This window comes from Saccopteryx leptura, chromosome 7 (assembly GCF_036850995.1).
Source record: "Saccopteryx leptura isolate mSacLep1 chromosome 7, mSacLep1_pri_phased_curated, whole genome shotgun sequence".
In the NCBI taxonomy this organism is placed as follows: Eukaryota; Metazoa; Chordata; class Mammalia; order Chiroptera; family Emballonuridae; genus Saccopteryx; species Saccopteryx leptura.
The window spans coordinates 75,042,933-75,115,021 of NC_089509.1; the positions used below are offsets into that span (position 1 = coordinate 75,042,933).

The following is a 72,089-nucleotide window of genomic DNA, read 5'->3' on the forward strand; positions in this document are numbered from 1 at the left end:
CTATTTCTATCTATAGAGTCACTCTGTCTCCTCATAAAAAACTAAGCTGAGTGAGCCAGGTCCTGGTCTGGCATTTTCAATGCTTTCACTAAAATACAGTAAGTTTATTGAACAAACAGTCTATGTATATTCACAAAGATTACCTCTTATCTGGCTGTTAAGAACAGTCTTGTTGTGTTTTATTTATTAGGTATTTCTCTAGTACATGATATGGCCTAGGCTGGGTTATTAAAACAAAAGAGTGGCTAAAATATAGTTTTTTATTAGCCAATTAAAAACTTTAAGATAGGAATTTATCTTCACAAATAATTGATGCTTGTCTTCTTTTAAAAGCAGAGTGACATTGAATCCTCCCAAACCCTCATTTCATCTTTTATTCATTTTTAATGATTCTTTCAACCTCTAGGGCCTCCAGGCATCCCCAAACTACGGCCCGTGGGCTGCATGTGGCCACCTGAAACCATTTATACAGCTCCCGCCGCACTTCCGGAAAGGGGCATCTCTTTCACTGGTGGTCAGTGAGAGGAACACTGTATGTGGCGGCCCCCCAACGGTCTGAGGGACAGTGAACTGGCCCCCTGTGTAAAAAGTTTGGGGACCCCTGCTAGGCAGTGGTTGGATTCAAATAATTTAAACAACTGGTTCTCTGCTCTAATAACCGTTTTAAGTATAAAAAAAGCAATACACCAAAAGGTAGTTTATTATTTCATGCATTTATTATTTAAATAATAATAACAACAGAAGTACACAAAACTAGATTATGTTATAAGAAAAAATTTTAAAATATTAATGAAAAAATATTAAATAATACCTGACAAAAATTAATACAAGTTGTCACCTCTCGGTTGTTTGGCACTTTTTCTCTTTATGTTGTATGTTTGTTTACCAAAGTGACTAACGTGAGGGAATTAAAATGTGGTATTTCATCTAAGGTGTAATGAGCTTTATAAAATAAATAAATATATATTATAAGCATAGTTCTTTCAAATATTTTCCACCTATGGACTGAATGAACATTACTACTGGTGCTTAGAATATGCTGTTACACAGATGAACGTTAAAAAAGGAATAAATTTGTGATTTCCACATTGAGCAGATACCCAGGTGCCCACCTTAGAGAGAACCCTGATTAAAAGTGCTATTTTAATAACCAGTTCACAGAACTCAACAAAAAATAAGGTGTCAGTTCTGTCAAACTGGTGCAAACTGGCTGAATTGCACCACTGCCTCTAGGTATCTAGGTATGAGCAAAACAGGCAAGATAACTATTTGCATGGCACTTAGAACCCAATAGAAGACACTAAGGAATAATCAATTAAATAACATGTGATTACTGCTTTGAGAAAGTGTAAGTACTAAGTAGGTACTTATCAGGAACTACTGGCCTTTCCATCCTTCAGGGAAATCTTTTCAGGGCAGGGCTATTTGATAATGAGGAATGCATAGAGTTAGTCTGATAAAAAGAGGTCATCAGAGATTATGTGAGGCAGAATGTCTGTGAAAGTCTGGAGGTAAGAAAGGTGATGAATTTGAGGTACTTAAAGTAAAGGATAGTCAGAGTGAAGACTGAGGTGTTGAGAGCTTAGTTAGACCAGTGGTTTTCAAAGTGTGTGCCCTAGAAGATTTCCAGGTGCACCCTATGGTATTCCAGAGAAATATGTGCCTGTTGGAGACCAAAAAACCAACAGGGTTTTTGGAGTTTTGATTTTTGGGGAACTGGCTGTAAATTGAGTCTGCCCAACCCCCCACCTCACTTGCCTGATTAGGTTGCAAAAGGCTGTTAAGCTGTGGTACTGGATTGTTCACACTACCTCTCATGTTTCCCTGAAAGACTAGAGGCAAATTTCTTCTATCCTTTGTTTGGTGTAAAGTTAAGATGATATGTATAGTGGGAATTTTCTGCTATCAACACAATTAAGAGTAAAAAGAGAAATTCTTCAATGTATTGATAAGAAAATGAGAGTTTGCCTTTCAAATATATGCCCAAACATTGAAGAAATCACTAGGACACATCAAGCTCATGTTTCTCATAAACACAAGAATGAAAAAACTTAACACATTCGCACTGGGACCCGCCGAATTTACTAAATCTTACTAAGAATGTATCTATCTATATAAAAAGATAACTTATATTGTCGTTGTTTTATTTTTTAACTCCTCTTTTTTAAGAATTCTAAAAAGCATAACTCAAAAAATGTAACATAAAAACGTTTTTTACTGTCAGAAAAAAAATTATTTTGTCGTATTTATTTCATTTAATTACCATAAAAGCACACTTGGACGTTATATTTTTTCTTTAGTATTTGACTTAATTATAACATATTTCTCAGAAATTTGTATATAGTGGGCCTAAAATTATTTGTAGAATTTTAAATGTGCCCCGACTTCAAAGAGTTTGAGAACCACTGGCATAGACAGTAAAGTAAGATGAAGAATGCCAAGGTAATTCTTCTTAAAAGGTAGGTTTTCTTCCAAGGGTGCCATCCATTGGCAAGTTATAAATTGATGAGTGGCAGAATGAGATTTGAATTTTAGAATAATTTTTTAGAGGTTGGTATAAAGAAGAAATAATTTTTTAAAAAAGACTGCACATAGGGCTAGAAACTAGGTGAGTATCACTTAAATCTAAATAAGAGATGTAATGTAGTGACAATCTCTAGGGCAAAGATATAAAACACTGAGGAAAAAAGGTCAGTGATGAGGTAAATATTTAGTTTATTTATTCAATCATTCATTTTACAAATATGTATTGAGGGTTCACCATGTTCAGTGCTTGGTACTTGAATATTAGGTGCTTATGTTACAAAAAAGAACAAAAACAGACAAAAGCCCTTGTTTTTGTGGAATTTATAATCCAGCTGGAGAGACAATAACAGATAAATAAATTAAAATATATTGTGTATCAGAGGATTATAAATGGTACAAAGAAAAATAATGCAAGGAAACATTTAGATTGGTCAGGATGTAAGATTTTAAATATGATAGTCAAAGAAGTACTTGCCAGGGTGATATTTGAGCAAAGATCTGAAGAAGATGAGGGAGCAAACCATACAGCTATTGGGAAGGAGTGATCCAGGTAGATGTGTCAGCAAGGGAAAAAACCCTGAGACAGGAGCATGCCTAGTGTATACATCCGGATATGTTAAAAGTTAATGCCATAGAAAACACAAGAAAACTGTAAGGAAAAGAGAAACAGGAAAAGGGATGGGGGAATAAAGGAGATGGAGGAAGGGAGAGATGTTGGTGGCACAATTGAACTTCAGTTCTTGAGTTGGACAACGATAGAATTCAGAGGCAAGAATTCACATTATAAAAGAAAGTTTATTTGGAAAGGTATAGGGGTAGTAGAAATGAGCCAGCTGGGTTGTGAAGGCTCAGGAAACAAGTTACAGAAGCAAACGAAGGTCCCTTGGAGCTTAGGAGAAAGAAAGGCAAAGGTAACATGTCTGGGAAAAAACAGAAAAGGAAGTGATTGGCATGGGTGGAAGCATGCTGGGTCCTTCTTTCATCTTGAAGATTTCAAAGGCTGGGAAAGTCCTAGGGGAGGATCTCTATAGAATATTCATTGACTTTGTGCTGATGAGCCAAAATGAAATTTATTCTCCTGACTTCATCAGTCCTTGAATGTGGGTGGCACAACTGGCACTAATTGGATTTTTGATCTCTCTCTCCCTGAGTAGAGTGATTTAAACTATTTACCTTCTGGTTGGGGAGAAGCGTAAAAACCATTTACTCCTAAGTTTCCTTCGTTAGCGAAGATAGGCTTTTGCAATTTACTAGGTGGCTGTAAAGTCCTTGGCACTACACTATATGTCTCAGTTTCCCTATTCCGTGTATCCTGGTTTATTAGCCTGTCTCATTAGGATAAAGGATACCTAGGTTACATTGAAACTAGACATTTAGACATAACTCTTCCTCAGGTGAATTAAAAAATTACCAACTCCTTTCATAGAATATACTGTATGTGTTTGCTCCAATTCTGAATGTTTATAGGATATTGAGATGTGATCTAGAAGTAATAAAAATAACTAATCTGTCTTAGATTTTCTCTCTCTCTATCCTCTTTCCTACTTTATCTCATTAAAAAGAAAAGCGACTGGAATACGCAACCTGAATGAAACTGTTTATCAAGGAGAGGGAGGAAGTATTATGAAAGTTCTTCGTTTTTCATTATGTATCATTGCCTGATTGCACATTTATAAGACTCTTCTGGATGGGTGAGGACGTTGGTACCACATTTAATCTTTCCAAGACAGAGTAGAGGAGGGAGAAGTGTAGTAAACTCATTACAGAACAGAACAAGGTTGAGATGTAGATGTTATAGAATGAATCTCTTTGCACGAGATTGGTGGAAAATATAAGTATTGTTTATATATCACTTTTTTTTGAAAACCCAGCTAGACCCTATAGACTGGATCATATAACCTTCACCTGTTTTGGTACTACCTTTATAATAGCATTTAACGCTCTGAGTTGAAATTACTTCTTTTCAGTCCTGAAGACCAGACTGTGGATTTATTAAAGCTATTGAACATGTCTGTTTCATTACTAATCTCTGCATCTAGAATAATATTTAACACATAATAGACATTCAATAAATATATGTGTACTTCATGAGTGAGAGCATGGGCCAATTCAGCTGCCCTACTTTCCTGCTAAGATCACTTAAAACCTAACAATTGTTTTATTATTTTTCCACATCAACTACTACTATGCAGACATATTTCTCTTTACCATATTCTTGTGCACATTTTATTGGGTACTTTTACACTTATCTCTTGCACAATTTTATTATATTGATATTACCCCACCATCACTATATTCTGAGGTTTTTACTTTAATATTAATGTTATTATGCAACCTGTAGTTTTGTATCACCTACAAGTTTAAGAATTTCTGCTATGTCTATTAGTCATTGACTATTAGTCAAACTGATTTCACATCTATTTCAATATACTACCAAGAGGTTTTTACTTATCCACCAAAGGATAACATGAGAGACTGCCAAACGTGACTAACATGAACGCTGCAGTATCAGGAAGAAAGCTGAGTTCCTCTAATTAGCCCCAGGCATGTAGAACTGTCCAATTGCAAGGTAGTAATTTTAAGATTTATGTCCTGTCATTCTAAAGCATATTCACTCTTCTTTATACAAGCGACAGTTACATTATTGTCATCACTTTCCTAAGTTAAAGTGAAGCATTCGATTAGAAATGCTAGAAGAATGTATGCATGCAAAACCTTGGGCCTCCTATAAGACAGTATGAATCAGACTCAATTGTTTTGACTAAAAAATAAAACAATGTGACAACCAGATGAAAAATATGCCTGCCATAACTCAACAAAGCAGTCGTTAATGGGCTAACTACCTCACCTCTGGATCATGAATATTAACAGTCCCAATTATTTATTATGTAGCTAATATGAATTACAAAAACTACATACATCTTTTGATGTGAATTTGTTTCATATTTTGGCACGAGAAACACTAGAGTTGGAATGAGAAGGTCAGCTTCTTTGTTTTCTCTCTCTAGGCTTACTTAACTAAACTGTGCATGATAGAAAAAAGTGTAGATTTCATCTACCATTAGTGAGAGTTTGTAAGCCTATGGCTTCATTCTGAGACATTTCATTCAAAATTAAGACCTATCAATCAATCAGGCTACCACAACTGAAAACAAAAATGAACTCAAGCATAATAAAATAAATAACAACAATAAAGAATTATGTATGGTTCTTTAACTATAAATTTTTTTAAATAAAACACCAATATATCAGCCCCAGAGAGAGCTTAAATAACTTAACAGTTAAGAAAAATTTCATATGTAATTTTTAAAAAGTTTGATTCTCTTTACCTGTGTATTATCCTAACGTGTACTAGGAAGAAGGATAATATTCTGTTATATTCATAGAACGAACACATCTATTTCTGAGGGAGCTATTTGGAAAACCGAAACTTGTCATAGATATAAAACATATTATAGGAGGGAGAAACAAATTTTAGAACATAATTGAATTTCTTTTTAATTGGAGTAAAAAACTTACCATATGATTTTTTTGAAAATTCTAACTAGAATAAAGTATAGTCAAATTATGTTTAACCTTATTATTTTATAAATGAATTTATGCCTAGTGGCCAAATGACCTATTCAATGTGAAATAGATTATAATCTCTTCAGAGCACGGTGTTGTACAATACTTTTTGGTTTATACTTTGATTGGCATACAGTAGGTATTTGAACAGAATAATTAACTAATTGAATGGAAACTATTTGAACTATCAATTAAATAATATTATTCACCTAAAGGCACTCACATGAATTGTTGGAAAGTAATTTAGAAGCAAAAAAATTTTTTTGGAAAGTGGATAATGTCTTTGAAAATCAAAATCTATAAAGTGAGAACAAATGGTACATTTATCAAATAATTGAAGTAAAAAAATGAAATTAAATGACAATTAGAATTTGGTTAGCTTTTTAATTTTAACTGTTATTAATCCACAGTGTTACCAAGTTTAATGGTTTTTTCATGTTATTTGTTTCTTGGCACTGATAAGAATGTGCATGAAATTAAAAATGTTGTTTGAAAATTTTTTTTTTCTTTAAAGAAATTAAAAATCAAACTTTCTTTTGAAAAAATAAAAACAGGACAGAGAGAAAGTGATTAATATTAAGCCAAGCTTAGAAATGTTTTAAAGTCTAGGGAATACTGTTATAAAGAAAAGCAGCCTATGATCCTTTAGAAATATCTGTCTAAGTATGTCACTTTGGGACAGCTTCCTGCCACATATGTTAGTTCTTTTGGAAACTGTTCATTTCTGCACTGTTAGGATGGGATCATTTTGTACAGTTTACAATGTGGAAAGGTCCCCATGGAATGGGGGGTGGGGGAATGAGAAGCCTAATTTTTCACTTTCTGGTTACTTGGCTAATTCTAGCTTAATACTGACTACAGTGAAACTTGGATTGTCCTAACATATTCTGAGGAAAACAATAATAGGATTAAAAATGTGATTTAGTAAAATAATGAGATTCTACTCACACAGATCTCAGTCTTCTAATGAAACCTACATTCTCAGTAGGTTTCAAGACAAAAGATTTAAAGGATTCTTCCATTGACTTAAATTACATAGAGTACTGAGATTTTTCTTTTCTATTCTTGTCTTTTTATTAACAATACAGAAAAAAAGCATCTTTGACTATATCTTCATTTTATTTTTTCAAAAACACATTTGTATCCATTCTATAAGATTGTTTTTAAGTATGAGACTGCAAGAAAATTGCAATCATTACCTTATATTTACATTTTTTTGATGCAATGTCAAGCTTGTTTAATCCTGTTAATTCAGCAGAAATTGCAACAAATTGTTTTTGGTAGTTTGAAAAAATTAAAGCTACCTTCAATGAATCTACCAGTGGAAACATTAAAAATCTATGTTTCAAACATATATGTAATTGAAAAAGAAATTAACTAAATAGTTACCTCAAATTTTTCACTGAAAAGAAAAACACTCATTTGAATATAAAGTACTGATCTGTTTAAAAATATGTAGGGCTACTAAAATTAATACATGAGAATCAAAAGAATGTATTTCAGAACCAAACTTCCTGGATTTGAATCTTGGCTCTTCCAGTCAACAAATCACATGATCTTTGGCAAGTCATTTTACTCATTTGCAAAAACAAGCATAAAAAATAATACATGCTCATAAGTTTGTGGTGAGGATATAAAAAGTATATATACTGTATTTATACACTGCTCAGAAAAATTAGAGGATATCTTATAGCTTCATATTCATTTAGAAATATCCCCTAATTTTTGTGAGCTGTATATATTTATTATATAATTATACTAAATGAATATATAATTATTGTACATATAAAGTTTAAAATAAGGCTGGCACATAGAAAGTACCACATAAGAATTGCTATTATTGCTATTAAAAGGCTTTGTTTATTGTTTTAATAATGTACAATTATCCATAATTATTTTTCCATGACAATAACTTTCTTCATACAAATAAACCCAAAACATGTAAACCCACTTTATAATTCATTTACTAAACAGATATTTACTAACCACCTTACATGCCAAAAATTACATCAGGCATTAGATATTTAATATTTTTAAGATTTTATTTTGAGATGACCGAAGTTTTTTGCCTAATGTTGTTTAGAGCTAAGTGCTCAAATGGTATAGTAAAAAACAATTTCTGAGAATATTTTAATTGAGATAGACTGCTCCTCTTCCTTGTTCAACCCCATTACTTGCCTTTATCTATGCAAACTAACATATAAAGGCCGAGTTTTGTTTCTTACAAGCTTTAAAAAAATTATCTCTTGGATAGTTATCCTAAATAAACAGTTCAAATAAGATATGCTTAGGAAAAATGTTAAACTTTTCTCTGGCAAATTATTTGAGTTTACTTGCATTTCTTTCAGTTGGCAGGAATTTTATTTTGAGATTTTAAGAAATAAGGAACTAAGGGAAATGTCTTAAGACTTTACAGATGGATACTTTTAGTCTAAAGTGATGATTTCCTTATAAAACCACTATTCAAAGTTGAGCATTAGGAGGCTTTTAATTTAATTTAATTTAATTGTATAAATTAGACTGGAAAAATAATGAAATCACCAGAAAGCTTAGAATCCTTGGTATTGGACTAGATTCTCAAACTCTCAGCAGCAAAAATGTCTTTACTGAGTGCCTGCTCTTTGAGACTTGTGTGCTAGGTACTAGAGAAATTACTAGAACAGGCACAACCTTTTTCTCATGGGGTTTAAATTCCTGCAGGAAATATAAAGTAATAATTTTGAGTAAGCAAATGAAAAGTTATACTAAATAAATAACTACCAGAAAATAAATTAAGCACCTATGGAATATGGCCATTCAACGTGGCCCATGCTTTGGCACTTCAAGTATTTTAAAGTCCTGTGAATTAAGACTCCTTTGACCCAAACTCTTTGAGCCCATTTCTCCTAAGTTCTAAGCTTTTAAGAAGAGGAAATGAGAAGTGTTCTCTTTATCTGTTTTATCCAAGGAGAAAACAATTTAACTACACCAATATAGTGCTGGGAAGTATAACAATGAAGAGAGCCAATACCATGATGGGTACACATAGGCATGGAAGGTATTGGTTGGTCATCATTACTGCCATTGTTTCCTCTAGTTTACTTGTCCTGCTTCTTTTTTATTAACAGCAAAGAAGGATTTTACTAACTAGGATGGCTGCAATCATTAAAAATTTGGTGGAATTCCAAAATCCACAAACTCTAGAAATTTTCCTGGATCTCCTACTTGAAGAAATACTGCAAGCAAATTACAACATATTAAATCAGAAAGGTTGGACTGGAAAACCATTTATGTAATTTCTCTGCTTTTGTTTTGGGGAATCTTCCAAAAGAAGTATCTAGAGAATCTGATATAATTATGAGCAGGGAATGCTAACGTGGCTTCAACAATGATTTTACTTCTCTTGTAACTCTGCATTGAACTCAACGTCATTCTTTCCAGTGGTGTGTCATGCTGTCCCAATTGACTGTCTGGTCATATTTTGCCCTGGTGTTGGCTATAGCAAAAACCAACAATATAATTACCTTCTTCAACTTGATGTTAATTTCAGTAAAATCTCCCAAGATTATGCTCTTTCTTTTCCCCTCACTAAATTGATGATTTCAAAGAGTCCATCAGTTTTTAATTCTATTTGAAATAGGAAATAGTAACTTTGATATTTTAAAATAATTCAAGAGCTTTATTTTAGCTATGAATTTTCTCCTAATTAGTTAGTCATCATAACTATTAACTAGGAAACACATTATTTCTTTTTGTTTTTCCTTCCCCCATCATAAAAGTATATTGCTGGAAGATAGGGAAGGTCAGGGGATTCTCATACAATTCTACCCAGTTTGATCAGTGCTGGCTCCAGCTACTAACCTTCAGCTGTTGGCCTCTCACTGTCAGTCACACCCTAACTGAAATTTTAGGAGTGACTATTTCAGCTCACACCAGGCAGCAATTAAGAATGATACAACCCTAATGCTAAATCTAGGTCAATGTGGCTGCCCATTTTGCAACTAACCTTGCCCCTAACAACAACAACAACAAAATTTCATTCCTAACATACAGGGACCTCTTCCCTTGAAGCTGCTATTCCCTGACTTTCTATATATCCCTTGGAATACTCGACTAAGCAGACAGAAGTTTCCACAATTCTCCAAGGAATTTAAGCCAAAGAATCAAGCAATACAAAACAAAACCTTAAACATTTGTCTTACATTATGTGTAGGTGTCTGAATTTGTGGAAGAAAAGGGAAATTTCAGTATTTTGACTTGATCATTTACATTATTTTTTTCTTTTTAAAATTTCAACTGCAAGGAAATTGAATTAAGTAAATTTGAACAAAAGGGGTGAGAACTCTTCTTTGAAACATTTTACCCTCATGATTCTCATTTATATATATAATTTTATTTTTACCCCTAAATAAAAGAGATTAAAATTGTGATGCATTTCTAGCTCAGTTATTTAAATTCATCTTAAAGTTAACATTTAACTTTTCTGTCATTCTTTCTTATAATCCTTGGTAAAATACCTATTTCTTTCCATTGTATAATTCTTTTTATGGTCTCTTATTTGTGATACTTGTGGTAAACACAGAATTTGACTGTTTTCAATTTATTTGCTAACCAGTTCTATTGTTTATTTTTTTCTATTTCAGAAATAAATTCATAACATCTGGAGGTTTTAAAAATCCATTACAAATCCAAAGACTTCCTATGCTGAAGAGAGTGACCTCCTTTTTTTAAGAGGGATGAAAATACTGGGAATAATTAATTTACTGAAAATTACATGAGATCTAAAAGATACAAAAGAAATAGATTACTTCCCATATATTTTGCTGGATTAAGTGGTTCATATTTTAAATCATATGCCATTTGATATTTATTAATTACCTACTATATGAAGCCCATGTAATAGCTACTATAAGGTATAAAATGATGAATACATTTAAATCTTGCCCTCAAGTAACTTCCAGTCTAGTAAAGGAAATAAAAAACTATAAATGAAAAGAAACTAATAGCCATGAGAAGGGTAAAGGAAATTAGAAGAAAAGGAGAATGATTTCAACAGAGAGGATCTGATAGATTTCCTATATTAGGTAATTTTTGGTCTGAGTCTTAAAAATTGAGTAGGATTGGCCCTGACCAGTTGGCTCAGTGGTAGAGCATCGGCCTGGCGTGCAGGAGTCCCGGGTTCGATTCCCGGCCAGGGCACACAAGAGAAGCACCCATCTGCTTCTCCACCCCTCCTCCTCTCCTTCCTCTCTGTCTCTCTCTTGCCCTCCCGCAGCCAAGGCTCCATTGGAGCAAAGTTGGCCCGGGTGCTGAGGATGGCTCTGTGGCCTCTGCCTCAGGTGCTAGAATGGCTCTGATTGTGGCACAGCGACACCCCAAGATGGGCAGAGCATTGCCCCCTGGTGGGCATGCGGGGGGGGGGGGAGGATTCCGGTCGAGCGCATGTGGGATTCTGTCTGACTGCCTCCCCATTTCCAACTTCAAAAAATACAAAAATAAAAAAAAATTGAGTAGGATTTGAGCATGTACAGTTAAGCAAAGATCGTTTCAGACAGAGAGCAAAAACAAAGGCATAGAAACAAATGAATATGTTAGGTATTGGAAAAGGAACACCATTCAATTTGTTAAGCAAGTAGTACCTAAAATAGGATGAACTGCATATTAGAAATTACCTAAAAGAATCTCTTTTTGACTTGAAGGTGGAAAAATAGAGAGGATTACTAGACATGAAAAAATAGAAATAAAGTAAGAGTAATCTATTTAATGTTACCCAAAGATAAACACTTTGAATAATCAAGATTGCATAATTTCTAGGTGGAAATTTCTTAGTTTGTAATAGCTTGTTTTTATTAGTCAGATATTTTGACTTAATTACTTCATGAAATGTAGCTAACATCTGTAACATGGTGAAGGGTAGAGGCAGATTCCTAGTTTGGGTCTTGTAAATTTAAGGAATGCTTATATTATTAAACACCTAATTATCCCCCACACTTTTATTTATTTATTTTTCAATAAGTTTAAATACTTGAGGGGTACACCACCACATGGATTCTGTGTCCAATCGACTTAGCAGAAAGGTTGTGTCAGAATTTGGCATGAACCATGCCACTGCTTCCTCTCTCCAGACGAATCTGGTTTTGTTTGGTTTGCCACTAGAAGTCACTGCATTGTTCTTTGGTTTGTACACATAAGCACATCTCTTGCTCAACTAGAATCCAGTTGTATCTGAAGCATGAGCATTTTCAATTTTAAAAAGAGTACCTTCTGTTCCAAAGAGCATATGTAAGACAATAAAAATTAAAAACTTTAGACTACAGTCTTTCAGACATTCTGCCATTTTAGAAACCCTGTTCCCAACAGTCTTCACAGGCCCCAAGATGGCAGAAAGAAAGCATGTAATATTTTCAATACTCTATTCCATACTACACAGCCATAAAAAAGAAGGAAATCTTACCTTTTGTCACAACATAGATGAACCTTGAGAGTATTATGCTAAGTGAAATAAGCCAGTCAGAGACCGATAAGTACCATATGATTTCACTTATATGTGGAATCTAATGAACTAACAGGCAAAATAGTAACAGACTCATACATAGAGAGCAGGCTGACAACTGTCGTGGGGGGAAGGAGGAGTTGGGTAAAGAAAGTGGAGGAATGGAGCAAAAAAAGACAAAAAATCCTGATGGACACAGACAACAGTGTGGTGATTGTGTGTGGGAGGGGTTGGACAGGGAGGTAGAGGAGGGTATGGGGGGTATAAACGATGATGAACAAAGACTTGACTTGGAGGGTGACAGACAATAAGGTGAATACAGAAGTGTTGTAGAATTGGGCATCTGAAACCTGCATAATTATGTTAACCAGTGTCACCCAAATAAAAATCAATTAAATAATTAAATATTTTATTCTAATCCACTTATTTTTTCCCCTTATATTTATTGATAACTATTATGTACAAGGCACTGGTGGGATTCAAATAATTTAACAACCAGTTCTCTGCCCTAATGACGGTTTTAGGGAAAAAAAACAAAATGATATACTGAAAGGTAGTTTGTTATTTCATGCATTTAGTACTTAAACAAGAACAATAAAAGAGGTACAAAAAACTAGAATGTTATGAGTTTTAAAATATTAATGAAAAAATATTAAGTAATACCTGACAGAAAAAAAATAAAACTGTTATTTAAGATATTTCCATATTGCTTCTTGATTGACATTCTCACTTGCAATTTTTTTCACTTATAGATGGAATGAATATTATTAGGGGCACTTAAAATATGCTGTTATGCAGATGAAAATTTAAAAAGAGTAAGGAATGTAAATTTGTGATTTCCACATTGCGCAGTTGCCCAGACACCCACCTTAGAGAGAACCCTGATTACAAGTGCCATTTTAACAAGCAGTTTGCCAAACTCAACAAAAAATTAGGTATCAATTCTTCTGAATTGGTGCAAACTGGCTGAATCCCACCACTGGACAAGGGACTATGTTTTTTTGCTGTGCATGATTTTAAAAAGGGGGTTGAAGTAAAAAAATATGAATGGCTTATAAGAAGAAATAAATAAGTAGATAAATATAAATATATATAAAGCAAACCTAAAAAAAATGGACATTGCCATATGAAAACTAACACTGCAGAAGGCAATACTTAGATCTTTGGGAATAAGAAGAACCTATCTGCCATAGCCTCTTTCCACCAAGAATCTAATGTTGGTATGATTCCATAGATCAATAGCATACATAAATATAGAGCTTTTTAAAAGATGATTTAATAAATAGACAAACAAAGTCTTCAGGTAATTCAGCAGGATAATTTTTATATGAGCAATACTGCTGATCTGAAGAGGAGTTGGTTGTATACAGTAATGGTTGTAATAAGTTAAACATGGAAAGGCCACCTTAATTTCATTTATTTGGGGAGAAAGAGGCAGAAGGTTCTAAATTTCTGTGTCCTTAAAAATTATTTGTATTAAAATGATTTTGAACTTCTATTGAGTATATGAGCAGTAAAAATATTGACAGGAATTAAAATCAGTCTCCATTTGAAGCATACAAATCCAGTAAATTTGGCTTTGCCTTATCTCATGCTTCTATCAGAAGATTATGATTTGGGCCTTCTTTTTATCTTCAGACAGAATTGGCTACATTTGAAAAGCTATTGCAGCTGTGTTGGATACTGCTGAAAATTCTTAAGTATGACTCAGATGACAAATGATATTTGATAGAGAGTCTAGTGGGATGTGCAGAGTGTATCTTCAGTCCTGAGAAAAGTGCTTAAGTTAACTAAAGACCCAACAGGGAACTCTTGAACTCCTACAAAATATTGTGTTCCAGCGTCTGTGTCACTTTTGTGGCAAAATTTACAGTAATTACACTGTTCTTGGATGAGTCAGTGTGTTAGGTAATGAGATGAATTCCAACATTCTATGAATTTTTGAATATAATTCCAATAATAATTATGATGGCAAGTCATTATCACTGAAACATCAATACATAAAGACTCCTCCATTCAGGAGGACATAATTATATAACTTCAGAAACTTTCATAGCTCAAACACATACTTTAAGGCAGTTTCCAGAAAATTTTACTTGCACAAATTTTTGTCAACCTTTAAAAGAATATGTTCTTGTTATATGTATAATATATATTTATATATGTATATAAACATACATAGAGATACACATATAAACACAGACAAACACATATGTAAGTTTTCTTGCAACCCCTAAGAATGGCTTCCGTCATTCAGTATAACTTAATGGCTATTTAGTCCAAAAAAATTTTAATTACAGCAATACTGGAAATTACTTAAAGATTAATGATTAGCCAAAAATCAGAGGAATAATGCTTTTCTTTAATTGACCATTAACTCTATAACTTAATTCTTTCTCTTCTTTATATTCTTCTACAATCCCCCATTTAAAAAAATTACAAGATTAAGTGCCATATTTGTATCACACAATTCCTAAATTGTATAATAATATTGTTGCCATAATCAGTGACTAATCTAAGTGGAAAACATGGTGAAAATTTTTTGGAAAGTGTGCTATTCAGTTCCAATTCCAATGAGTAATATTGGGAGTCTGTTAAACTCTTTGAACTTTTTGTTTAATCTTGGGGTAATTTTCAACTGAAAAATAGATAGAAATGCAAAACTCTAGGCTTAACAGCAAAGAATTTAAAATATACATGTAGGAACAGAGATATTTCATGTTTCCAAATGATTACATGGTAGCACATTTTATTTTACCAAATGTCAAGAAAATTTGAGTTAGTCCAAAGGTAAAATTTCTAGGCTAAAGAGTAGTTAGCAATATTGTTCTAAAGCAGTGATAGTCAATCTGGTTCCTACCACCCACTAGTGGGCATTCTAGCTTTCATGGTAGGCAGAAGTGGAGCAACCAAAGTATAAATAAAAGATAGATTTAACTATACTAAATTGTTTTATAAAGATTTATTCTGCCAAACTTAGTAAAAATCCAACATAAAGTATTTGGTAAGTAATTATTATTATATGCTTTAACTTGCTGTAACTCTGCTTTATAAATTTTATAAAGTAAACTTACTTCCCTACTTTATAAATCACAATTACTGTGGAACCGGTGGGCGGTTAGAAAATTTTACTATTAACAGAGACAAAAGTGGGCAGTAGGTATAAAAAGGTTGACTACCTCTGGGATAAAGGAACGAAAGTAAGGGGACAATTAAATCTACTTTGGGAATTAAGAAGGAATTAAAGAAAGAGACTTGAAAAGTTGGTCAGAATAATCACTCAAATATTTGTCTATCAAATCCCACTACCAATATCATTTTCTCAGTCTTGGATATATACGGTTAGCTATGCCCAAGTCCCTCAACTATAAGACATTTTATAAACATATTTCTGGCTCTACTACACACATATTGGTATTTGTTCAAATTCTTTGAAAGGGAACACAACTCTCCTAATGTGACTTTATCTATATCAACTAAGTGATTCATCTACCTCTATAGGAATAGTGAAGAAAATTTCCATATATTTTGCAATTGTTTTGTAAATTATCCTAATTTAGGCTGCAGTTCTGCTATGAATTCAGTCTATTTTTAAGTGCATCTTATCACAAATACATCTTAAAGGGACTTACAGTTATTTGAAAACATATATATTCATTAAAATAATTCATCTGCTTGGCTTAAGAAAGGAAACCACACACGAAGAAGCACAATGAGAGAAAGAGAGGGAGTTCTCATCCATGTGTTTTTCATGATGGAGATACTCGATTTTTTTACTGCTATTATAGAGAACACTGCAAACATTTCCTGGCCTACTGAGTTCATCACAGCTGTGCTTATGCATCTCTCTCAAGCTCTGTTTTCTTCTGAACCGGAAAAGACTTGAATTTTTGGTTGATAATTTGCCACACCCTTGCTTTGCCTCGTCTTTCCAGTACTCTCTTTATTAAAGGAGAGCCAGATTAATCAGCTTTATCTGGTGCAGGTGTTTAGAATTGTGCTAAAACTCCAAATGCAATCCAGAGAGCAAAATGAAATGCTTGTGTGGGCTGGTTAACATCAGTGAAGCCAGGGATACAGAAAGAAATGTGTGTCTAGATTCACCACTGTATGTATTTCACCCAGTTGTGATACCAGCTCAGATCCACACCCACCTAGACACCATATTAGAAAATACATTTGACATGAGGAAGAGGACTAGGACCTGAGACACAATGTAAGGGTGCTGGTGCAGGACCTCCAAATATGCTGAAAGTAGTGCAGAAATTCTGGAGTATAGGACTACTTATCTCTGGATCTCTCATCAATGCCTTAAGATACAATAATACTCCCGTGTGTAAAAAGACATCTAACTCTTCTTAAATTAATGCATCAGTCATAAATTTTTCTTACGAGTACAAATGAGTATAAAAGTTTTATTTGAATAGTTAATAAAATTTAAAATTTTAGAACAAAGCAAAAATACAAATAGAAATTGTACATGTAATGCCTGAAATAAAGCATAAAAGCATTATTTTTAAATATCTATTGTTTAGAATAGAAAATAATTCTAATGAAGAAATTCAATAAATTTCAGCTTTATTGACCATCTAAAAGAATGAGATAATAAATATATAGATATGAAGTTTTTATGCAAGTGTCAAAGACCTCATGAGAAAAATGAATCATGTTTCTGAATTGGTTTGACACAAGGAAATTGTTTTAAGTATAAAATCATGATGATTGGATGGTAGAAAGATGTATATATATAATAGTCTTTTTCCTCAATGTTTCCAGTAGGATCCAGAAGGAAAGATAATTTTTATAACTCTTCAGTAATTCCTTTTCCCCCTCAAGTAGCAACTCTCCAATCTAAAATCAGAAGGTGCACAATGGTTGCTCTAATTGGTTCCCTTTTCCTGTCGTTGGGTGATGTCATCCACAGTGGAGCATCTCTGTGCTTTTTGTAACTGAGCCTGTAGAGAAACAAGTGTTCCTCTGTCTGTGCTGATAGAATAGATGTTCACCTGGGAATATACAAATAAAATATGAATTGAGAAAAATTAAGGAACATGAATTGGAGAAAGAGAAAGATGAAAACAAGTTTAAAGGAAGAAGACTTTGAGCTGGGTCTTAAGTGTATTCAATGAACTGACGTGAGGTGGAAGAATTTTATGCGAACACACATACATGAAGGTAGACATGGTTAAAGTTAACATGGAAAAAAATAAAAAAATAAAGATGATCTTGATTAGAATTGAAAAGTCTGTGTAGAATACAGAGATGAATGAAGGAATTATGGATTGAATATTAACTGTTTAAAAATATCTTGCTTACTAGAAATATTTTGATACTGTGGACAAGCATATTTTTCTTGCAAAGATTTATTAAAGAACTATAAGTGATATGTACTCTTTATCACATATGTCCCAAAAATAACCTCATAGATCCAGAAATACATTGAAAAGCTGTGTTAATGTGGCCTGATATTTATTCATATGAAAGTCTAAGCTTGGAAATAGTTATAATAATCCTTATACTAATTCAGATAAAATTAGAACTTCTGGTACTCTTTTGATATTCCATGTGATATTCTTGTTTCTTAAAAAATCAAGACCTATGAAAACGCTGAAATTTTCTCTAGAAAAATCTGTTCTGGCTTTTGCAAGAAGCATAAAAATTTGAACTTTCACAAGAAATCACTCTTTGGCTAGCTGAAGAAATTTGTGAGAACTAGAAACAGCTAGAGATAAGTCTTTAACTTTTCAAATGCCATTCAAACATAGCTCAGATACTTAGTCTTTTGACATTTGCTTGAAATTAAACTTCCAGGACCCAGGGTGGGTGGATTAGGAGAAGGGACAACAGGCTTTTCTTTCAGTTAATCTTTTACAGTTCCCTCTTTAAATTAAGTTAGAGTGGAATCTGGAAAAATCTCAATAAAAAACAAAAAACAAAAACACAAACAAACAAAAACTTCTAGGAAGATATGGTTTGCAAATTAGCTATGCCCAAACAAAGGGCACCAGCCCCTTTCTGAAAATTATACAGGTAATATTATAAGGGGAAATTTTAAAAATGCATACATTTAATTGTCTTATTAAAACACAAGGCAGAGCATTTTGATATATATTCTTAAGTTACACAAACATATATGTGATTAAAATATGTAACAACATGTAAACAGATGCACACAAGCTCCAGATGTGCAATTTTTCTTTGTGGGTTGTGTCTTCTATAAGAGAAAAAGACATATTAATCATTTCTTTTACTGCTAAGGGGATGGGTGCTGCTCTCATATTTCAGAAAGGGGCTGGAAAGTGAGGGAAGCCAAACTTTTTCCTATTTAAGGCCAAAGCAAAGGAATCTCAGTGGCTGACTTTTATGACGGGCCCGGTGCTGAAGGGCAGGGAAGAACTGATGGTGCTACTTTGAACTGCTTTTCTTTTCTCCTTTTTGCACAAAGAGTCTCATGTCTGATATTTAGACATGATGAGCTTTGTGCAAAAGGGGACCTGGTTACTTCTTACTCTGCTTCATCCCACTGTTATTTTGGCACAACAGCCCCAAGAAGGTGAGTAGGTACTGATCTCAAAAAACTTTATAGAGTTTTGTCTTTACTTCTGCTTGCAAAAAAAAGGTATCATGGGGATTCAGTCTCCTAAAATATAATCTTTTCTGTAAGCTCCCAATTGTAAAGCATAGAGCTGACTGTGATGGTGCTTTTTAAAATTACATTTGCTTAGAAAGAACATTGTCAATTTTGTATTTAAAAGTTTTCTGCTTGTTTAAGGAAAAGATGTTTTTGTACTAACTTGTTTTCATGTTAACGGCACTGGAAACTCTTAAAATGGCTTTACAAAACTCCCCTCCTGGATTGTTAACATCTTGGAATGCTTCCCTAGGCAGTCTGGAAGTTATTGGTCTCTCATAATACGTTTATGCTTTCCTTTGTATGCTGGATTTTTTGTAAGAATAGAATATTGTGCATTGTTTTCCCAATAAGATAATGCATTTAAAGGATAGCATACAATAAGAGTAGTCTAAAGGAAAATACTACACATTATTAGAATCACTGAATAAATTTCTATTAAATGGCAACAAGTTAATATCTTAAAACCTTTAAATGAGTTCAAACTGCTCAATATGTTTCATGGCTCCTATCTGTATTCTGTTACAAGCACTTACATGGTTGACTAATACATATTTTCTGATAGTTTTCAACTAGTTGTTAAGGATCTAGTGTTTTAGTTATGTTCTAAATTTTACATACATTTGCATTAATAAAGAGAATATTTTAAAACATATCTGTAACAGAAATGTTTGACTTTTCTGCAAACAAGATAAAGACACTAACACAGTTTGATCAAAATGGTTCATTTGTTGTATTTTCTAAGAAGTGCAAACAATGGTTTTCATGTTCTAATTTCCTCAAAACCATATCTGTCTCATTATTTGATTATGTGAAAATATTCCTTTTAATTTATGTATTTCTCTTGGTCATAAAAATCCTAGTTATATTGAAATACAAACCTAAATAGAAATAAATATTTAAATATTTAATTTTAAAGTGCTAGAAGAAATCATGACACATCAATTTCTTTTTGCGCATAATAAAAAATGTTGACATTTAAACCTATAGTTTTTGCAAACATGGTATCTAAAAATTATTTTCTTTATTTTAAGTACCCAATATCTTTGATGTCCTTAAAGTCATATATGCAAGCAGGGGAAAAACACCCAATAACATTTCTTTATTTATATTCAACCTACTGCCACAAAAGAAAAGAAACACCCATATTCCTTGCTCTCATCATCCCCCCATCCTTTTCTTCCTTCCTTCCTACCCTCTCTTCTAATCTCTCCTCCCTTTTTGGATCCTTCACACCTCCTCCCCTTTTTCATTCTTTCGCATGCATATCACCCCACCCCCTTCCTAGGCAAGCCCATCTCTCCTCAACTCTCCTCCTCTTTTTTCCCTTCCTTTATACCCCACCCTTCATCCTCACATGTCCTTCCTATTCCTCCATCTCTTTCTTCTCTCCTCTTGCCTCCTCCCTTCTTTCCTAGAATCCTCAGTCCTCCATCCTCTTTTTATTTCTTTCCCCTTTTTCTCCCTGTTATGTCCCTCCCAGAAAATGCTACAACTCCCAGGCCTTGGCCAGAATACCAAGTGACTATTTCCACACCCTAATCTCAACAAAGATTTTTACCTTTTTCAAGCTTTTAAATTCTTCTGATTTCTAAAAAAAAAGAAATAAATCACAGAGTTCCCATTGGTTGGAAAGACTGCAAACCTTTGGTATTTAATTCAAAGACTGACAAAATATTTGTCATTGCCTAGTGGCTATAAGTCTTTATAAGCACTATGGCTATTTTTCTTCTAAATTCAACTTTAGGGAGGAAAAAATGTTTGATACCTATATTATCTTTCCATCACATAATTTTTTTAAAAAAATTATTTTTCTCTTTAGCTGCAGAAAATGATAAACAGCTATGAAATTTTGCTGACACATTTGTGTGCTTTTAAATTAAAAAGAAGTTGAAAGGGATTTTGTTTAGCTTATTGTTTTTGTTCGTCATGAAAATGAGTTGAAGTATTTTAAGATAGGACATCTTATGTTCCCTATAGGTTTTACAAGAAAATTCTGCTAGTGGATTAACTTTGGGGAGGTTACAGGAGGTGGCTAAGTATACAACACATTGAGAAAAGTTTAAATAGTTCTGGGATATGGGTTTCCTATGTATGCCTTGAGAATATCAGAAAGAAACAGCACAACTCTAACGCTAACTTCTAGTCTACTCACACAAATTTCCTGGAATATAAAACATGTCCTCACAAAGAATTGTGATCTTTTTATAAATTCGTGAAAGTTCTTTTTAATTCATGTATTTTATTCCACCAGTGGAGAAATGTGGTCTGTTTTATATTTCCTGTAGTTTATAAACATGCCAAATTTTAAGTATAAAGACTCACCGCCTAGTGGCTGACAGGCAGAGTTACATAACCAATGCCAATATAAAGATTACACACAGCTGGATTCTGTAGTTTGTAATAAGATGTATGAATATTATATAAATTTTAAATAGTAAATACTACTTTCTTAAGAAAATAAGTATATTAATTATAACATATTGCCAAATACAAATACACACAATAGTAACAATATTTAAATACTATTTGGAAATATTTAAATACTATTTGATATTATGGCCATTTTCAAAATTCCACATATAACTATTCTATATATAATAAATAAATTTTTAAAAATATTTTTCAAGGTTTTGATGTCTTTATTGGATATATCTTAGCACAACTTATTAGATAGATACACGGAAAGATATTACTAAATAATATTGCTTCATAGGGCAGGAAGATAAACTATATTTTGAGAGTCCTAACTTTTGAGTTTATATTTTGGTATTCTGATCATTCCACTGTGACAATTAACTGTGGGCCTTTAATTGTTTTAGAATTACAAAACTATGAATGCACTCAGAGAATCAGTGCCTATTATCAAGTAGCATTTAAGTTTTTTGGTTTGTGTTGCCCCTAAAATAAAACATACCTAACTAACAGAATTCTAGCATAAAACTCACTAGAAACAATTCTACCTTTAAGATGAGACAATGCATAATTACTTATATGTTTCAGTGTCAGACAACTAACACAGACTCAGTGCTTTGGTTGAGAGTGCATAACTAGAAAATGAGTTGAGACTAGAACCAAAATTTTGTTAAATTCTAGATAACTAGAACAGATAAATTATACATTAAATTCAGAGTACATACATTTTCTTATTTTTGTTGCTCTCAGTCATTGAAAAGAGATACTAAAAAATGATGTATTGTCCTAGAAAATATATGAGCTAATACATTTCAAAAGGTAGATTTCTTTCTTTTTTTTTTTTTTGTTAAGCACTCCACTTTGAATTGGTAACTCTATAATTTTAACAGAAATTATCTTTAGTCCTATAATATAAATTCTAAATATTAATACAAAATATTGTGTTTTTCATTAATGATAACTTGTATTTTCTTACTACCTCCAAAGTATTCAACATCAAATGATCTAAAGGCCTATAGGTAATAGATATTCTGATTAGCTTCTGGAATTAAATCAATCTCAGGATTGTAGGAGCCAGCAAATTCATTGGAACAATTCTAGGAAAGAAGACAAGTGTGTGCCTTTTAATTAGTGAAGATTCCTGGATTGATATCTTATTACAGGCTTATTTTTAAAAATCTAGAACCATTGGCTGTAAGTTTTCCATAGTAGAGTTGAGCCTTTAGATAGCTCTTCAGAAAAGACCCTGTTCCACACTTACAGGGTACATACTGGACCTTGAATTGTCATTCAGAGAGAAGAGTGCCATCTACTGAAACCCCATGGTTTTCATTGTGGATGACTCTGATGCCGAGTTCCGAAGGTTTTATAGCCCATTCTTTCATTTTGGAACATCAAATGATATCACCGTCTTGAAGTGATTAAAGTAGATTGCTTAAGAGTTAAAGTTTTAAGCATGAAAGATGTTATTCCCTTTACTGGACATGAAGAACATTTGTAAAGTGTTCAGGTCTACAATAACATTCTGGAAACGTCTCAGTGGAGGGTTTCTTGTAAAACAGTTTTCCCTGGAAAAAAGCTCAGTCTCACTGTTTTCCACACTCAGAGAGGGTGGGAAGGAGTCATATGGTGTAAAGAAAAAAAAAAAAGATTCAGAGTTTTCAAAGGGGAAAGTTTGCCTGTTTTATGTCAAGATGACAACGGAAAAAGTGAGATAGCTTTTCTTACACAAATCATTTGTTAACTGCAGTTTGGGGAGTTACATTAACCACTAGAATGTCTGTCTGTGCTTAATGAAAACACAGCATAAGTGGATTCCTTTCAGATTAACTAACAAATCCCTTGTATTTTCCATAACTGAGGTCAAGAACTGCCATTTAAATGTAATCTTCATGAACAAAAGGAAAAGTTCAAACAAGAGGGCAAAAATTGAAATGCTCAAAAGTATAAAAATCAAAGATAAAGAATCCACTACTATTAAAAATTCAATTTGCTTTTAAAACTCACATTGAGAAATTACTGCTTCAGTAAAATGGCATTTACTTTTCTGAAACTTTGCTTTCCCTAGTATTTGGTGTGGACGATGGCAAACAGAGACTGTGTTCCTCAAGTTAATTAAAATCAGAGAAATATTTTTTGGACCTGCATAGTATGTTCATAATGTCTAAACTTAGAAGGGAAGCATCTAACAAATTTAGTTCATTAATATGAATTATTTGGTAAGGTAACTATATATATATTCTAAAAATTGATGTCTTACTGCAACATCCTAATAATGTTTTTGACATTGGATACAGAAGTCTTATCTGTTTGTTGTTGTTGCTGTTCCTGTTGGAATCTTATTTTTCTGTATGTTGTAAAATAAATGTAGTTTTTGCAGTCATGTGTTAATCCTATTGGTGGTCTAAATGTCATTAGGGTGGCCTTGTAGATATACGTAACACTTTCTCATTAGGTCAGGAGAAAATAAACAACATCATTAAATTCCAGATGTTAACTTCTTGGTTTGAGAATAGATAGGAAAGATACTCTACAGAAAAGGAATGAAACACAGTTATTGAGAGTATCAAATTAAGAAAGAGCTTTTCTAGGTTCAAATCTTGGCTTCACCCCCTTGGCATATAACCTTGGGGACATTACTTAATGTTTCTGTGTCTCAGATTACTCATCTGTAAAATGAAGATTATGATAGCATTTACATCATAGGGCCTTTGGGCAGAGTAAGTAAAATAGATATGCAAAACACTCAACAGTGACTACAACCTAGGAGATACCATATAAGCTCTGTCTAATATGTTTTACTAACACTAGAAAATGAAATTACTAGTAAAAATTACTAGTGAAAGCAAAGGTAAGATATTAAATTTTGATTATCAAATATAATATTTAAAGATGTTTTCAAATATAATAAAAGAAGTAGCATATATTTTCTTAAAAATTTGTATAATTTATCACTAATCTGATTATATCACAACACAATTGCTGACTGTTAGATATATGATATTTCTCATCATAATTCTCTAATTAGTTTTTGTTTTTTTTGCAGGACAAAATATTAATCAAATATTAATCACCTTGCAGGAAATTTCTAGCTGGAGACATAAAAATCACCCATTTATATGTAAAAAAAATACCATAAGAAAACGTCTAAAAACATCTAGAAATGATGATTCCTAAAGTTTTTTTTGGTAGAGACAAGAAGAAGCAGAATCTACCTTGTCCATACAAAACATTTTAAAATTGAAATTATCCATCTGTATAGGTTTACAGATCTTCCCTTCAAAGCATATTTAAAGCTATTCTATAAATACACAAGCAACAAAAACATATTTAATAAAAATACGTTCTCTTTAACACCAGTGTCATTTCAAAGCCAAACATTTCAGTTGGAAGCTAAATAAACTTCATATACACTTACAAAATATTCAGCTTTCTAAAAAAAAAACCAGGAAAATAGTGTTATGATAACTTACATGTCATATCTAGCAAGAAAAACAGAAAAGAAAAATATTAAACTTGTCACTCAAGCTAAATAAACCATTTGGAATATTATGGTTTTAGGGAATATTATTTTTACTACAGAAATGGAATTAAAACCAACAGTTTGCATTATCTTTTAGATATAATAAAATCAGCATAAATGAACATTTGAAGATTGAAAACAAAAAGGAAAGCTTTAAGGATCTCTAAAAATATTAGATTATGTTACTTGGTTTTATTTTTCTCCAAAGTTCCAAAACAAGAGAGCTAGGAAATAAAAGAAGCTATGAGTGGATTATGTCATATACCACCTTCATTTTGTTTGGTAATTGAGATCCCAGTAAGGAGGTGATTTAGTCTAATGAGTTGCTTATGTGACCATAAATAAATTTATTTTAAAACTGTACTTTTTAATAGGGACCAGAAACATCAAGTAACATGAGAGGTGGAGTTTAAAATTAATGACAAATTGATACAGGGAGACTTAGTTTAAGCAATTACAATAAAGGAAGTAATTGGAAAATCTATTACTTGTACAGTAGTAAAAATTGGGTTACTTGCTTTTTACTTAACATTTTTGCAAAAGTATTTATTTTTTATGAAAGTATCTCTGAATTTAGATGTCTAAGAAAAGAAGGGAGTAATATGACTATTATTTATAAATCCTATTTTCTATCCCATTTGTGAATGCTGCAAGTGGCTAATTGAAGTATTTTATTCCTCTTGAAAACAAATCTTTTTTTTTTCTTGACTCCACCATAATTTTCCCATGTATATCTAGACCCTAGAACTAAACATGAGACACCTGTGTAAGAGTGTTAGCTTCCTGGAGATGATATTGCCAGCCATATTTTGTCATGCACAAAACAAGAAATTAGAGGAAACTACACAAAACTCACCATTCTTTCAACAAAGTGACTGAGGTAACGCAATAGAGAAAAGTCTGACTTTCAGCCACAAGTTTCTACAGGAAATGACTTTTCAGGAGAGCCAAATTTCTCTCGTATGTCTGTGAAGTAAGTTATGACAACACATAAAACTGCACTAATTCTTATTTTTTAAACATTCTTTTATTACTTAGTCCAACATCACTTTTTAAAAAAAAGAGGTACTCTAAAATAACTCAAACTTTATTTTGAGACCTCTGTGTTTTAGAAAGCATAATACACATGATTTCTAATAAAATTTGGAAACAGGAGGCTAAATAACAATTTTTGTCTGTATAACACTGAATTTAATCCAATTCTAACAAATTTAATAAGTCAATATTGTGCTCATTTATTTAGTAGTTTCTAGAGCAAATGGAAAATACTTATTTCTAGTGATATGATGATACTTTCAAAGGGACATAAACATTAAAGAATGAATACACAAGGGAAAATTTTATGTTAATTTTGAGGCACTTTAAGAAAATAAGAGTAGAAGATATTTAAAATATAAAATAATTGACCCTAGCTTAAATGGTTTTCCTCATTTTTCTTTAATATGTCCTTAGTATTTAATGACTAATATTTAAAACATAGAAAGATATCTTGTCCAGAGACAAAGAGCTGAGAAGATCATTAGCATAAACCAGTAATATTTTCCCCCAGCTTTACTGAATTTTCATTGACATAAAATTGTATATATCTAAAGTGTATAATGTGATGATTTGATATATGTGTACATTGTGAAATGGTTACCACAGCCAAGTTAAGTAATGCATCCAACACCTCACATAGTTACTTCTTTGTGTAAGTATAGTGAAAACACTTAAGATCTAGTCTCTTGGCAAATTTCAAGTATACAATACAGTATTATTACCCATAGTAAACACTCTAAACTCTAGTTGTATTCTGAAGGGGGCAGGGAAGCCTGAAATCCACATTATTAATGGGGAAAGCTTGACTTAAAACTAATCTGTTGGAATATTTTATAAAGTTAATTTAATGAAATTTAATGTTAATTTAAGAAAAGGAAGCCAATGCAAAGATCAAAGAAAGTATTTAGTGCAATTTTATTAAACAAGTTTCCATCTCATTAAAACTTTCAGATCTTTGCAGGAAAAACAGTGAACTTAGTTCCTAAATTTAAGAGGTCTGTTATGTTTAGAGAAAAATGAGTTTAATGCTTAGACCCTCTTGTATTACTACTATTTATAATATTATGAAAAACGGTTTGCATCCTTCTTAAGTATACCTTTCTTAACACCATTTAAATAGACCTACTTCATTTGCATTAGGTATGTATTTGGCATTGAGTTTTCATGCTAAATGTAAAGAAATGATTCTTTAAAAGCTTAGACAGTATTTCTTTTTTAAATATGAAGGAGAAACTAGAATAACTTGCCTACTTAAAATTGCAATAAAACAATCATGTTTTCTTTTATTAGCTATAGACTACATTGGATAATTGTAACACAAAGTTAAAATGAATTTTTAAACTTCTTGAATCAATCAAGGGTGTTGCACAAGATCAAGAAAGTTACATCTGCACACATAAATGGAAACAGGAATGGAGGCAATTTCAGGAGACTGAGAAGTTTATTGTTTCTGAAATTCTCCTTTTCTGTGAACTTATACTAAACCAGCTAAACCTATAAACTTAAATCATTACTACTTAGATATGGAGGGGGATGTAGAAACAGGAACTTAAGAAGGTGATCTTCATGGTTATATATAGTATCCAGATGTACAAGTATCAGGATCCATTCAAAGGCCTCTTGGGACAGGCAAGAAAGTGAGGTTGTTAACTACTTACCTTCCTCCAGGGAGGCCTCTTTCAGCACACATTTTAAAATCTTGGCTCTCAGAAAATAAAATAAAAATTTTCACTTTTTACAAAAATGTAAATACTGATCAATAAGTACATCATTTGCTGTTTGCAAAAATAAATTTGCTGATGTTTAGAAACTTCCTGCTTACTTACTCAATACTGGCAAGTTATTCTAGTAATCCTCAAGAACTAAAGTTGTATTTAACCAAAACCACAACTATGCTTTAAGAATTGAGACCAGGTTTTATTTTGGCAAACCCTAACCTGATTCATTGGTAATAGCTGCTAAAACAGGCCAAAATTTTGGTTGAAGCAAATTTTTGATCATTTTAAGCTTCAAATTTACATGGTCATGTTTCATATTTTTTCTTATTATTTTTACTTATTTTTTTTACCAGTATTTGTTTTTTAATATATATATATATATTTGTCATTTGGAAACCTCTTTCCATCCATAGGGGATATCCAGTATATTATGTCATATTGACTTGACCTACTAAAGCCCAACAGAGTTGGCAGTGATATTTAGCATGTGCAATAGGCTTTGTTAAAGCTTTCCCAGGATTTTGGTAGTGTTATGTTGCCAAGATGAGCTGAATTTTCCCCTGAATTTTTCAACAAGGTTAATAAAATCCAGAAAGTCTTCAGAGGTAGTGACAAAATTATCTTTACAGTTTAATGCTCCCATCTACTGTTAAAACAAAGAATAGCAATTGGGTCAATTGTAGAATTAATAAATAAATGTTTAAGTGTTCGTGTGATTTCTATTGGTGTTAAATTCTTCCTATAAATAAAGTAACATGTAGTACTTCCTGACCTTAAAAAAATTTACTCTGCTGTGATAATGTGACGTTAATAAGCAGATTTGATATTTTAAGCAATCTCTCACTACTTAGCAAATTATGTAGAAAGAGTATGATATTCTTTGTAACTTAATTTGTGAACTTTTTTTCTTTGCATAGTCATGCTCAGAAGAAGACAGTCACAGAAGTTTAATAAAAGGAGTAAATTCTTTGTTTCAAACCATCTCTATTTTGGCTATTGGAAACAGTTATGATAGTATAATGAAAATCACGTTTCAGCAAAACACAAAAAAATAGCTCACCATCTTACTTATTTTTCAGGTGTTGATGGAGGATGCTCCCATCTTGGTCAGTCCTATGCGGATAGAGATGTCTGGAAGCCAGAACCATGCCAAATATGCGTCTGTGACTCAGGAGCTGTTCTCTGTGATGATATAATATGTGATGACCAAGAATTAGACTGTCCCAACCCAGAGATCCCATTTGGAGAATGTTGTGCGGTTTGCCCACAGCCTCCAACAGCAGTGAGTGTAAAGAAACTGTATATCTTAAAGATTTATTAAACACATGTCTAGTTTCTATATCAGTGGTTCTCAACCTTTCTATTGCAGTGACCCCGCAGTAGAGTTCCTCATGTTGCGGTGACCCCAAACCAAAAAATAATTTTGGTGGCTACTTCATAACTGTAATTTTGCTACAGTTATGATTCGGAATGTAAATACCTGATATGCATTATGTATTTTCCGATGGCTTTAGGCGACCCCACCGGGGTCGCGACCCACAGGTTGAGAACCGCTGTTCTATATTATAAGAGTATGAAAAGAAGTGAAAGTAATGTCTGTCAAACATCATGTTGGTATTATAAGTAAAAGGTGGATATTTTCCCTTAAAACTAGAGATTGGATACAATTTGGATTGGATACAATTTGGGATAATAAATAAATATGCAAACGGGGACATGCTTCATGGGCAAGCTGTTCCCATGTCTTTAATCTGTATCTTTTCCATTTATTAGCCTACTCGCCCTCCTAATGGTTATGGACCTCAAGGCCCCAAAGGAGATCCAGTAAGTAAACATTCTTCTGTGGAATGAAATTAGGTCCTTGGATAGTTTGCTTTTTTCCCCCTAATAGTCTTTTTATATTTGAACTTTCATTATTTATATAAATATATTTCCTTTGGTAGCATGTATTTAAATAATGATACAAAATAACTCAGACTAAGAATCCATAATTGATTGGAGCTTTCCAGATTTCATATACTGTCTTCATCCCCATTATCAGTTTCAACAATGAAATAAAGGCCAGCATACAGAGGAATAAATGACACTGAAATTGTTCACATGATTTGGTTTAAAAGGTGTATATATATATATATATATATATATATATATATTCCCAAGAAAATGTATTATTTATATTGATTTCTCATATTATAAACCAGAGAAGCTACAGTTTGTGTCACTTGGACTTCTCACTAGTTTATTAACTTTTTTCTATGATTTTTTTTAGGGTCCTCCTGGTATTCCTGGCAGAAATGGCGATCCTGGTGTTCCAGGACAGCCAGGTTCCCCTGGTTCTCCCGGCCCCCCTGGAATCTGTGAATCATGCCCTACAGGTGGTCAGGTAATAAATTCCAGGACAAAGATCCCCCTCCCTCATTAAAACTACCTACTCATTTCTTTCTCTTTAATCTGTATTGCATTTCACTTTTGTGAATTCCTTATCTATTCTCTGATTTTATATATTAACAAATTCTCATTTAGTGCTTATAAGTGCTAGGCACTATTCTAAGTAATTTATAAATATTTACTCTTCGTCATAATGCTAGTGCTATTGCTACTGTATTTTTGAAAAATTTCCCAACTTCTCAGCAGGCATATAACATATGCACTATGTTTGAGAAATAAACTCTGAAAAGAATTAACATTAGGAATTGCTGCAATTGTGCCTATTTCCTTATAACCACAATGGTAAAGTCTCTGAAAGTTTGAATGAAAAGCAGATGAGCTGTGAGCACTCCTTATTGACTTCATGTTGACAGGAGTATAGAAGCCTATGCAACTACTCTTGCCAACTCTTCATAGTATAACTTACTCCTCTTGAAAAGCACGCAAATAACTAACTCTGCATGTCAAACAACCACACAAACAAAACAAAAGTTCTGTTGTGTTAGAGAAAGGAGAAACTAAAAAACATAAACACAAATCACTATGAGTTTTAAAAAATTATTTTCAAATATCAATTCAACAGGGAGCAAAGATCATCATCTAACTGGTTCTTATTCTGGTACCAAACAGAATCCATTGTTAAACCTACCATTCAATATATATATAATCTTCAAAGAAATCCAATAAACACATGAACCTTTCACTTATTCTAGTCTTATTTCCTATACTGATGTTTCTTTGGGTTGAATCGGTTCTGCATATTAATGAAAAGTCAAGGGATATAAATTGTACTTGTATCATTACTATTGGGAAAATAATTTGACTTCTCAATTTTTCTGCTCAAAATGAGAAGGTCAGATTATACATGTTGTTTTTAATGTTGTGAATATCGCTTAGAAACAATATTTTGGGTAAGAGCATATAGGAACAAATTATTTGAGGTTAACATTGCATGCAATTAGATGAATGATTTCTGAATTACAAAGCAACTATTTCTGTGGAATATCTAAAACTGCAGAGAAACAAGATCAGTAAGATAATTAAATAATACCTAACATATCTTCTGGCATAAAGGAAGTTTCAGCGAATAGTAGATGTTGTATGCACTTCTTCTAAATGCTTTTGAAAAGAACTATGATGTATATATGAACATGATCATATCTGTCTGGTCTTTTTGCTACAGAACTATTCTCCCCAGTTCGAGTCCTCTTACGATGTCAAGTCTGGAGTAGGAGGAATCACAGGCTACCCCGGGCCAGCTGTATGTACAAACATTTCTCAACATTTTAGAGTATTTGTTAAATTTTGAATGGTTGTTCTTCTAGTGATAATATAATTGCATAAAATAGCTTGTTCTCTACTGAGAATGGGGAAGAAATTAGTAGGCTTATCATAGTCTTTCAATTCTAATTTTTTTTCCTCACCACCTCTCATTTTATGCCTGTTTGGCCACTTGTTTCTTCCTTATATGATCACCTACTCCAGGACCCACCTGCCTTCATGCTTAGGTCTCACACTCATATAGTCTTACTTTCAGAATTTTCTTTAATTGTCTTTTTGTTAATTAAATGCTACTTTCTAGATGACATTTTTTCAGTGATGCATATCCAATATTACAATCTGTTTTACCTCAAATCTGGGAATCTAATAGAATTATTTCCAGAATTCACCAAGTCTTTAAGTTCATCTGCTGCAATGATAGCTATTCATATTGTGCCCAAAGGGTTTCTTTTGATATAAATGACCTAGAGTTTTGATAGAAGAAAATAGCAACTCTGAAACCCGAGCACATGCGTGTGATGCATGGTGCACCATGCAAGTGATCTGGTTGTGGACAGAGCTCTCAGGAGGAACAACACTAGGAAAGATTATTATTTCATTGCCAAAAAAAAAGTGCATATTGCAAATGAAACATGACACTAAATTTTCAGGATTATGAAGGATTATTTCTCAGGTCATTGGACTCCATATTTGTGACTTTGAAAACTAAAAAGGACAAAATTTTAACTAATACAGTCAAATGATCAATTAAAGAAAGACCATTAAAAGTCACATAAATTACAAAAAGGGAATTTTACAAATCTCTGAAGTTTTAGGAGCTATGATATATATATATTTGGTGTCTTTCAAAGCCAGAAAGATAATTATAATAACTATGTTAGTATCTGGTCTTATTCAGCTACATTCATATTATAAATCTTATTTTTTAATCAGATATACAGTTTTTACTTTAAAAAGCTAAAAAGTGACAACCTACTAATATTATAGAAGTTACAAGAGAAAATTTAATTACAAACTTATTCACAGTCTTTAAAAATCGCAGGTTACAACACTGAACGTTTTCTAGCCTTATCTATAGTTCTGAAAAGTGATAAGCCAGTTGATTATATTTGTAATTCATTGTAATCCCAAATATTGATGATTCTCACATGCATATCTAAACCTTCATGTCTGCATAACTCATGATGTAGTTGAGAACTTTTGGGTTGATTACACCATAATATAATATATTTAGAATTTAGGTTTTAAAATATGCAGATAACTATGTTTCTACAGTGAATTGGGTTGCCAAGCCAAAAAAAAAAAAAAAAAAAAAAAAGATTTCTTCACCTGTACAAGTATCCTAATATTGAAGGAGTTTTATTAGCCTTTCTCATTTATTTTTCCAGATTTTAAAACCTATTTGGAGGTTTCAGGCCAACATTTTATAATAGTCACCAATAATTTTTGTTGATTTTGTTGGAATTTTATTTAGAATGACATTTAAAAATTATCTTGATTGTAATATAATAAAATTAATCATATTTAGAAATAGTTATTACATACTGAGGTATGTTCACATTTTTAGATATCAGTATTATTACTAAACCAAGGCATCTCTTCAATACTTGAATTAAGTTTATTTCAGGTGCATTTATTTTCTGTTTATTTTTTAACTTTATATTCCAGGGTCCTCCAGGCCCTCCCGGCCCCCCTGGTACATCTGGTCATCCTGGATCCCCTGTAAGTATAGTCATTAACTGTGTTTTCTTCTTCATATAATGTAGATGCTGCTATAAATGAACCATTCCAGCATGCATAATCCCAATCAAGCAGGGAAGTCACAACCTAGGAACTATCATTCTTGCAAAGATGTTGAAATTTTATATTTACTTCTTTCTCATCAACAACTATTAGCAATCAAAACTTTGGTAAAATTAAACCACAAGTTTAATTTGCATGTAATATGACTTCAGATTTGAAACAATTCAGTTTCAATGGAATGAAGTGGATGAAACGGAATAAAATAACTTTGTTCTAATACAAAAAAATTTTGGTTTCATTTTGCTGACTATTCTTAAAAGTTCTGATTTCATACTGTCTTCAAAATGTAAATGAATTATATGAAGAATTGTATTACTTTAAAAATATTTACATATTATTCTACATTTTAGGGTTCTCCAGGATACCAAGGTGCCCCTGGTGAACCTGGGCAAGCTGGTCCTGCAGTAAGTAACAATTATATCTATATTTAATAAATTAAAAATTCTATATGGAAGCCACATTCATTTTCTAAAACATAACCATAGGTTCCTACAAAGTATAGATTAAGTTTATGCTTTCAATTAATAATAATAAGTGGTATTTTTATAATAATTGAATGGGTTTCGCAAATCTTTAATAGTTTAAATATTTTAGAGGCACTTACTATTTACTCTAAGAATTCTCTGGCCAGTTAGCCATCAAAAGACCCCACTTACAGGTGCAGATACAAATACTTTATCTCTTAAATACAGGTTTAGTTTTTCTAGAGACACTCAGTTCACCTTCATATTTACTCTTATATATGTTTTTAAAAACAATTTAGTAGAAATAAACATAATCCAACAAAGTTCCGCAAGAAAACATGCTGTGTAAACAAGCAGGTAAGATGAAGTTAGTTCAGTATTTCAAAATATTTGGAAATTCCTATATATTTAAAAAGTCACTATCTCAAAAAAGTAAAAAGTGCATCTAAGTTTATAAATACGTACATGTGATATAACACACAGATACATGATATTTTAAATTTTCATTAAAATAAATTTAACGAACAGTAAAAATTGGATATAATATAGGTATAATATTCACTCAATGTGTCATTTTCTTGATGAGAAATATTGAGAGTACTTTTCAAAAGGCAGTTGCTTTTCATCAATACATATAATATATAATAACAGTTTGACTGTAACAGAAAAATCTACAAATTTATTTGTTTCTTTTTTCCCTTATTTTCAGGGCCCTCCTGGACCCCCTGGTGCTATGGGTCCATCTGGTCCTGCTGGAAAAGATGTAAGTTTTTAAGAATTGAATAAGATACAGCAAAATTCAACTTTGAATATTCTAAATAGCATACACCATATGCCACAATTTTAGAGAGAAAAGCCGTATTCAAAAATTGTTAGTATCTTAACGACATTTTAGCTCATATTAATCTTTGAATATCTGTACAGTATTTGCATAACTACATATAATGTTTCAAATTCCAAACTAGCGGAAGTGTCAGATGTGCTTCTTGACTCTGTTAAAAGGACCTATCCAGTAACTATGTCATTTAACAGGAGGGATTAAGAGTTTCTTCTTTTTGCCTCTTATAATAAAAAAATCGGTATCAGGACTTTATAAATTTCAAAATTTACAAAAGCATTTAATACTACGCCATTCTCTCTTCCCCACTTAATTTCCAATTGCAAATTCTTTTCAGTGGATTGAGATACAATCATAATATTTCCGTGATGACAGATGCCTTCATCAGTCATAAGTTTACATTAAGGTGGTAAAAGCCATCCTCATTCTTTCTATTAAGAAAGCCGGTCTCACAGTTATATGTTTAGTTCAACCATTTTCATAAGTTCTTGGTGAGAAAAATGCAAATTAATCATTTTGTTAATTGGCTACAAAGTACTTTCACTTGTGCAAACACCTGTGTATTATTTTTTCTCTATCTAGGGGGAGTCAGGGAGACCTGGACGACCTGGCGAGCGAGGATTGCCTGGACCTCCAGTAAGACTTTAGCATACACTGAATTAATTGGAGTAATCACAATGATCTTAGCTTGAAAATTATTATATAATTAAGTTGAAATAAACTTAAAAATAGAAGGCATTTAATGCTCGATCGTGATGCTCTTTGAAGGTTCATTAAAATATTTTCAATTTATTAATTTTAGGGTATGAAAGGTCCAGCTGGCATGCCTGGATTTCCTGGTATGAAAGGACACAGAGTAAGTAGAGTTTCTAAAGAGACTGTAAGCTTTTTCACTTGGTATTATATACTTACCTAACCGATATTATTGGACAGTTGAGTAGGTGCCAAAAATGGTTGATTCGAACAACAAACTGGTTATTTTATACAAAGTAATTAAATTGATCTTAAGTGTATAAAAGACTTGGGAAAGAATAATTTAATTTTCTTACTATAATCATCAGAGAAAAACTTCAAAATATAATAGTTATGTGTATTCAGTGACTTAATCAATATGACTTACAGATAGAATTAAGCAAGTTTATGATATCCAAAATATAGATAGATTCCACCAATGAGCCAAAGATCAGTCAATTTAATAGAAATAAAACCTATGGAACTGATATTTGCTTCTTTACAGTTAAGGCAGTTCTTAATTGGACTAAATTATACTTTTTAATTAGTTAAGGGTTTTTTTTATACTGTAAAATCAATGTCAAACATCTTCAATTTATTTAAAGGAGATTTAAATGATTTAAGTTAATATTGAAAATATTATGTAAAAAACTACTAAAAAATTTCAATGTAAACTTTTCAGGCATTCTGTGTTATTAACAGATTTTAATATTTTTACTATATTATATATTTCATAGGGCTTTGATGGAAGAAATGGGGAAAAGGGTGAAGCAGGTGCTCCTGGATTAAAGGTGAGTCAGAAAAAAATCATATTTTATAAGTAAATTTATTTAAGAAATATATTTTGAGGCTTAACTTTTTCTGAAATTTACCTAAATTCTGCATTTTAGGAGCTATATAATAGTGACTAACTGAAATGTTCTATTAAAGCTTCCATGAAAGCTGATAACTTAAACTGTGTAGATTGGGAATAAATAAACATCCCTGTATAACTCTGTGTACTGCTGTTGAGTCCACAAGTTTTTAAAATATAGAAACAGATTTCTGGTAAATAAAAAGAATGATACAAAAATTTGACATTGTTAAAATGTCTATCTTTTTCTTGGGTTCCATAATCTTTTCATAACATGTTATATCTAAAAAACTAAAACTTTTCTTCCTGTTACATAAAATAATAATATCTTTTCTGTTTCTAGGGTGAAAATGGTCTTCCCGGTGAAAATGGTGCTCCTGGTCCCATGGTAACTAGGATTTTTATAAATTTTTAGTTTCATTGTTAACCTCCATTTAACTCCAAAGTTGCCTTGCTCCTTCAGCAACAGTTCTTACACATTTCAAGCTGAAAGCTTAACCGTACTTTCTATTTTACTGTGTAGGGTCCAAGAGGAGCTCCTGGTGAGAGAGGACGGCCAGGACTTCCCGGAGCCGCAGTGAGTATTGTTGGCAACGTAGCGCCATCTCATCCCAGAGTCACAGTTAAGGGTCTCAGCCCCCTTCTCAGGCTGTGACAATCAGCAAGAAAACTTCTTTTCTACACAATTGCACTTAAAGTCATCTCCATAAAATTTTAGCCATAATTATAGGAAAACAAATGTTTTATAGTTATTATTCCTATTGAGGAATGTGTTGTGTGTGTTAACTTTGCACATGTTATTAGAACCATTAATTCACACTCAGTTTGTATACTACAAAATCCAATCCTTCTACATTGGATTGTTGCTATAAATATGGATTTTAACAATTTGACTCTAATATGTATATAATCAGTAAGCAGATTTCAGTATACTTAAAAAAAACCCAAGTCAATTGAGTCAGAATTTTAATTAAAATATTACCTGTCACCAGTCTTTTAGAATTAAGAAGATATTTAATACAAACTTCTCTTTATAGGGGGCTCGAGGTAATGATGGTGCTCGAGGAAGTGATGGACAACCAGTAAGTAACTTTCTGTTTAGCCCTGATTTGCTTCAGGGTAATGATAGATTATGGATTGTGGAATATTAAAACAATATATTGTTACCCAAGACCCAGCATTGTTCATAAACATCTGATTCAAATTGACATTAAACCCATCAATAAAACCTAGAAACAATCTAAAAATTCTAAACTCATAAACAAAAAAAGCTGATATTCCTTATTACACTTAACTAATTTGCTAAACTCTGTACATTATTAGTTAATAGCCAGTATTGGACATGACATTAAGACAGATAATAATGTTACCTCTATTTTATAAATGAAAGCTCGGGCTAAGTAACCTGCATGAATGAAATCACAGAATTTATGGCAGAAGTTGGGGGGAGAGATCCAAATTTTGTAACTTTAGATATTACTCTTTTTATTTTACCACATGGTTTCACCATATATTATTCACATATAAATTATAAATCTATTTTATATGTATAATTTTCTTCTGTATTGTGTGTGTGCTCACATATTATAATATTTATTAGTAGTGTTAGCTTCAGTTTACTTGATTGAGACCTCTTGAAATGGTATTTAATTTTTTCAGGGCCCACCCGGTCCCCCTGGAACTGCAGGATTCCCTGGTTCCCCTGGTGCTAAGGTAAGCATATATTTTGACAGAAGAATATAAAATGTATCTTGGAGACAACAAAATTATTGCTTCTTAAAAATGATTTTATTGGTCAAGTGAATATCTTCTGTCTGTAAAGATCTTTAAAGCCCTATTTTTTTAATTAAACTTATTGGGGATGATATCGGTTAATCACATTACATAAATTTCAGATATCTAACTTCATAATATGATATCTATATACTTTATTAAGTGCTTACCACTGGAAGCCAATTGTGTTTGAACCCCTTTACCCTCTTTCTAGGTTCCAAAACTGTCTTATATTTGGCATTCAACTCTCCTGCTATCTCTTCTGACACCACTTCTCTTTTCCCAGTCACTTTCTGGTACACAGTGATAACACAGTCATATGCATAGTTATCATTTTTCTCTGACTTTATGGTTAATGATTCATAGATAGAGTATATATAATCATCTTTAGATAAAGTATGTACTGTATAGTCATCTTAACTCCAACCTTTGAGAGATGGGTTTAAACTGGATAAAAGATTAGAAGTGGCAAAGGAAACTAACTATTTAGGGCTTACCCCTTAGGGTGAAGTTGGACCTGCAGGATCTCCTGGTTCAAATGGAGCTCCTGGACAAAGAGGAGAACCTGGACCTCAGGGACATGCTGGTGCTCAAGGTCCTCCTGTAAGTTACAGATACGGCCATTGAGAGGAAGAGTGTTGCTACACTTCTTTTATGAAAATATATATTTTATTGTTGCTATTAATTAAAATTACTTTTCTGGAAAAAATCTTACTTCATGCTCTGCAATGACTTTACTGTGACAAATGCTGATTTGATTAGTACTGAAAATGGTAGTTTTTGAGGTTTGCACTCTTCTCTAATTTATGAATTTTAGGTTCATATGACACCATGTACATAGAAAATAGTTTTCTGATATTTCAAAGTATGTGTCCCAAACTAATCACCAATAAAAATTCAGAGAAGAAACAAGACTAAAACCTCTTCTATTTGTTTACTTAATAATTAGACCAAATGTATATTATCTCTAACTTATTCAGATAATAATAATATTTTGCCTACATTTTATGTGTTGTGTTACAAATGGAGGAATCACCTAATCTCTATAAAGCAAAACAACCACTGGGTAGATTTATCTTGCAAATATATAAACGACTTCAAATATATGCACACTATTTGCATTATCATCAATATTCTCCTTTCCCCTCTAGGGCCCTCCTGGAACTAATGGTAGTCCTGGTGGTAAAGGTGAAATGGTAAGATGTCCCCTACCCCTCACCATCATCTTAACCTCATACGCCTTATTGGCTTTCTTCATATTTGGCATGATAATACATTTGGGATGTTCAAGTTAGCAGTTCAGAAAAGAAAGGTCAAGTTCGGCTAATGTGAGTCTTCTTTGGTTGTTTTTAGGGTCCTGCTGGCATTCCTGGAGCTCCTGGACTATCAGGAGCCCGAGGTCCTCCAGGACCATCTGGTACCAATGGTGCTCCGGGACAGCGAGGTCCTGCAGTGAGTTACTTATTTTTAAAAGCGTGGCTTTATTTTCACAACCATAGCATAAAGAGCAAGATTTTATTCTCGTTCTGTTGAGTTTATGTTGCTTTCACTCTCATCCTACAATTGAAAGCTACTTGTGATGATATTGTTAATCCATTCTACTTGCTTTTAAACAAGACTTTGTTTCATTTAGGGTGAACCTGGCAAGAATGGTGGCAAAGGAGACCCAGGGCCACGTGGTGAACGTGTAAGTATGACCTCAATAAATTTTGCAATTATTTATTAAAAATACAACATAATTAGAAAGTAAACAGGTAAAAATTTTGCAGCCTAATTCAGTCATTATTCTTTGGTTTGCATCATTTTTTTAGGGGGAAGCTGGTAACCCAGGTATTCCAGGACCTAAGGGTGAAGATGGAAAAGATGGTTCACCTGGAGAACCTGGTTCAAATGGACTTCCAGGAGCTGCAGGAGAAAGGGTATGTTGTCATGGGAATCTAAAAGGAAAACAGCATCATGATAGTGTTCACAGACTTCACGTTCAGCATGGGGCTACCATGGTTTTTCTTAAATTGAGTACCCAATCCCAAATATTGTTTTGAAGCACTTAATAACATGAGACTATCTCTGTTGTCCCTCAAGAATTATGAAAAGTTTTAATGGTTAGTACTGAAATATTTGCCTTTCACAATTCCCAGGGTCTGCCTGGATTTCGAGGACCTGCTGGAGCAAATGGTCTTCCAGGAGAAAAGGTAGAAAACTTTTGTTTTTATTGTCATAAATGCTAGTACTATAAACAGATACATTTCCCCTTAATTAAAATATAACTATCTGAAAGAAATATAATAGAATTTTCAAAAAAAATTCTCAGTATAAAATAATAATTTTAGTCCCTGATCAGGTATTTTTCTATTTTTGTAACTAGTGTAAGTCACTTAACCTCTATGAGAATCATTTAACTTATCTGTCAGTGAACTATTTATTTCGGTTTCTTTGCAAGGAGATAAACTAAACACCTAAAAGTTCTTCAAAATCTTTAAGGTGCTATACAAATATAATTTCACACCATCAAAGACAGCTAACTTTATACACATAGAAATGCATTGTTAAATCCACTAAATATTGACCTTTTAAAGTATGTGATGCTCATCAAAGTTTCCTTAAAATATTTTTAATATGATAATCCAAGCTCATCGTTAACAGTGATTTTATACTGAGCATGTCAGCAACCCATCAGCTTTCTTTAAGAGACCAAATGAAGTTCTTTAGTTGTAACCTATTTTCAACGTCTACATCAATGAAGGCTCTTCTACATATCTGTTGATTCATGTCACTGCGTAGGGTCCTGCTGGGGAGCGCGGTGGTCCAGGCCCCGCAGGGCCCAGGGGTGTTGCTGGAGAACCCGGCCGAGATGGTGTCCCTGGAGGTCCAGGAATGAGGGTAAGAGAAACACTGTTATTTACTAAGAATAAGGCAAATGGAGAGGGTTCAAATGCATCTTAAATCAAACTATACCTTTTATAGGCTCACAACAAAACAAAAAATTTTAAGAAAACTTAAGCTACTATAGGTTTAAAAAAGAACAGGAAACAGAAAATGTGACTAAGACACTTTACTGGCAGAAAAAAAAATATGTGTGCAATAAAATGAGGCTCATATGTAAATGGAAAGCTCAAAATTTTACAGAAAGGTATATGTTTTTAAAATTATTTTTAAAACACCTGAAAACCTTTTTCAATTTAGGGTATGCCCGGAAGCCCAGGCGGACCAGGCAATGATGGAAAACCAGGGCCTCCCGTATGTATATGCTTTACATCTCATTTTATAAGCTCGGTAAATAATGGCATGCATCGTTGGACCTCACCTTGATGATGTACATTCTGTAGCCTTGATGTATATATTGCTTATTTTGATCATATTTTCATCAAACCTCTATTAATATACTCTGTTTTCATTAGGGAAGTCAAGGAGAAAGCGGTCGCCCAGGCCCTCCCGGTCCATCTGGTCCCCGGGGTCAGCCTGGTGTCATGGGTTTCCCTGGTCCTAAAGGAAATGATGTGAGTTTCTGCCTTTATTTCTTCAATAATTTTAACAGAAGGCCTTTTACTTTCCACATGGGAATGCAGAAATGACTAAAATTTTATTTCTGCTTCAAAGAATAGAGGAACATGTCAAGATCAAAATACCGTGTGAGAAGGAACTTCAAATACATTTTTGGTAGCATTCTGAAGGAAGAGTAGCAACATTCATGAAATTCTAGTTACAGAAAGTAGTTTTTGTTTGTGATTGTGTGTGTGAGTGTGAGTGTGTAAGAGGAAGATCAAAACTCTGGGGAACAAGATGATACATTATTTTCTGTTGAGAATTACTAAATATTGGCCATTTCTTTAGGGTGCTCCTGGCAAAAATGGAGAACGAGGTGGCCCTGGAGGTCCTGGACCTCAGGTATGTAGCTTTCATCATCTTCCTTCCAGCCTTATAATGCAGGCATTTATCTCTAACCCTATGATTTCTCTCTGCTTCCCTAACTACTTTTTCTTTTTAGGGTCCTGCTGGAAAGAATGGTGAAACTGGACCTGCAGGCCCCCCTGGACCTATGGTAAGTTTACTCACATAAATTGCAAATGGAGGTGGGTGGGAATGGAGCACAAGGAAGACTTTGGGAATTACATAATCTCTGACACTATATCATAATAATTCATCAAAGCAATTATATTTGTTTATTTAGTTAGCTAGCTAAATGCTGACATTGAGCAAAGTTTATATTGTATATATCTGGTCTACAGGTCAGACTTCACCCTCCTTTCACACCATTAATTTTAAGTTAAGCCACCAACCTGCTGAAATAAAAACTGTATGAACTAAATAAATGTAAAAGGTAACTTAAAATGAACAATCTCATTACATTTTTCTATGTAGGGACCAGGTGGTGACAAAGGAGATACAGGACCCCCTGGCCCCCAAGGATTACAGGTAAGAATTTGTTATATAAATTGTCATTGAGCACAAAGTTTTACCAGACAATTACACATTTCCCTTTGATAGCTGTATTTGTTAATTTTTTTGTGATACTAATAGATTACAATTTATTTTAAGCTTAAAATTTGTGCATCTGTCTTCTACTTTTAAATGAAAAGCTAGACAATGTGAATAGACAGAAATAATTTCTATAGTTTCTATACATGTTCCAGAATGAGTATTAATAATTGATCATTTTTAATATTAATAATTTTTACCTCTAAAAATACCAATGAAACCATTATTTTAATACTTTGCAGAAATGTATGAATGAGAGCATTTTTGTAAGCCATGTTGACATTGATTACACAATACAAATATGATTCTTTGTAGGGCATACCTGGAACCGGTGGTCCTCCTGGCGAAAATGGAAAACCTGGTGAAGCAGTAAGTTGTGTGTTATTTTTTTCAAAACTGAAAAACCAAAAGAATAAATTTTAATCATTTATTAATTATGAAGTAATTTCTCATACTATGTTGTCTAAATTTTAACATTTAGTTTTGAAATATTCATTAACAAAACAAAAACATATTATACATTGATTAAATTTTGTCATAACATAAAGGAACTAAAGAAAGAATATACAGGCCTGACCTGTGGTGGCACAGTGGATAAAATATTTATCTGGAATGCTGAGGTCTCTGATTCGAAACCCTGGGCTTGCCTGTTCAAGGCACATATAGAAGCAGCTATATGAGTTGATGTTTCCTGCTTCTCTCTGCCCCCTTCTTTCTCTCTTTCTGTTCTCTAATATGAATAAATAAAATCATATATTTATATATATATATAAAGACTACATAGCTCGAGAGTTGAAAAATTGTACTATATGAACCCAAGTCAAATGTATGTCTTGTGTATATCAGTCAGTATTCTGATGTAGGTCTAATCATAGAACATCAATCTCCTAGGGTCCAAAGGGTGAGGCTGGTACACCTGGAGCCCCAGGAGGCAAGGTAAATATTTCAATATATTTTCTAATTCCTTCAGCATGTTACAAAGCACTTGATCAGAGACAGATTTTTAGTACATTACACTAAAATACTCTTTTAAAAGAAGCACGATGTTGTAAATGTGTGGTAAATACAATTTAAGTAACTGAAGACATTTCAAATACATTAGATTTGCTTCATCTGGAAAATGAAGTCCTTTGACATTAATGAACACTATTGAATCAGCTGTAGACCTGAAATTTCTAAAGAAAAACTTTCCCAGTGCATTGATTTTAGACAGGAAAACTGTTTTGGTAAAAGAACTTTAAAATTTGGCTCTTATAAGTAAAATTATTATAATAGTTTTGAAGCTAATTCGTCAGACCAGGTATCAAAGTCTCCTTATTTAGACTACAGGTTTTTAGTTCCCACTCAGTTGATCAAATGTCTTTTATAAAAATTTCCAAATTATTCAAAAATATAATTTAAGAACCTAGTGGTCTGCATCAAAATCATACAATGTAAGGTATTTGGGGTTTATCTTTAGCATTAGGGTTTCTAATGGGGAAATTATATTTTCTTAATACAGGGTGATGCTGGTGCCCCTGGTGAACGTGGAGCTCCTGGATCACCAGGTCCGGCAGGGCTTAGAGGTACACCTGGCCCCCCTGGTCCTGATGGAGGAAAGGTAAAACACCACATAATTCAATTCACCTAGATTTTGAAAAAATGCATTGCATTTCCTTCTTGCGATACTATTTCTGCTTTCATCTCAGGGCCCTGCTGGTCCCCCTGGGCCACCTGGTGCTGCTGGTGGTCCTGGTCTGCAAGGGATGCCTGGAGATAGAGGAAACCCTGGAGGCCCTGGCCCAAAGGGTGAAAAGGTACTGATATGTCTTTTGCTAATTATGTAACAAAACAAACTTTGTAGGCATAAGGAATATACCATGTTGGAAAGCAATCTATTTTGCAAATTAATGTTATTTTATAGTAAGCAAAATTTTGATGTCTTCTTCAAGCAACATTTTATTAAAACATCTAATATATATCACAGCAAATCTTGTAGGTTGCTTGCTCTTCTTCTTGGAAGATTTTCATTGAGGATGCTGATGACATTGGCTTTTATTTGACAGGGTGAACCAGGTGGTGCAGGTGCTGATGGTGCTCCAGGGAAAGATGGTCCAAGAGTGAGTACTCATTTGGGGGAGAAACAGGTCTTATCTGTATATAATATGCAATAGTTTCCTCACCTCAACTTTTGTTTGTTCCCCAAACCGTTCATGATATGTTAGACCATACTTTGCTGCATTCAAGGCATTAAGTAGACCCAAATGACTTTATAGTTCAAACTCCTGACTTATATCTTGCACTACCTGACTATTCAACAGTGACCTGAAAATGAAACAAATTCTAAAAGTAGGATAAAGGCTACAATCTAAAGTCACAATAAGCCACTAAAATTCTAGATAATCAATACTGTGTATGAAGAAACTTTATGATATAAAAAACATCTCAATTCTATGGTAAAGTTATATCATGTAATACTACTTAACAATAAGAAAGAATGAACTATTGATACCCCTCAAAATTTATACAGACCTCAGGGGCATTGGGCTGAGTGAAGAAAAGTCAAATAAAAAGAATTCTTACAGCGTGATTCCATTTATGTAACATTGTGAAGTAACATAACATAAGATGTTTTATGGTGGCCAGAAATTAGAAATGGGGGAGAGCAAGATGGCTGTAGCTATAGTGAGGTGACAAGAGTGAGTCTTAAGGGCAATTGTACCATACGAGTTAGTATCTTGATTATAGTGGTAGTCATACAGGACTACAAGTGATAAAATTATATATAACTACAAACACACATCAGTGAGTGCATATATAACTGGAGAAACCTGTGTAAGCTCTATGGATTGTAGCAGTCAACTTGTTGATCTTGATATTGTACTGCAGTTATGTGAACTGTAATATTGTGGGAAGCTGGGAGAAAGGTATACAGGATTTTTCTGTATGTTTCTTTGCAGTCCTCTGTGAATCTATAACTGTTTCAAAATAAATCTTAAAAAAAATGCAAGCATTATAATCAATTCTATTCATATTAACAAACACCTTCTAGATGTAGTTGTATCTACCTAGTCAACATGCTAAATAAACATAAAAACTAAGCTATTACACAGATATTATATATCTGTAGTTGAATTAAAAATTCATAAGTACTTCACATTTGATAGACTAGATGGGTAAGCCATCATCTAATTTAAAAAAATAACCTAATATTTTATTTATGTAAATAAGTAGAACTTTAATATTTGAAAATGTCAATTTGAAAACTTTATACATGTGATGACATTTTGAGTGGTGAAATGACATGTTCTGAATTATTAAGCAGTTATATAAGGATGTGTGTTTTAATTTTTATTATGACTGTAAGATATTTCATTATATCTTATTTACCTTGTACAATGGAAAGAAAAATGAATCAGTAAATTTCAATATCTTGTAGTCCTTTAGAGTTCATTTCATAGAATCTTTTATTTGCTAAGCTCTGAAGTATTCACACACTGAAGGGAATATCATTCAAGCCCTAAGAGAAATCATAGATCTAGTTTACTAGATAATAATATGTCCTTGTGCTATATAGGAAAAAAATGATGCTTTTTTATCTTCAAAGTTAAGAATATATATATATTTTTTTCTTTTCTTTTAGGGTCCTACTGGTCCCATTGGTCCCCCTGGCCCTGCTGGTCAGCCTGGAGATAAGGTGACACTGACATTATTTAGAAACAAAACAAAACCTGTCTTTGGCTTTTGGGATGATGAGAATATTATTTTTCTTTTCTCTTTTTAAAGGGTGAAGGTGGTGCCCCTGGACTTCCTGGTATAGCTGGTCCTCGTGGTGGTCCTGTAAGTTTTAAAGACATTTTCAACATATTTTTTAACCCCACTTAGGCACCAACTACTTATATTTAGCAATTCTGCCTAGAAGCCTGAAGTCTCAATGGAGGGAAATTATCTTTAGAAATCATATGACATGCAGAAAAAGTTAAATTTCTCAAATCCAAAATTCACAAAAGACTATCTTAAATCATACCTTCTTTACTAAATAATTTTGGAAAGAACATAAAATTGTACAAGTAATATACTTTGATAAGTGAGCATTTCCTAAACTTATAGAATCTTTGCCCAAGGCTCCTTCCAGATCTAAAGTTCTCTACCTTCATGGTTGGCAACTCAGGAAAGATATATAGTATATGTTTTTTAATTAATTATTGTTGATTTCTCAACTCTTTTACCATATTTTTAAGACCTTACATTTCTTAGAAGTTATATAATTAAATATGTTCAAGACATCAGAACTCTCAACTTATTTTTCTTGCACATAATATCAGTCAGAGGCACAAGGAATCAACGATTTTGGTGTTGTTCGCTATTCATTTTATTCTGAAATTGAAAAGTCTTCAGATGGTAAATTATGCTCGTTACCTTTGCGCACTAACTTCTTAAAGGAAAGAAAGAGATGATATAGAGGATGATGTGTGGTCCTGTGGGAAAACGTCTTTCCTGTGACTAACAAGGATACTTTTTCCTCCAGGGTGAGAGAGGTGAACACGGACCTCCAGGACCTGCTGGCTTCCCTGGGGCTCCTGTACGTATGAAAATTAGGTGAAAAAAGGTGAAGGGATTAAGAAGTACAAATTTATTGTCACAAAGTAGTCCCAGGGATGTAAATTACAGCACAGGGAAGATAGTCAATAATATTGTAATAACTAGGTATGGTGCCAGGTGGGTACTTGCATATCACGGGAAACACTTCATAAAGTACATGATTCTCTAACCACTATGCTGTATACTTAAAACTAACACAAAATAATATGAAACATAAACCATAGTTGAAAAAAAGAATGTATGTCGCACAGCCCAGAATCACTATCTTGCTGAAAAATGTCAGAAGTATAAATTAAGTCTGGATGTAGTCCTGTCTTGGCCGCTCATTCTGTATCAGATTATTTTAGCCCCCCCCCTTTTTTTACTTTATCTCTCTTCTTACTCTTTATAAGATGGAGATAAAAATACTTGCCCTGTCTTTATGCCAGGTTAATGAGGCTAACATGATACCCTAGATCCAAAAGCACTCTGATACTGTAAATGTTCTTTTATTATAAGGTGATAATCATTTAAATTTAGCTGTAAGCCCCTTCTTTCTCAAATGATACTACTGGTACTCATTTTCAACTTCACAATCTTCTGAGAGATTTTCTCCTTTAAAACAAATAATGTACATCTTAATGCTTCCTTGGCTATATTCTTTTATCAGGGAAATATTTATGTATTGATTGGCTTTGACTTGCCATTGCTTCTAAGTGCCTTCTCTCCTGATTCTATTTCAACATCTCTCCCCCTGGATCATTCTAATTTTTGAATATAAGTACAGGGGATCCTCCAGTTACGACACAGTTTCTGTTCCTACGACAGTGACATAACCCAAATTTTGGTGTAAGTCGAAACACACCCTAGAATAAGTCACTTACCTATCTTAACACAGTTGTAAAGTCATAATCTAGAACACAAAAACACAACTAAGCCACAGAAAACGAAAAAGAACGAAATATAGCATACTTTACACTGTACTACGTATTCTTCTGCTGTGCGCAACCAAACTAGTTCGCCCACATAGTCTGTAAGTGCGATATTCTAACGGTGTGAGCCGAAATAACCATGTCTCAATTTTTTAAAGTCTTTATGAGAGTGAGTGTTGTAAACTCAAAATACCATATGTAGAGATTGTGGTAACCCAAGGACCCCCTGTAATGATAAGCCAAGTGTGTTGTGAAAGATGTCAGCTCACAAGCTGCTGTTTCTGAACTTAGGGACAGAATGGCGAACCCGGTGGTAAAGGAGAAAGAGGCCCTCCTGGAGAGAGAGGCGAAGGAGGCCCTCCCGGGCTCGCAGGACCCCCTGGAGGTTCTGGGCCTGCCGTAAGTGTTCTCTCTTTCTCTGAGACTTCTGTTGGAAAGCACTTAGTTTAGTGACAATTTAATGTCATACTGAAAGAGCTTGTCATGGTGACAAGTATAGTCTTCATAAGAATATAACTCTGAGTTTGAAGCTTGGCTCCACTCCAACAGTCTAAATATCATGTCAGTTAACTCTTCCTAGAGTTACTCTCCCTTGGTTTTTGGGAGGTTATTCTGGTAAAGGTTCTCACTCCTACTGTAGGGTTTTTTTTTAGTTTTATTGAGATGTAATTAACATTGTTTAAGTTAAACACAACAGAAATATTTGATATATGTGTGTATTGCGTAATGATTATTACAATAATCAGCTTTACTGTTTTGCAAATACTTAATGCTTTGCCAAAAATTTTATTTTGGTGTAATTCTTATAAATCATTTATTTTCACCTGCATTCCATCTAGGGTCCCCCTGGACCTCCAGGTAGCAAAGGTGAACGCGGCAGCCCTGGTGGTCCTGTAAGTACTGATCCTCTTAACTATTATCCATCTGTATAAAAACCTCTTTGAAAGCACTAGATCCCTAAATAGATATAAAAATTATAATCACTTACTCATATATGAATTATATGTAAATTCCAAGAGGAAAAGCATAAGTGGCTCAGAGTATAAGTCAGACCCTACCACATTTTTTTTTTGTACTTTATATTTGTTTGTAGTGGTTAATTATTTGCTCTACTTAACTTTTGAAATTCAAAAATATGTTATTATTTCACAGGGTGCTGCTGGCTTCCCTGGAGGTCGTGGTCTTCCTGGTCCTCCTGGTAATAATGTAAGTACTTTTTAAAGGATTTTTCCCCCCACCACATTCCATAAAGAACATTCATATATGCATAGGAAGAGAAACTACCCATTGCTACATTTATTTCTATTAAACCATATATAAAATTATTGAATTAAAAGTAAAAATATATATATATATAATTTTTTCTTGTACAGTACTGAAACTTTAAATGATTTTTTTAGGGTAACCCAGGTCCTCAAGGCCCCAGTGGTAATCCAGGCAAGGATGGACCCCCAGGTCCACCTGGTAACAGTGGTGCTCCTGGCAGCCCTGGAATATCTGGACCAAAAGGTGATGCAGGTCATCCAGGAGAGAAAGGACCACCTGGTGCCCAGGGCCCTCCGGTGAGTAGATTTGTCACTATTAATTGACAAAACCATTTTATTTTTAAGCACAAATTTAATAGAAGAAAACATATTCCCATAAAGAAGAACTAAGACTTTTTACCTGTCATAATAGGGAGCTCCAGGCCCACTTGGACTCGCAGGGATTGCTGGAGCACGGGGTCTGGCAGGACCACCAGGTATGACAGGTCCAAGAGGAAGTCCTGGCCCACAAGGCATTAAGGTGAGTATAGCTATCTTTGTATCACTGGACTCTTGTTTCTTTTGATAGCTTTTGGAGGTCATTTAACCATAGCAAGTATGTAATGAACAAGTTTTTCTGTAATTAATGTAAATTCTTGATATTCACATTTTCAGGCATGCATGTTAGCAAAAGGCTTCAGAACACAAAAACAATGCACATTGTAGACCAGCCTTGAACATAAACACCAATAAATTAATATTGCAGAAAAATATCTTGCCATTTCAAATGCTTCTGTTGGAAAGCTTGTGAACATTCATTAGTTTGTTGATTGTGAAAAAATAATGTTAACTTATAGACCCATGAAAGTCTTTAATTGATATTAATTATTTATCAACTTAATTCATATTGCACTCTTGATTTTCTTTCACTAATATTACTTTAACATCCCAGTGATTAGCATCTTAAATATTTATTTAACAAATAGGGCAATAAAATTCTGTTCTTTAAGGCTCATATTTTGATAGTTCAAGTATCTCTTTAAACTTAAATGTCATATAATATTGTAGTAAAAATACAATATAACACTTAAGTGTATTTAATTTATATGAACAAATCTAGTAAGTGTATATTCTTTAGGTAGAGCCAAATGTACCCTGTAACTTAATTGTAATGGTTACCATAAGCCTGTAGTTTCATGATGGCTCATCATTATTTTGTCTTGTAATAGCCATGTCTGTTTATACATCTCCTATTTGAAGGCATTCTGAATATGGTAACCAGTGTAATTACGCAGCCCTTCAGTAGCTAGACTCACTGAGAAAGTCAGAAAACACAAAAAACTGGCTTCTCCAAGCTTTTCCCCTGGAAACAATTTTAGGAACAAATTCAATAAAAATTGATTATATTTTCTCTGGTAAATAAAGACATCTGATAACATTATATTAATTTATTTCTAATGTTTAAAAAATGTATTTTAATTTTTACCCAGGGTGAAAGTGGGAAACCAGGACCTAGTGGTCAGAATGGAGAACGTGGTCCTCCCGGACCCCAAGGTCTTCCTGGTCTGGCTGGTACAGCTGGTGAACCCGGAAGAGATGTATGTACTAGTTCTTCAGAAATACCCAATCAGCCTTGGAATGCTTGATAACTTATCTAAGCAAGGGTCAAACTGGGTCTTACCGGTTAAGAGTGAATAAATTATCACATGCCAAAGTTCTCCTTCCTTTTCTAATAACATATTTTTTCCATTACAACTTAGAACAGTCTTAAATGTTTATGTCATTAATAATTAGTCAATGAATGATCGTTCATGGAGAAGAATACGCTCTCTAGCTAAATAAAGAAACAAGTTTGGGATGGAGAAACTCCAAATTTACAACATTTCTTTGTGAAAATGTACTATATATTTTCTGTGATTATTCTTACCTTATACTGTAGATTTCTACTAGTAACTTAATTATTGTTTATCAAGCTTTTATTTAGTATCTCTCCCTTCAGGATTTAGACATTATTTTCCCTAGTCATTCCTCCCTGTCTTAGCCCATGAAATACTAGTACCACAGATATACTGCATTTAGATATCATCACCTTTTGAAGGGCCACACCCATTGTAATATGTAAGATTTTTACTCCCAAGAACTAAATCTGATTCTTATAAAGATGATATTGTTCCCATTAAGGAAGCATGACTTAAATGACATTTGAATGATTCCAAAGAAGTTGATTTCATTTTTCCCTTTTCTTTCTCTCCCTTTAATCAGGGAAACCCTGGGTCAGACGGTCTGCCAGGACGTGATGGAACGCCTGGTACAAAGGTATAACAAACACGCGCACAATAGGCTTATGCAATTCAAACCATAGCTGCTGATCACATTTATTTAGGATTCGTGAATTTTCCCACAGGGTGATCGTGGTGAAAATGGCTCTCCCGGTGCCCCTGGTACTCCCGGTCATCCAGGCCCCCCTGGTCCTGTTGGTCCAGCGGGAAAGAGTGGTGATAGAGGAGAAACTGTGAGTTCTTATAAACACCATCTTTCTTATCTATTTTCTTCAATAAAGAGATTAAGAGCTAGAAGATAGAATGTCATATTTTCCAACCAAAAGATCTCCTATCACACATTCTACAATCTGTATGTTAGTCTTTCTGTACGCAACTGTGGTAATACAGCTATATGAGAAGTTTCTGGCAGTAGTCAAAAAGAATACATTACTGAAATTTAAAATGGTATTAATCAGGCTGAGTGTATATTTACAAGCTAAATATATGGCTGAATTAATAAGGCTTTCTCAGCTTGTTTGCTTAGACCCCCCCTGGTAAAGATAACAGAGAAAAGACATTGAAAGAGAAAATGATACTATACTACCTTTCAATAATGGTAGGCATACCATTATTCCCTCACAATGAAATGATTAACTTTTAAATCAAACAAAACTGTATCAATAAACAAACAATTATTTATGTGTTTATTTGTTTACTTTTATTATGTTTTAGGGCCCTGCTGGCCCTACTGGTTCTCCAGGTCCTGCTGGTATCCGAGGTCCTGCTGTAAGTCCTTTTTCTTTTTTTTTAACTCATTCCACAGTGTAGGGACTATTCTAATTTTTGGCATGTTCAGGGAAAGTGGATGACAAAATGCATAACTATGGAACAAAATTTAAACTTTCCTTCAGTTATATAGAAAGCACTTCAGGGCCCAAAATCTCCCTGGGGTCAAGGTTATACACATCAATTATTGGGGAACAATTTTTATTGTTCCATGTATGCTGTGTCTGTTGAGGGGATTTCTAACTAAGAAAATGTCAGGAAATGAGCTTCATGTATTCAATTCTATTTCATTTTTCCAATGCGTTTGTGTGGATCTAACCTTATTTTGAAATGTATTTTTGTAAAGGGTCCCCAAGGCCCACGTGGTGACAAAGGTGAAACAGGTGAACGCGGTCTTAATGGCATCAAAGGACATCGAGGATTCCCTGGCAACCCAGGTGCCCCAGGGGCCCCAGTAAGTGCATCTATTTTGCCCGAAAAACTCCTCCAATGAGTTTTAACTGATGAGACAGGCAAAATTTAGACAATGTTTAGGCAAATAGTAGGAAATGCTCATTTCCATAAGGATGTGCTAAAAGATACAAGAAATGAATTTGAGAATTTATTTGAAATTGTAGTTGGCATGAGAAAGTGGAAAGAAATTATATTTTATCATGATCCCCATGTTGTTTGATCTGATCTTGAATGTATAGTTTCTTAACTTTTTGAAAATCTTCACTCATATTTACCCTTCCTTTTCTTTCAGGGTCCTGCTGGTCACCAAGGTGCCATTGGCAGTCCAGGACCTGCAGGCCCCAGGGTAAGTACCACAGAAAGATATTAGAAGGTCCATGATTTTTCACTGTTTGCATTGAAGGAATGTGACATCATGATAATTTTTTAGGGACCTGTTGGACCTAGTGGGTCCCCCGGCAAAGATGGAACCAGTGGACATCCAGGCCCCATTGGACCACCAGGACCTCGAGGGAACAGAGGTGAAAGAGGATCTGAGGTAAAATCATTTATAAAGACATGTATTTAATTTGTTATAATCTGCACATTTTCAGAAACACTTTACAATGTTCTAAAACTGACAAGGTGGGCCTGATCTGTGGTTGCGCAGTGGATAAAGCGTCAACCTAGAATGCTGAGGTCGCTGGTTTGAAACCCTGGACTTGCCTGGTCAAGGCACATATGGGAGTTGATGCTTCCAGCTCCTCCCCCTTCTCTCTTTCTCTCTCTCTCTCTCTCTCTCTCTCTCTCTCTCCCCTCTCTAAAATGAATAAATAAAATATTTTAAAATAAATAAATAAATCAAACTGACAAAGTGAGTTACACATAATGCAATCACCCCATTTGATTTAGAAAATGAACAATGACTTTAAGACATTCTCCACCACATTAAGACATTCTCCATTGCACTATAACAGCAGAGAGAAAAGACCTTTTTCACAGTTTGATCAGATAACAACTATATCAAAATAAAGACATCATCTCATTAAACCAAATGAACTCTGCCAGTGTTGAACTCACACTAGAATCTTACGACTGTGATAAACATAATGATTGCAAATTCAGGGGAGGGCAAAAGTGGGTTTACAGTTGTTCATGTAGAAAAAGACATGCAGGTTATGATTATGACAAAAATCATTATGACAGTAGCTTTACTAACTCTGTGTTTTATGTTCTCACAACTATAAACATACTTTTACACACCTCTGTGTGTAATACATTCTACTTCTCAAATAATTTCCATGACTTCTGTTTTGCTACCGATACCCTCATTCCTAATACCTTTCTAACCCATATCTTTGGGTCAATGGAATAAATAAATCTATTATCCCTACAAGTTACATATGTGGCAAATAAAACACAAATAACTTAAGTGATCAGCTCAAAGACACAAAGTTAATGACAAATCTGGGACACAATTCTAATGAATTGTGCTCATATGACCTCTCCTGTTTCATGTCAACATTAGAATTGCTTACATGATTCATACATAAGGAAGTATGATGGGGTAAAATATGTGCTCCAGCACCACTGATAATTACACAGTGGAACAATAAATGTCATGATAATGAATTGTAGTCATTATAAGTTTTTTTATCACTTAATCACAAAACAACTCAAACAATCTTTTATTAAGATAATTAAAATGTCACAGGTATTGTCTTCAACACATTTTCTTTGGCTAGCAACATATTCTTTCAGTGGAGAACGACAAGTACACCTCAGTGATGTATGTATGGTCTTACCCTTCCTAGGGGTCCCCGGGCCACCCAGGACAACCAGGCCCTCCTGGACCTCCTGGTGCCCCTGGTCCGTGCTGTGGTGGTGGGGCTGCTGCCATTGCTGGCGCTGGAGGCGAAAAAGCTGGTGGTTTTGCCCCATATTATGGAGATGAACCAATGGATTTCAAAATCAACACTGAGGAGATTATGACTTCACTCAAATCAGTCAGCGGACAGATAGAAAACCTCATTAGTCCCGATGGTTCTCGTAAAAACCCTGCTCGGAACTGCCGAGACCTGAAATTCTGCCATCCTGAACTCAAGAATGGTATGTTGGGGAATCTCTCAGACTCGTGGCAACAGGACTACAGAAAAGCTGCTTGTATTAGAATTTAGGAAAGAGGAAAATTTTACTGTGAACAGAAAATATTTTATAGCAGAAAAAGTCCTTAAAGAATGTTAGTTGAATGGAAACTACTTGACATTGTGAGAAGAAAATATGATTTTTTTCAGGTGTACTTAAAATGTAATATGAACAATGTCAAAGTATTCCAAATGTAGGACAATTTAAAGACAGTTTGTAGCAATTTTAATATAAATCATAGTTTGGAATGTTTCTGCATATCATCACACTTACGTGATAAAGAAACATTTATCACTTTGTCCTTAGGATCAAACATATGTAATTTGTTACAAAGTTTGTGATTTAGTTATTGAAATATTTATTTATTGCACTTTTTGGTAATAAATCAAATTATTATTATTATTATTATTATTATTACCATTATTATTATTTATTCAGCAAGAGGAGCAGAAGTAGAGACAGACTCTCACATGTGCCCCGACCGGGATCCACCCGGCAAGCTCACTAGGGGGTGATTCTCTGCCCATCTGGGGTGTGGCTCTGTTGCACAAAAACTGAACTATTTTAGTGCGTGAGGCGAAGCCATGAAGCTATCTTCAGCATCGGGGCCAACTCACTCCAGTCAAACCATGGCTGCAGGAGATGAGGAGGGGGGAAGAAGTGAGAGAGGGAGGGGTGGAGAAGATGATGGCCACTCCTCCTTTGAGCCCTGACAGGGAATTGAACCCAAGACATTTTCACATGCTGAGTTGGTGTTCTACTACTGAGCCAATCAACCAGGGCCTGTTAAAATTTTCAAATTAAAAAACAATTAAGTAAAAATTCCAGAATATTATATGGAATTAAATTTAATATTGTCAACTGTAAGGTTTTGCATATAGGTTAATTCTTTTTGTAAAGCAAAATTATTTCAAGCTGTTAAATATCTTGACATAGAACATTGCCTTGGAGCTATTTCTGAAAATTACTTAAAATAGAAGACAATCCTCAATCATGGTGACTTTAGGTTTAGATTTGTTAGCATAAATTTAGACTAGAAAAGAGCTTACATTAAGAAAATTCAAATTAAATAGGTAGTCATCTTTAAAAAAAAAAAGAGAGATAGATTTCAGTAAACACAATACACTAATCAAAAGGCCTGGGCTTAATATATCTTTCTTTATCTTCATTGTTCAATATCAAGATACTCTTTTTTTTATTTTTTTTTTACTTTAGTGCTTTAGTGGTTTCTAATTATTATAGCACCTTTACTTCAATAACTTCAATATAGAAGTTTCTGTTATGCTACACTATAAATTACAAATATAGTAGCAGTCAACATTATGATAAATGTCTTACCAAGCAAACAAACAAAATCATACTGGTTCAAATTTCACTACTGGATTTTATAACCAATTTCATTGTCCTATTCAGGAGAATATTGGGTTGATCCTAACCAAGGTTGCAAGATGGATGCCATTAAAGTATTCTGTAATATGGAAACTGGAGAAACATGCATAAATGCCAGTCCTTTGAGTGTTCCACGTAAAAACTGGTGGACAGATTCTGGTGCAGAGAAAAAACATGTTTGGTTCGGAGAAACCATGGATGGAGGTTTTCAGGTAAAAAAGGCTATACCATTTTTTTTTAACTAAGTTATCCTTACCTACCTGACTTTCTTGGATCCTGCTATTTGTTCATCACATAGCCAAATTAGTTAAGAAATAGAAAAGCCTAAAGGACTTTATATATTCAGATGACGACTTTTATAACTTGTGTAACATGTCTCTTAAGAGCTAAGTTAGACTGAGTTATTCTATGTATGCAACTACCTTTCTTTTAATTCTCAAGACCTTTTGTACTCTAACTTTTTATGTTACACATGTAGTAAAAATATGTTCATACAGTGACAGAAGGTTAATAAACTTATCTTGGAGATTACATTGTAAGGTATGTAAATAATGAACCACTTTGTTGGACATGTGAAGCTAATATAATATGGTATGTACTATAATTTAAAAATTCATATATAAAATATTCCTACATAAACTATATGAACAACCTACATTACAAAGACCAAACTCTACTGTGTGAATGCCTTACATACAGTTGCAAGTGAAATGTCTGACAAGTTTTATTTGTTTCCTATTACAGTTTAGCTATGGCAATCCTGAACTTCCTGAAGATGTCCTCGATGTCCAGATGGCATTCCTCCGACTTCTCTCCAGCCGGGCATCCCAGAACATCACGTATCACTGCAAGAATAGCATTGCATACCTTGATCATGCCAGTGGGAATGTAAAGAAAGCCTTGAGGCTGATGGGGTCAAATGAAGGTGAATTCAAGGCAGAAGGAAATAGCAAATTCACATACACAGTTCTGGAGGATGGTTGCACTGTAAGTACCAAAATGTTTATAAGCATGGATCACAAGAAACTCAGCACTTCTAGTTTAATCACACTAACTATTTAGAAAAGAAAAAATAAATATAATGAGGGTGAACAAATGAAGGCATTTGGTATTGAGTTATATGGAAGCTACTGATTTCACTGCAGGAAATGTTAAATATCACAAAAAAATAAATGAGTATATTTTCTCAACCACAAGATAAAAAAGCAGTTGAAATAAAAGTAATTGAAATTTAAATCCATAATATGAATTTTATCAGCTAATCTGGTTGGTTACAATACATTCTGCATAATAGCCATCATATGGACACAATCTAAAAATCTCTGCTTTCTTTTTAATTTTAAAGGTTAACTTTAAATCTATCCTTTGTTATTACCATTTATGAACAGAGGGAGAATTCACTTCTTTTTGTGTATGTGTGTGACAGAGACACAGAGAGGGGCAGATAGGGACAGACAGACAGGAAGGGAGAGAGATGAAAAGCATCAACTCTTCGTTGTGGCACCTTAGTTGTTCATTGATTGCTTTTCATATGTGCCTTGACTGGGGGTGCTACAGCAGATTGAGTGACCCTTTGCTTAAGCCAGTGACCTTGGGTTCAAGGTGGTGAGCCTTGCTCAAACCAGATGAGCCCGTGCTCAAGCTGGCGACCTTGGGGTTTCTTTCTTTCTTTCTTTCTTTCTTTCTTTCTTTCTTTCTTTCTTTCTTTCTTTCTTTCTTTCTTTCTTTCTTTCTTTCTTTCTTTTTTCTTTCTTTCTTTCTTTTTTTACAGAGACAGAGAGATAGTCAGAGAGAGGGATAGATAGGGACAGACAGACAGGAACAGAGAGAGATGAGAAGCATCAATCATCAGTTTTTTGTTGTGGCACCTTAGTTGTTCATTGATTGCTTTCTCATATGTGCCTTGACCATGAGGCTACAGTAGACCGAGTAACCCCTTGCTCAAGCCAGCGACCTTGGGTCCAAGCTGGTGAGTTCTTTTTTTTTTCTTCTCAAACCAGATGAGCCCACACTCAAGCTGGCGACCTTGGGGTCTCGAATCTGAGTTCTCCACATCCCAGTCCAACACTCTATTCACTGTGCCACCTCTGCCTGGTCAGGCTAGAATTCACTTCTAATATTAGCAAATTCCATTATGAAAGACCTTCTTCTGCTTCTTAATAAATGAGCTATATGCCCCTTAGCAATGAACAGAACCAAGGCTTTGAGAATGAATTGGCCTATGGCAATCTCCTGACAGGGTTTCTTATAAAATCTTACAGGGTTTTTCATAAGCAATATGATATGAGTTATCAACTGGGAGGATATAGCTTCGAAGTGGAGCACATCTCATATGTATGAAAGATAACATGACAAGTTGGCAACTCTTCTCAAGCAATTTTTTTTAAAAAACTTGGTCCATCACAGCAAGTACCTAAGCACAGTCATGCACTAACTACATAATGACATTTGGGTCAATGATGGACCACATGTATAGCCATGTTCCCATAAGATTATAATAAAGGCCAAAAAATTACGATCTCTTAGTGACACATAGTCATCATAAGGTCATAACACAATGCATTATTCACATGTTTATGCTGATGCTTGTGTAAACAAACCTGCACTGCCAATAATATAAATGTTTAGCATATACAATGACATACAGTCCATAATGCTTGAGAATGGTAATAAATGACTGTGTTATACCTTATGTTTTATCGTTATTTGGGGATATACTCTTTCTACTTACAAAAAATATTTGTTGTAAAATAGTATGCCATGTCACTCTGGCAGCAGCCTCATGTAACTTTCGTTTGCATCAATTTCTCTTGTGCTTGATTTAATTTCATGTTGCTTTGTATAGTAATATGCTGTATAGGCTTGTAGCCTAAGAGCAATAAACTATACAATATAACCTCTGTGTGCAGTAGGCTAGACCATCCAGGTTTGTGTAAAAGCACCCTATGATGTTCACACAATGAAATCACCTGATGACACCCTTCTTAGAAGTATTCCCTTCATTAAGCAGCATATGAATGCAATTGTAATGCCATGATCACTTACATTTTTTTGCTCTTTTTTACAGAAACACACAGGGGAATGGGGCAAAACGGTCTTTGAATATCGAACACGCAAGGCTGTGAGACTACCTATTATAGATATTGCACCCTACGATGTTGGTGGTCCTGATCAAGAATTTGGTGTGGACATTGGCCCTGTTTGCTTTTTATAAACCAAACCTTATCTAAAATCCCAGAAAAAAAAAAATCACACTTCATATGTGTTCCTCTTGTTCTAATCTTGTCAACCAGTACAAGTGACCAACCAAATTCCAGTTATTTATTTCCAAAATTTTGGGGAAAAGTATGATTTGAATTAAAATAGGGGTACATTTTTTTTTTGTTTCACCAAATACAGTTCAAATGCTTTTTGTTTTATTTTTTTAAAAACTTCCATTTCAAAATGTCTCAATGGTGCTATAATAAATAAACTTTAACACTCTTACAATTACACTGAGTTACATTCTTTGAATCCTAGCCCATTTGCAGAGCAATGACTGTGCTTACTATTAAAAGATAACCTTTCTTTCTGAAGTATTCGAACATGAAATTTAAAAAGACCTACCTGTTTCAACTACCTCAACCTGGTCAGAAATACGGATGAATTCTCTAAGTCCCAGAAGATGAAAACCTTGTATAGATTGGTAAAACTTATGGATTTCATTGATTTATTTCCTAAAATATTTGTTTTAAAGAAGTAGAGTGTAGTGCAAGAATTTTAAAAATTATTTTCACATTCACAATTATTTTAATCTTGGATATTAACAGCTTTTAAAGGTGCTTTCCCTTTTCTTGTCATTGCTAAAATTATCAAGATGAACAATATTTAGAAAGATTTAAAGACACATGTTATGGTGCTAATGTACTTTCACTTTTAAAACTCTGGGTCAGAATTGTTGTCTTTCATTCAAAACATCAAATGCACACCATCTGTACATGTCTCCTGTCAAAAAGATTTATTAGCATGTCACTTCAGAGGGCTCTGTCCCTTCATCATGTAAAAGTCAACAACAACAAAAAACAAATTATGGGGCTGATTTGTTACAATAACACAGAATATGTTGAAATCTAACTTTGTAAGCTTGTATGTGGTTGTTGATCTTTTTTTCTTACAGACACCCATAATAAAATATCATAATGAAACATTCCTGGTTTTTGTCACTTTCCATAGATACAACAAATGCATATTTCTACTCAGGAACTCTGGTAATTTTTTTTTTTTTTTTGGAAAAAAAGAATATTAAACTCTAACTCTCCAGCTAATAATGCAATGATCTTCAGAAACATGAGTTAATATAACCTACATTCAGAACAAAGATAATGCCCAGTGGGGAACATTGCATATATTTAGATCATATTTAGTGGAACCCTGGAAGCATATTGAAAATGGGATGCATTCTATTTGTATCAATCCCTGGAAATAGAAACATAGTAAATCAGGTTGTTCCCAAAGTGAAAGGAATCAGGGAGGAAGATGCTGGTAATTTACAAGGATGTAATCAGGCTTGGCAAAACAGACATTAAAAATAATTGCAGGCCCTGGCCGGTTGGCTCAGTGGTAGAGCGTCGACCTGGCATGCGGGGACCCGGGTTCGATTCCCGGCCAAGGCACATAGGAGAAGCGCCCGTTTGCTTCTCCACCCCCCTCCTTCCTCTCTGTCTCTCTCTTCCCCTCCCGCAGCCAAGGCTCCATTGGAGCAAAGATGGCCCGGGCGCTGGGGATGGCTCCTTGGCCTCTGCCCCAGGCACTAGAGTGGCTCTGGTCGCGGCAGAGCAACGCCCTGGAGGGGCAGAGTATTGCCCCCTGGTGGGCAGAGCGTCGCCCCTGGTGGGCGTGCCGGGTAGATCCCGGTCGGGCGCATGCGGGAGTCTGTCTGACTGTCTCTCCCCGTTTCCAGCTTCAGAAAAATAAAAAAAAATAAAAAATAATAATTGCAAAATAGAAACAGACTCATAGATATGAAGGACAGACTGATAGCTGTGAGAATGGAGGAGGATTGCAAGGCTGGGTAAAAAAGGTGAAGGGATTAAGCAAAAAAGAAAAAAATCATAGACACAGACAATAGTGTGGTGATTACCAGAGGAGAGGGGAGGTAGACAGAAGATAAAAGAGGGGATAAATGATGATGGAAGGAGACATGACTTGGAATGGTAAATACTTAACAATATACAGATAATGTATTATAGAATTGTACACATGGAACCTCTATAGTTTAGTTAATTAATATCACTCCAACAAATTTGCCACCTCATTGCCATCTTCAGCCAGCCCCTTCTCCATCATCAAGTTATTATTCTTTTAGTTACTATAAAGAAAAATAGTATGGTCTTGCACATTGACTTCATAGTTTGAAATTTGCTTGCTGTATATGGTATATAAAAATAATACTTTCAAAAATAAAAATGTCATTAGTGACATTTCAAAACTCTTAGTCCAGTTATCTTCCATGTTAGGGGCAACAAATGTTAAAAGTTTTTCTTGCATCTTTCAAGAAATATTATATATTATATAAAAATATTACATATTACATAAATATTTTGGAGAGAGAAATAAAGGGGAGATGAAAACAGAGACAAAGAGACAGCAAGCCAATTTACATTATGAGTTATAAAATTAAATTACTGGGAGTTCTAATATTAGACAAAGCCAAATATATTTGGTCAAGTTCTTTCAAACTGCAGCATACTGACATTGGCCCTCCTGCCTCCCTCTTTCACTTATACAGACCTTTATAATTACTTTGGGCCCAACTGAATAATTTAGGGTATTTTTCACACCTCAAAGTTGATTAGCAACCTTAATTCTATCTGCAATCTTAATTCTTCCTTGCCTCGCCATATAACATAACATATTCCTAGGTTTCAGTGGTTAAGATGTAAACATATTTGAAAGCTATTATTCTGCTTACCCACACTGAGAAGAAAGGAGAATAAAAAAACCCATGTTGGTGGTGATCAAACTGTAGTCAGGGCATCAATAGACATATTTCTAAAATAGGTTGGACAATAGTGCCCAAAATGGCATCCCATGTTCAGTTTTATGATAGTTTCACCAGCCTGCTTCTGGGGTATGATATTGAAGATGGCTCTAAACATTAGTATTCTTTTAATTTCTCTTCATTTTACAAACCTGGGTTCTTTAGCTTTTTCTGAATTTCCCAAACTTCAAATAAAATCTAAAAATTACATTTTTATTTAAATCAACCAAAGTTGCTTTAGGTTGTTTGCAGCTAAAAATCTTGACTAGACCAACAGTCAATAATAAAAATGATTACAGAAATTCAGGAAAATAGAAAGACTACGGGATCAAATATTTGTACTGGGAAATGTAGGAAAACTCAACCAATATCCAGGGATGAGAATTTAGCAGTTCATGGAAATAGGACTCATCATTTGGGTTAACCTGGATGCTTTGCACATTAAAGTCAAGGCTTAAAATGATGAGTGGCTTAAGCTATTCAAGAGGATATTTAAATTTCATGAAAAATTGTAGGACTGCTGGTGGGTGTGGCTGCCTTTCCTGGTTATGCACAGAAAGAGAATGACAATTTTAAATCCCAAACTTCTTGACTCAAGGTTATGAAAGAAATCAATGGTCTTTCTCTGACTCATATCTTTAAATGGGTTTGGATAACTGAAAAACAAGAAAACAAGTATAAATTTAATTCTGTAGATCACCAAACTTCAACATAAATCTAAATGAATTTTAAAATTTTCTGCTCGATTGTTATATAATTGAAAAATAACAGGACCCCAGACATTTGTGAGGTTTATGGAAAAATTCTCCTCAAACATTCTTGTTTCACGTTAAATTTCTCTAGTCATTTAAAATAAGACCCCTTATTTCCTGCCTGGTAATATTTCTGCCTTTCTTGAGATGCAAGATGCCTACAAGAAAAGACCAGTCCTTCTCACACCTCACTCCCACCACTTTTATTTTCTCCATATTTCTAACTGAGTCAGATCCCTGAATGCTTCATGGAGGTAAGAGGTTAAAGGCCAATCTCAGGCTTACACACACACAAAAATGGAAGGATTTAATTAATTTACCTTGTCTAAAATCTGGGCAACATATGTAAAAGTGGGTTCTATGGTGCTAGACAAATGAGAATTGTGCAATTCATATTAGACAAATTTACCAGCTTATGCACATAAGAGAGAATTCTAAGAAGACTATAATTATTATGTTTGGTTGACTGAACCAGGCTTCAGAGGCAGTCCAAACTAAATGCATCTGAGTCATGACAAACTTCCTGGGACATAAAGAATGTAATTTAAAAGCTTAAGAAGATAGAAGTGTTAGAATGGTTTATCGTACATGACACACTATTCATCTTCTAACTATACTCTCATGTTGGACCACTGAGGTGGCAGAAATACATGGTGAGTCATGTGCCAGCATCTTTGAAAACCTCCTATCAGTGTGTCTTTATCCTGAAGGTGGAAGTGGACCCAGCTGAAATAAGCTCCTTGGTTTCTGTGGATATTAAAGAATTCCAGTGAGCAGAAGCCAACGGGTCTCTCTGGAATAGCAGTAAAAGACAACAGGCTGGAGTGGTAAAACACAAAGACAGAACTAAAACAAACACCCCCCCAAATAAAAAACAAACAATAAAACCTACAAAGCAACAACACTTAATTTAGAAATACTTTGGTGGTGGTTAATTGATAAGAGGCTTAAGATAGGTCCTATTAGATGGCTGCCTGTGACAGTTGTACTTAGCTTTTGTTTTTGTTGTTTTAAATAAATAATAATGACAAAAACTTCCAGTACAGGTGAAAAGAGAGTATAGCTGAGTAATCACATAGGCAATAAGAAATTTACCCAGTTCACAGACTATGAGATAGTTCATAGAGCCAGGACTTTGAAGGAAGAAATTCAGGGCTTTGAAGGAAGTCCTCTATAATAACAACTGCACAATTAATGAACGTTTGCCAAGCATTGTTCTAGTCACTTTAAACATATTAATGTATTGCTCACTTCAATCCAGAAGGCATTATTATCTTTATTTAGCCAAAAAAAAGTTAAGAGAGGTTAGGTAAATTGCCCAAGGCCATCTAGCTAGTAAAGAAGGAAGGACCAAACAATCCTGACTATAGAGCTAATAATCTAACTAGTCACTTTAATATCTCTTTGTGACATTCTCATTTTCTCCACAACTTTAGTCATCACTTTAACTGACGATAACTCATAACATTGTATCTGCATTTTATGAAACCAAAGACCCATATATTTTATAGATCCCCACTAAAGTTTTCAAATACAGACATGTGCACTATAGTGATGTGTTAGTCAACAATGAACTGCATATATGATGGTGACCCCATAAGAATATAATGGAGCTAAAAAATTCTTATTGCCTACTGACATTATTGCTGAGTTGGCAGTTAGATAGAAATCTGTAGGTCAGAGGAGATGTCCAGATTAGAGAAATACATTTCAGAGTTTCAGTATGTGTATGGTTTTTACATCCATGGAAGTAGATGTGCTAATTAAGTAACTGAGTACAGAAAGAAAGGAGAAAATGAATAAGGACTGAATTCTCGAGGTATGTCAATATTAATGGGTTGGTGAAATGAGGAGGAAGAAGTGAAGGTAAGGGAGAAGGAACGAAAGGAAACAAGAAAAGTGCAATGACCTAGATGCCAAGGAAAAAAAAGTTTATTGTTTTAATTTTAGAATTATAGTATGTTAGGAGGATAAATAAGCTTACAGTTGATGTATCACATGACCACTAATTACAGATTTTAAACATGGAGGTCAAATAACATTATATGAGTTTCTCTCTGTCCTGTATATGCCAAATACTGAGGTAATGCAATCCTCCAATTCACAGTCATCACATCATTATCTTTCTTGATGAAGAATTAAATGCAACCTTTTTTCCCTTCAAACTGGCATTTGAACAAAAGTTATTTTACCTTTGTGTTTAAAATAAAATTTATTTTATAAGTTTTGAGGATGAAATTTATATAGTCATTAGAGCATATTTGAAAAATTCAGATAAGAAAAAATATTGATTATCTATATCCCACAGCAATGGACATTTCCTGAAAGCCATATATATATATATATATATATATATATATATATATATATATATATATATATATATATTCTAACATAATTTTGACAATACTCCATATGGAGTTTTGTATGCTGCTTACTTCCCTTAACACAATACTATTTTACCTATTAAAAAGTATTTTTTTACTTTGGTAATAATTAGAAAAAATATAGAGGAAACTTTATATTTAAAGTATTGGCTTCAAAGTTAGAAATCACATCAAAGCTAAGTTTCTTTTACCTAGTTTATATTAAAATTTTATCAGTCTAGGTTCTATCATAGAAAAATGTGCTTATTTTTAAAAGTGAGTCATAAATTGAAAAATATTTTCCCTTCAGACATAACTCTCCATTGACTCATAACTCACAAAGTGAACTTGATACTGTATTGGTAAAAACATTCTATATGACAGAGCATACATGAAATCTTTTCCCAAATCTTCCTGTTCCCCAGTCTGTCATACTTATGGTTTTCAAAAATCGTATAAAAAATCACTTGTTGAGTCAATGCCATGGAGAAAAAACAATCATTCATAGCCAATATTTTTCTAAATAAATTTTTCTATGATGATAGGTTTGCTTCTTTTTCTTCTCATGCCTTTAAACCTTGTTCAAACACATATTTCTCTTTAAAATTCCTAAGTGTTTTCACTAAACTGCACGAAATTACTTGGCATCTTTTAACCATATCTGACATGATTCTTGTTAACAGAAGTCTAGCTATGCTTTGTGGTCTATAAAATTTATAAATGGGAATTATTATATTTCACACCAGTTTAGTGATGATGTGAAAGCAATGATAATCTTATTTAAGTCTTGCATATGAGCCATTTCATCATTAAACAGGTGGGAATAAAAATGAAATTTAAGCTTTTAGATTAGGTTCTCTGGAAGCAGACTAAGATGGAGACTTATGTGCAGAAGATTTATTGGACTGTCATCTCAGGAGATACATAAAGACAGGTTTGGACAGAAGAGAAGCTGATCCACATGCAACAGACACTGATAATTCAGGCAAACCAACAAGAAACTCTGGAACTGAGATGGCCACTCAGAGTTACTATGATTCACAGCGGGCCAGTACTAGAAAGGTCCCTCACAGTTGTTATAATTAACTGTGGGCCAGAAGCTGGAAGAAATGGGGGTTACCATCAGTAAGACAGTATTGCTGACAGAGGGCAATTCTCAACAAGGGGTACAACTGTGAGTCCATAGTAAGGGATATTCCCAGGGACTGATAGGTCAATAGTTTGACTTGAAAGAGAGAATATGAGTGGAGCAACGCATTCCAACTCCATACTCAGAACTCTGCTAAATGCTGTAAGGAAATACAACACATGGTTGCTACTCTTTAGGAATGTGTTGTTTAGAATAGATAAATTGAACCCATATGAAATGGTACAAAAGCATTCAGGAGGGTGAACAATTAAGTGCTAAACTGTGCTGGGCCAATTATAAGAGATATAGATAGTAGATCAAAAAAAGATTTAGCCAGTGATGATTTTATTTTCAGGACAGTCTTCTTTAAGAAGATAAAATCTGCATTGTGAATTGAAGAAGTGTTAGATGGAGGCAAATGGTGGAGGAGAAGAAAGCCATTTCAGACAAAGAAACAAAAGAAAGAGGAAAGATAGGAGCAGGAATTATTATTCCATGTCCATGGGACAGCAGAGAACTCAGGCTACCTAAATTCATTCATTTCAATTCAGCAACTTTATTGAGCAAGTATTAAATGCAAGGCTCAGAACCAAGTAAGTTCTCAAGAAGATTCTAGAGTGAAATACTATAAAATGTAGAAAATAACATATTATGAGACTCAAGTTAAGAAGTTGTATTAGAGAGATATGACATACTAGACAGGCGCAAGCAAGGAATAATCATGTCCACTTAGAGGCCCTCAGGAAAGGCTACATGAGCAAGGTGGCATTTGAGGCAGACTTTAAATAATAGAATGTTTTCACAGAGAGAATAGAATCCCATAGAACATACTGTAAAGGAAGAGGTGCAGAGTTTTGAGGCATATTTGGCAGTTTACATTAGCTCAGTTTCAGATGGAGCACAAGTATCATGTGGTGGAATAAGAGGTAAGGCTGGAGGTATAGTCTGGTGCACAGAGCTTAGAATAGCCAGATGACAGGTTTTGTTTGTTTTTGTTTTGTTTCAAATCTGCTTCTCAGCAATGTATAAAGTTTTCACATCCTGGAATACTGCTGCTTGAGGAGAGCTCAAGGTCAAGGGAAGTGTGGGGAGACAGGACCAGATTTACAGGCAACCAAGAGATACCTATTATGGAAAGAAAGAAGAAGAAATCTGCATTTTAGAAAAGAAGGGAATAAGACTACAGAAACTTGGCAAGGAATCAAAGCACATTTTATTTTTTAAAGACTAGACAAAGGAGTCACACAGTGTAAAAATACTTGCTGAGAAAAATTAGGTTAAAAGGGGAAAATGAGGACAGCAAAACGAGGACATCAGAAGTCATGCAAGAGACGATTCTGTTTAATAAGGAAGGACTAAGTGGAAAGTTACACAAGTTCAGCCTCACAGCTTTCTACGTGGCAGTTCAACAGGCCAGTGATTTATTTGGAAGGGTGGTTGAACGTGATAAAATGTGTGACTGATTGGAGAACACTAGGTCAGGGGCGACTAAAGCAGCTTTGGAAAGTATTCCTCTACAGATGGTGGATGAAATCATCTGGCTCCAGATGAAATCATTAGGGAGCAAAATTTCCAAAGCGCAGGGGGGAAAGACAGTGATTTATATGTGAAGGGAGGGAGGCTGTGAAGGAAGCATCACCACGAGTCTGATTTGGCATCCTGTAGTTTTCACTGGTTTAAGAAAAGGAGGATTCAATTTTTAGGGCTAAACTTATGATTAATTCAAGGCCTATGAGCTCAGAGAGGAATCTAAACCGAAGGAAGGTGTTATTAATGCTATTAGTGATTTGGGTCTGATTTTCAAATGTTTTCTGGAGTTTAAGCCACCTGTAGACTGTCTTCAATGGAGCCAGCAAAGGCACAGATTAGAAGGAATGAAGGTAACCACGGCCTGTGAGAACCCACAGAGCACAGCCTTGTGCATAGTAACACGTGAGATGTCTCGGAGGAGCTTGCTCTGCAGCTTCCTTTATGAATCCTTGGGGCTTACATTTTGACTCCAGATGTCTTCAGTTTCTGCTGCATTTTTTAAATTACACTGGCTAGCAATTGTGATCATTGCTTATCTCCAGCTGCCTTTCATTATAAGATCTATCGCGTAACAGTTTCAACTGCTGGGAAAATAGTTCACTTTAACATTGCAGTTTCATCTTCCTCTATTTATGACCATTTGAAATCACATTTTTAATTTCACATATGGGCAGGCCAATTTCTTATAGTATTGATGACATTTAACCATAATTGCTTATATGCATAAGCTTTTCAGATACACCCCTTATATTGTGGTGAATCAATTGTTTGATAAAATAAAGGGAAACTTTGGGTTTCTGTTTTGTTTTACTTATAAAATAGACACATGGTAAGGCATTATTATGAATTAAATTCACTTGAGGTGTTTTTGGATGGCATCAAAATAAAAATTAAGCAAAGAATTTTAAGTATATATTATAAAGGATAATGCTAAATTACTATAATCTTATATTTAGGGTTCTCTGTTACAGCAGTCTCACTGGTATCTTTGCCTAGATTGATTTTCCACCATATTTTTCTTCTTCTTCTTTTTTTTTTTTGCATTTTATTTTTATTGGTCTTATGTGTTTTTTTATTTTATTTAGAAAATGAAATTTAACAGGGTGACATTGATCGATAAGAGTATATAGGTTTCAGGTAAACATTTCTATAGCATTTGAACTGTTGATTATGTTGCATACCCATCACCCAAAGTCAAATCATTTTCTCTCAATTTATATTTGTCCCTCTTTACACTCTTCCCTCAACCCTACCCACACACCTTCCTCACATCCCCCTCATCCTGGTAACCACTTCGCTGATATCTATGTCCACATGTCTCAGTTTTATATCTCACTTGTGTGTGAAATCATACAGTTTTTCTGATTTACTTATTTCACTCAATGTAATGTTATCAAGGTCCATCCATGTTGTCATAAATGTCACTGTTTCATCATTTCTTATGGCTGAGTAGTATTCCATTGTATATGAGTACCACATCTTTTTATCAAATCCTCTATCGAGGGACACTTTGATTGTTTCCATGTCTTGGCCACTGTGAATAATAATGCAATAAACATGGGGGTGCAAGTGTCCTTACACACCAATATTTTTGAGTATTTGGGATAGATACCCAGTAGAGGTATTACTGGGTCATAAGGTAGTTCTACTCCTAGTTTTTTGAGGAACCACCATAATTTCTTCCATAATGGTTGTACTAGTTTGCATTTCCATTAGCAGTGAATCAGGGTTCTGCTGAGACCAGCTCAGCAATGGGTGTGCACAAAAGGACTTAAGAAAAAACACACAAGACACAACATAAAGAAAAGATGTATGTGTACAGGGGACTCCTAGCCTTTAGGACTGAGAGGCCGGGATCTCTGCAGCTTCATCATATTAATTTGGTTTTTAATCATCCAGCAAATTAGCAAAGCATGGGTTAAATTAGCAGAGCATGGGTTCAGGTGCAGAGGATGATTAACTAAAACCTTTCAGGTATGCAGGAAATGACTATAGGGATAAGCTGCTTCCTTTAAACAATCATATCAATGCTTGCCAGGGCAGCGTTCTGCTCCTACAGAACTTGTTGTTCCAAAGTCTGCACCAAAGACTTGTACCAGGGCAGCATTCTAATCTCTGGCTGTTTTCCTACAGGTTCCTTTTTCTCCCCAGCCTCTCCAACACTTGTTATTACCTATCTTGTTGATAGTAACCAACAGGTGTGAGGTGGTATCTCATTGTAGTTTTGATTTGCATTTCTCTAATAGCTAGTGAAGATGAGCATCTCTTCATATATCTGTTGGCTATTTGTATGTCTTCTTGGAAGAACTGTCTGTTCATGTCCTCTCCCCATTTTTTAATTGGATTGTTTGCTTGCATGTTTCTGAGCTTTGTGAGTTTTTTTTATATATATTTAGGATTTTAACCTCTTATCAGAGCTATTTTTTATAAATATCATCTCCCATTTAGTTGGCTGCCTATTTGTTTTGTTGTCAATTTTTTTTTGCTCTGAAAAAGCTTTTTAATTTGATATAGTCCTATTCATTTATTATTACCTTTACTTTACTTTCCTTTGAGGTCAAATTCATAAATTGTTCTTTACAGCCAACGTCCATGAGTTTAGCACCTATGTTTTCTTCTATGTAACTTTATTGTTTCAGATCTTATATTTAGGTCTTCGATCCATTTTGTATTAATTTTTATGCATGGTGACAAACTGTAGTCAAGTTTCATTCTTTTGCATGCGGCTTTCCAATTTTCTCAGCACCATTTATTTGAAAAGGCTTTCTTTTCCCCAATATGTGTTTTTGGCTCCTTTGTCGAAGATAATTTGTTCATTTCTGAACAAACAAAGATGATTTGGTTTTATTTCTGGGCTCTCAGTTCTGTTCCATTGGTCTGTATGTCTGTTTTTTGCCCACACCATGCTGTTTTGATTACTGTGGCTCTGCAGTATAATTTGAAGTCAGGTAGTGTGAGACTTCTGTCTTCATTATTTATCCTCAAGATTGCTTTGGCTATTCAGGGTTTTTCATGGTTCCAAACAAACTGGATGATTTTTTGTTCTATTTATGTAAAAAATGATATAGAGATTTTGATGGGGATTGCATTATATTTGTACATTGCTTTGGGTAAAATGGCCATTTTAACTATGTTGATTCTTCCAATCCATGAGCATAGAATATTTTTTCATTTCATTGTGTCTTTTTCAATTTCTTTCAACAATACTTTGTTGTTTTCAGTATGTAGGTCCTTCACCTCCTTTGTTAAGTTTATTCTTAGGTATTTTTTGTTGCTGTTTTGCAGTTATAAAAGGAATTGTTTTTGTTTTGAGTTTATTTTCTGAAGTTTTATCATTGGCATATAGAATTGCAATAGACTTTTATATATTGATTTTGTATCCTGTGACCTCACGACACTGCTCACAAAAATTAAGGGACCAGAGAACATGCAGATACTCCAGTACTTTCAGCCTTTTGCATAGTGCATTTTCATCAATGAAATAAAAATTGATTTTGCATCTCATTTACATAATTGAACAACTTTCTTTGACTTGTCATTTGCTTTTCTTGTCATGTTCTTGTTTAATTAAAAAAACCCAAATGCTTCTTTTGTTTATCACTTCATATTCATTTTAAAATATCCCCTAATTTTTGTGAGCTGTATATACTGGTTTATTGTTTTACTGGTTTTTTGGTAAAGTCTTTACAGCTTTTTATATACAGGATCTTGTTATTTGCAAATGTGATACTTTTCTTCTCCTTTCTTGACAGGAATGCCTTTTATTTCTTTTCCTTGCCTGATTACTCTGGCTAAAACTTCTAGAATGATGTTGAATAAGAGTAGACAGAGTAAGCAGCCTTGTCTTGTTCCTGATTTTATAGGGAAAACCTTTATTTTTTCACCATTTAGTATGATATTAGCTAATGTTTTGCCATTTATGGTCTTTATTATGTTGGGGTACTTTCCTTCTATTCTGATTTTATTGACTGTTTTAAACATAAAGGGATATTGTATTTTATTGAATG

At 33.9% G+C, this 72,089-nt stretch overlaps 1 protein-coding gene across 1 annotated transcript; it reads left to right on the top strand.

Annotated features, from left to right (window-relative positions):
* Positions 1 to 18,902: 18,902 nt before the first annotated feature.
* On the top strand, positions 18,903 to 59,778 carry COL3A1 (collagen type III alpha 1 chain). Its single transcript, XM_066344970.1, has 51 exons — positions 18,903 to 19,118; positions 28,970 to 29,172; positions 29,664 to 29,714; positions 30,160 to 30,273; positions 31,501 to 31,578; positions 33,267 to 33,320; positions 33,752 to 33,805; positions 34,575 to 34,628; positions 35,286 to 35,339; positions 35,506 to 35,559; positions 36,173 to 36,226; positions 36,632 to 36,676; positions 36,812 to 36,865; positions 37,326 to 37,370; positions 37,948 to 38,001; positions 38,566 to 38,664; positions 39,213 to 39,257; positions 39,415 to 39,513; positions 39,695 to 39,748; positions 39,873 to 39,980; positions 40,200 to 40,253; positions 40,843 to 40,941; positions 41,245 to 41,298; positions 41,460 to 41,558; positions 41,893 to 41,946; positions 42,047 to 42,100; positions 42,421 to 42,474; positions 42,853 to 42,906; positions 43,429 to 43,473; positions 44,039 to 44,137; positions 44,226 to 44,333; positions 44,583 to 44,636; positions 46,160 to 46,213; positions 46,303 to 46,356; positions 47,045 to 47,098; positions 48,321 to 48,428; positions 48,869 to 48,922; positions 49,182 to 49,235; positions 49,430 to 49,591; positions 49,707 to 49,814; positions 50,764 to 50,871; positions 51,536 to 51,589; positions 51,678 to 51,785; positions 52,267 to 52,320; positions 52,667 to 52,774; positions 53,066 to 53,119; positions 53,204 to 53,311; positions 54,567 to 54,861; positions 56,311 to 56,498; positions 57,031 to 57,273; positions 59,354 to 59,778. The coding sequence occupies exons 1-51, from the start codon at positions 19,034 to 19,036 to the stop codon at positions 59,498 to 59,500; spliced, it is 4,401 nt and encodes a 1,466-aa protein (XP_066201067.1). The 5' UTR covers positions 18,903 to 19,033; the 3' UTR covers positions 59,501 to 59,778.
* Positions 59,779 to 72,089: the final 12,311 nt, after the last annotated feature.

Excerpts from the sequence above, each read along its gene's own strand:
- COL3A1 (XM_066344970.1), top strand. The coding sequence starts at position 19,034 with ATGATGAGCTTTGTGCAAAAGGGGACCTGGTTACTTCTTACTCTGCTT. Across the intron at positions 19,119-28,969 it reads GGCACAACAGCCCCAAGAAG|GTGTTGATGGAGGATGCTCC; the intron begins GTGAGTAGGTAC and ends CTTATTTTTCAG. Across the intron at positions 38,665-39,212 it reads CTGGTGCTCAAGGTCCTCCT|GGCCCTCCTGGAACTAATGG; the intron begins GTAAGTTACAGA and ends TTTCCCCTCTAG.